Genomic DNA, 72,089 nt, shown 5'->3' with positions numbered 1-72,089 from the left:
TTTTTAATTTGTTACTTCTTCCTTATCTTATCAGCTTATTCAGAACATCCTGATAATTATTTGGAAAAACAAATCAATAATCCACTTACTCCACTTTAATTATGACCCCCAGTTGTTCAGCGGTTTCGATACCCGTGGTGTACAGAGCACAGATAGCCCATTGTGTAACTTTGTGCTTAATTCAAAACAAACAAACAAACCACTTTAATTAAAAAAAAGAAAATAAATTTCTTCTTCAGACGAAAGAATTGCGCGCCATCTAATGACAGATAAAGAAAGTCCTAAAATACTAAATTTTAACCACAGGTATGTTTTCGTATTTGAAACAAATATTTATGACAGTGGAATTACGATAGATGCAAAATACTAAATCAAGCTTATCTCGGTTAAAAGTGATAAAATGGATGACAAACTGGAGTACGTCTTTATTTCTTAGATAGTTAGATATATTATTCAGCTAAATAATACACAAGAATTAATTACTATCAGTGTTGACGAGTAAAACCACTTGTAGAGAAAAATATATATGTAAAAATATGTGTTATATATTTATAATAAAAAATTTTCTCAACCCAAACCAGCCGTTTTTATATATATAATTAATTACTATGTTTATTGACGACCATCCTACGTATTTTTCGTATATATATTGGATAGTAAAAAATGTAAAATACCTTTCATCAAACCAGACATATAATATACACTCGAACAGTATATGAGATCTTCTCTTACATTTCTAAACACATTTATCCTCTTGTGTTTTTTTTGTAGAGTCAATATTTAACCTCCCTCACACCACCATCGGACCTTTGCCACCAGATTGCATTACAAATTCGTTAACTTTAAATCTTGTCGGGTTAGCTATTAATAATTAATCACTAGCCCAGTTAAATTTTACTTCACGAGTAGGGCGAAGAGAAGGCCTCTTCTGAGCGCCCTCGATTGCTTTGCATCTCTTCTTGAAATACCTGCCACGAATTTTATTTATCTATTATAAACACGTTATAAAACTTCACTCATTACAGGTGTAATTACCTGTAAGGTCTATATTGTTGGATGAAAAGTCAAGAATCAAAAGGCATAACACCTTACGTAATTATTACGGTTGTTTATAACATACTCTTCATTTCGACAATGAAGAGGAGGTAATGTTAACTTACTATTCCTTAGTATAAATGTAGTATGAAATGTAGCGATCGTTTAATGGCCAGGTACTGACAAGAGTTTTCCCCTTCTACTTGTTGTTTGGCAATACCTTATTTTATTTTTCTTATTTTTATTTCATTTATTTTTTCTTTTACTTGGGAGAGCAGTCACCTTCTCACAGCTGTCTGGGCTTGAGCACCCACATATCGCTCTCCTAATTTCTGTATCTATTGCTACTCTTATTTCTCATGTGAGACTGGCGAAAGGAGGTTAAGACTGATATACGGTGTATCCCCACCGCAATACGGGCTCTAATTCCGCAGTCACCTCCAAAACCTAGACTACATTTCATAATCCCACATTATAACTTGTACCCTGGGATCTTTTCAATTGGAGCAGTTTTTGTTTCGGCTTGTTTTTTTTAGTTATAACAAACTAATACAATTAGTCAGAGGTTTGGATTTGCTGTTCGTAATGCAGACCTTCCTTGTGATTTTGCTTATTTAACTTCATTAACATTTATTCATTTTCACTAAAATATAACGTATACACACATGTATATAACGCCTTTTATTCCTACATCAAGGTCCGGCATGGCCAAATGGTTAAGGCATTTGACTCGTAATACGAGGGTCGCAGGTTTGAATCCCTGTCACACCAAACATACTCGCCCTTTTAGCCGTGGAGGCATTATAAAGTTACAATAAATCCCACTGTTCGTTAATAAAAGAGTAGCCCAATAGTTGGCGGTGGGTAGTGATGACTAGTTGTCTTTCCTTTAGTCTTACACTGTTAAATGAGGAACTGCTAGCGCAGATAGCCTTCGTGTAGCTTTGCACGAAATACAAAAACAAACATAAAATAAACACTACAACACTATATGACGTCTTCTCTTGACGATTTAAAGTTATATCAAAATTTAGTGATTACAGTTGGAATTACGAGAAAAAGAGAGAGTTCCATAATATGTAATAAATCAAAAGATTTATTGGGCGTAACACCTTGTACAATTGTCATGTTTACTTATATCACGTTGTCCTTTTCGACAGTGTAGAGTATGTATTGTTGTTAATCAGCACTATTCATTAGTAAAAACGGATTACCGTTGGATTTCTCTCCTTGCCAGATTATTGCCTTCATCGACCAGTTCAAACCCAACATTTCAGTTGATCCTAGAAAAACAAGAATCCTTCGCCGAGGAGGTATATTACTACAGCCTTCAACACTCTAGGACCACGCATATCTATGTAATCCGTGGAATGCAAATATCAACGTCCGGTGCTCTCCTCCAAAGGTTCCAGTAGCTTATACTCGGTATTTATTAAGAACGTCTATAACTTCAGTCGAAATTCAACATTCTTTGGAAACAACAACTTCCACGAAACTCCATGCAGATCACAGGATTATCAACTCACTTTGTTAAAGTCGTGACCGTGAATAAACAGGTGTAGCTGATTACATAATCAACCATGGATGCACCCTACAGTATTTTCATTTTTAGTGCCGAACGGGTCCGGCGTCGACCAACTACACTTCAACATTTCAAGTCTGTCACTCAGAGTACCCCTCGTCCGGTAAACTTTTCATCTCCCTGTGTGCCCACTATCTCTGCTGCAAGCAGCATATCTACACTTAATGCTAAGAAGAAAGACAAGGATATTCTGACCAACGTTGATTACTCTTCAACAGCAACCCAAACCAAAGAAGACAGCTTCATGCCAGACTCAACCTACACATGTAATATTACGCACATCAACATCATGTTCAGCAAGAAGACACAAACCAGATTCGTAAGAAGACACCAATCGTCTCGGATAGAAATTAAACGACTCATCGATACAGATAGAATTGATTACTCCGTTTTATATCTACGAACGGCCTATTTTTATCTTCTTTGTGCCTTACATCGGTCTTTTGATCCATCGTTGACTTAACTCATGTGTTTTACTGTTGTGTATGTTTTTGTGTTTTTTTAAAGCTTTACTAACCATGATTTTGTTTTCAGCAACTTACGGGCATGGTCAGGGTAGATTATTCGGCGCCCTGATCGTGAAAGTGGGTTTTCTCGGGGTACTCCCGCTTTCCCCCACAGCAAATTCTGAGCTGTTTGGATCTACAGATCCCTATTCTCTTCTGTTTTGTTTTGTTTTTATTTTAAGGGTCAATATTTAACCTCTCGCGGACCACCAACAGATCTTTGCTACCAGATTGCAGCATAATCTCGTTAACTTTAAATCTTGTCGGTTTAACCATTAATCACTAGCCTAGTTAAATTTAACTTCGCGAATAGAGCGAAGAGAAAGTCTCTTCTGAACGCCCTCGATTGCTTTGCATCTATTCTTGAGATGCTAAGTGTCAAATTGGAATTCCTGCCACGATTTTTATTTATTTATTTTATACTTTTGTCAAAGTTTGCTGATTGTAAATAAAGTTCCTTAAGAGATATAGTTGATTAATAAATAGTGAATGAAAAATGTATACGTATAACGCCTTTCATTATTGTCATGGTTGCTTATAACATTCTATTATTTTCAAGAATGGGGATCATGTAACGTTAATTCTACTATTCTTTAGTAGAATGCTAGTCTGAGACTTAGCGATGGTTTAGTGTCGAAGTACTCACACGAGTTTTTCACTTTGACTTGTCGTTTCTGTGAACGATAAAAATTATATTTTTATATCAAACTATTCTCAACAATAAGTGTGACTGTCTATATACTTTCAAACACTTTTACCTATAAATATGTGACTCTCGTTACAGATTAAATTTTCACGATTGTTTTTTCTCCAATATTGAAAACTCTTCAATAAACTGCTGCTCTTTTTCTAGCGTCAAATCATCTTTTAGATTCAGCTTTTCTTTAAATATCTGTAACTCTTTTAAACTGTCTTATCAGTACCATTTAAAGAAAAAGTAATTCTAAAAGAACCTATGAAGAAAAAAGATATGACACTATTGTATATTTTAATATATGTATAAATCTTACGTATTCTTTGAGATTAATAACGATGGCCTCAAACTACTGAAACAAGCAAAAACTCTGTGAAAGAATAGTAAATTGGATAGCAGGCTGAGCTACATGTTTTTTCTTAGAAAGTTGGACAGCTTATCTCTCTAAATAATACACAAGAATAAACTTCAACAGTTTATGAAACCTTCTCTTTGTGTTTTTAAACTTTTGTCAACATTAACTGATTGTACGTGGAGTTCTTCGAGTGATATAATTCGACAGTAAATAGTGAATTAGAAGACATACTGGGTGTAACACCTTATGTGACTATAATGGTGTTTTTGTCAAAGATGGGGATCATGTAAGGTTAATCGCACTATTCCTTGAAGAAAACTAGTCTGAGATTTAACGATGATTTAAAATCGAAGTAATGACATGACTTTTTCACTTAGACCTTTCGTTTGTTCAAAGGATAGAAATTATATTTTTGATATCAAAACTATTCTTAACAATAAGTGTGATCGTTAATACAATTTCAAAATATATTTATTTATGAACATTTCACTGCCGTTTCAAAATAAATGTTCACGATTCTTTATCTCCCTATTCCCGGCTTAGCCAGGTGGATAAAGGCGTGCGACTTGTAATCTGAGGGTCGCGGGTTCGCATCCCCGTCGCACCAAACATGCTCGCCTTTTCAGCTGTGGGAGGCGTTATAATGTGACAGTCAATCGCACTATTCGTTAGTAAACGAGTAGCACAAGAGTTTGGCGGTGGGTGGTGATGACTAGTTGCTTTCCCTCTAGTGTTACCCTGCTAACTTAGAGACGGCTAGCGCAGACAGCCCTCGAGTAGCTTTGCGCGTCCTAGAGGAACCATTCTCAATTAATTCAAAGTTTGATTATGTGTAATTACAAGAACCTATTTCAAATGTGGTAGCCTTGGTTTCACCTAAGAAACAAATGCTTAGAAATTCAGATATATCTTAATAGAGGGAGATGATACTGAATGATTATAAAACTTTTATTTTTATAATCATAAATAAATAGATTAATAAATAAAAAAAAATAAATAAATCATAAATTTATGCTTTTTATAAAGCATAAATACCAGTATTAATTGTCACTACCTAAACTCATATGACTATGAGGCATCAACCCATCAACAAAGTGAAATTTCAAAATGGATAAAAGAATACTTCTTGCCTCACAACATCTAAATTAAAAAGTGTCTGTTCAAGACAAAAGGAATTTAAAACTTTTCTACAGATGTATCACTGGTAAGTTAATCCAAACAAATGTAATGTAAAGAGGTTTAGATTTGTAATAAAAAGCTGCAGAGGTTGAGGTAGAAATAAAGGAATAAATGTCTGAAGTATCGGATTTGTGGTTAATCCATCAGCTTTGCATCTGGTGTGCTTTCCAGATTGTCTTTTGTATGAAATGGGCTCCAAATATCAAAAAAATGGAGCTTCTTTACATCGATCTAATGATTTCTATAAAGTATATTCTTGTCTGAAAATGTGTAATTCAGTCTCAAGAGAATAAATGGTTGATATAATTGAACAATTGGGATTAACAGTCTTCAAGTGGTGTGACTCAATGATTCTTTGAAACAATAATTTCGTAACAGTGGATAACATTTTATCAGTTGTTATCTGCAGATGTGAAGGACAAGTTTTATACTGAACAAGTAAAAATAACAATAATGAATATTATTTTAAACTGTATGTTTGCACTGTTAAAAGAGGAAATTTTGTGGTTGTGATAGCCACTAAATTAATGCAATTTAATATGCATATTAGAACTTTTCCAATATTGTTATTTACATATTAAATTTTGCAAAAAGAGAAAAAGATCCAAATCAGCAAAATAAAATAAACATTCAAGTTTATTGTACTACAATAAAATCACAGATGGTCTCTCATGAAATGTAAGTTAACACGTACGAGGTCTGTTCAAAAAATACCCGGACTGTTTGAATTGCGCGGCTCCAGTTGGTTCCAGGGGAATCCGCTTGGTGTCGCTAGGTTCGCACAGATCAGCTGATTACGACGCCATTTCCCGATTGCAGATATCTTCATTTGTGTATTAGCTACGCGGTTTTAAGTGAAGTGCAATTTTTTCGTTTGGCGGATTTCAGAATGAATGACCTGAAGGAGCAACGACTTGCTGTGAAATTTTGTGTTAAACTTGGAAAATCTGCGACTGAAACTTTTACTATGCTTAACACGGCTTACGGTGATGTTGCTATGAAGCGTACGACATGTTTCAAGTGGCATGAACGTTTTAAGGATGGTCGGCAGTCCATTGAAGATGATGAGCGTCCTGGACGTCCTTCCTTGTCAACTGACGACCCACACGTCGACAAAATCAACACCCTGGTGCGGGCAAATCGACGTCTGACTGTCAGGAAGCTTGCTGAAGAGTGTGGGATATCAGTTGGATCTTGTTACGATATTTTGACCGAAAAATTGAAAATGCACCGCGTTGCTGCGAAATTTGTGCCTCAGAACTCGTGAGTTTTTGGCCAAACACTCGATCACTGTTCTTCCCCACCCCCCTACTCACCTGACCTTGCTCCTTGCGATGTTTTCTTGTTCCCCAAACTCAAAAGACCCTTGAAAGGAAGAAGATTTGAGACGATTCCCGAGATTAAGGCAAATGCGACGAAGGAGCTGGAGGACATTACAAAAGAAGCGTACCAGGACTGTTTCAACAAGTGGAAACACCGTTGGGATAAGTGTGTGCGTTGGGGAGGAGAGTACTTTGAAGGGGTCCCAGACCTGTAACTTCTAAATAAAGTACATATTTAGTCCGCGTATTTTTTGAACAGCCCTCGTAGGGTATAAGAAATGTGATTCAGAATTGTGGTTTAAGCACAGGTCGAAATATTATTATAAAGGTAATAAAATACGGGGTTTTTACTGTATTTTCTTTTTCAATAAAAACGTAGGGAAAATGAGTAAGTTTAATAATTTTCTTTATTTCCTTGAATATTTTCAAAATTTATTGGTATAGGATTGTAAATTCAAAACAAAATGTGTCGTATTTGTAATATTTGTTATGATGTGAAATAAATCAAAATTACATATTTTAATAAAGGCATACTTTTACTGGGTTTCCAATACTAAAATTTCCTGATATATTTGATGTAGTCTTCTAGCTTTATACAATTTAGCATATTTCAAACGTTTCATTAAATGTGTTGTCAATTGATTTCTTCACCAATTGGCCAAGGAACCTACTATAAACAATGCTATTTCAAATATATTGTTAACTTGAAATATAGAAATAATTGAAAGGGTGAAAACTGGGAAACATCTGAGTGAAAGTGTTCGTTGCTGTATTAAGTTCAATGTTTTGCTACGTATAGAGGTAAGGAATAATGATATTTTGGTTACAAATTTTAAAAAAACAAATCTTGAAGGAGTGCAACAAAATTTAACTGTTTTGAATTGGATACATGAGTTACTTGGAGACACTGACCAAATGTAGAAAGGTTTTAAGTATTCAAGGTAAACGTATTCATTACAGAAATTAAAGGATGGCTGCAAGTAAAAAACATATTGTCTCACAAAAAGTATAAGAGATGAAATTAAACTAAAACGTAATTCAAGACATTTTAATTTACTGGTATGAAGGAGAATTAGAAAATTACAAATGATCAAGAACGTTGGTCAAACAGGAAATTACAATACTCAAAAGGCTGTATGATAAAAAGTTGGCTTCTGAGGACAAATGGTGTCACCGTGGTTACCACTACAAATAGCATAAATGGCAGTACAGTCACTAGAATCATGACTAAAGATTAATCATTTTGAGCATTTGGGTCTATTACAGTCCTTAGACAAACATCCTTCAAAGCTACATTTTCTACACAAGCACACCATTTCAGAACAACTGAGTACGAGAGTACAGTGATCAACACGAACGAAATTCAGAAACAGTGAAAACATGTCTATATTGTCAGATATAAAATAATGTTTAGTGTAGGCAGTATTATTTATTTATTTTGTGTTTACAGTCCGTTGATGTAGAGACTATGGAGATTTGTAGAAGGCCTATGTGATAGACGTATAAATAACTGCAACCAGACGATCAGAAACAGAATAAAAGCAAAGTCACATAAATGAGAACTTCGATCAGAGAAAAGTTTTAAAAGATGCAAATAACTGTCATAGCAGTGAAGGGTTTAACATGTGATATATTATAGTGAGATTAACAATTTCAAAAAGACAAGGAGAATAGTTTGTGTTGTCAAAGGGCAATCTAAATCATTTAAACCTACCTGTGTGAACTTTGACTTAAACGCAGATAAGTATTGAAAATACTGAGAGCAGACGATTATTGGAAGTTTAGGATACATCTATGGGTAGCTCACAGGACTGTTAGTTTGGCTTGTTAATAGAATTCGAAAGCAAATGAATTAGCCTAAGTGGAATTTTGATTTGTTTGAAGTTAAGCACAAAGCTGCACAATTAGCTGTCTGTGCTCTGCCCACCACTGGTATCGAATCACGGTTTGTAGCTTTGTAAGTCCGCAGACATACCGCCGTGCAACAGGAGGGCATGGATTTTTGACAAGAGGAAGAGAACTGTATGGTGTTTAAGATACAGTTATGATCTTCATAAAGTAAAGAACTTTTCTATGTACGTTTAATTTGTTTCGAATATAAATATAAATTGTTTAAAAAACAGATGGACTGCGTGCTGTTCATTTATTGTCGAGATTATTGCCAACAATCCAAAGGTACCTACTGTATAACAATCTTTAATCTAACACACCTATATATTTACTTATTACGCACTCAAGGCCCGGCACGGCCAGGTGGTTAAGGCACTCGACTCGTAATCTGAGGGTCGCGGATTTCAGCCACACTCATTGCTAACAGGTGCATAAAATCAAGCATACAGCCATGCAATCTCCATAGACAAACATTGGCAGTAGAATTGGTCGTTCTGAAGAGCTCAATGACTTTCAACGTGGCACTGTCATAGGATGCCACCTTTCAGACAAGCCAGTTTGTCAAATTTCTGCACTTCTAGAGCTGGCCCAGTCAACTGTAAGTGCTGTTATTGTGAAGTGTAAACGTCTAGGGGTAACAACAGTTCAGCCACGAAGCGATAAGCCACACAAGCTCACAGAACGGGACTGCCTAGTGCTGAAGCACGTAGCACGTAAAAATCTTCTGCCTGCAGTTGCAACACTCACTATCGAATTCCAAACTGCCCCCGGTAGCAACGTTAGTACAAGAATTGTTCGTCAGGAGTTTCGTGAAATTGGTTTCTATGGTCGAGCAGCCGCACACAAGCCTAAGATCACCATACGCAATAACAAGCGTCGGCTGTAGTGATGTAAAGCACACCACCATTGGACTCTGGAACAGTCGAAGTACGTTCCCTGGAGTGATGAATCACGCTTCACTATCTGGAAGTCTGACGGACGAATCTTGGTTTGGTGGATGCCAGGAGAACACTACCTGTCTTAATGCATAGTGCCAACTGTAAAGTTTTGTGGAGGAGGGATAATGGTCCGGGGCTGTTTTTCATTGTTTGGGCTAAGCTCTACAGTTCCAGTGAAGGGAAATCTTAACGCTACAGCATACAATGACATTCTAGAGAATTGTGTGCTTCCAACTTTGTGGCAAGAATTTTGGGAAGGCCCTTTTTTATTTCAGCATGGCAATGCTCCGTGTACAAAGCGAGGTCCATAAAGATATGGTTTGTCGAAGTTGGTGTGGAAGAACTTGACTGGCCTGCACAGAGCTCTGACCTCAACCCCATCGAACGCCTTAGGGATGAATTAGAACGCCGACTACGAGCCAGGCCTTCTCGCCCGACATCAGTGCCCAACATCATTAATGCTCTTGAGGTTGAATGGGATCGAATCCCTGCATCCATGTTCCAAAATCTAGTGAAAAGCCTTCCCAAAAGAGTGTAGGCTGTTATAGCAGCAAAAGGGGACCAACTCCATATTAATGTCAATGGTTTTGAAATGAGATGTTCAACAAGCATATATTGGTGTGATGGTCGGGTGTTCACATACTTTTGGCCATGTAGTGTATGTTCGCAACGATTGCCCATAAGAATGTTGAAATGGTCAAAATAATGTTCGTGTTCATAATGAAGAATACACCATAAGACACAAAATGGTCATCAATGGTATCATTAGGAAGTTAACATGGAGGAAAATGGATAATCATCCACTTCAAATTAGAACCAACTGAGCAAACAATTTTACTTTGAATTTTTATCCAGTTATAGACTTGAATTGAGTTTCATGAGCATTTAATCCCTTCTAAACACTCAACGAATTTAAAATTTTCAAAACTTAGTGGTTTTAATAATATTATTTTGGCTCATCCTTTAATAGTATGAGTACCATAATGTCTTTCATAATCAAAGTATATCTGTATCTGTCTCACTTCTGACATCAGTCTCTCTTATGATCTCTTGCATTTCGTTAAGGTTACGTAATATAATTATATAGCTGTATCTGTACTGGTATTCTTAAGACGGTTGGTATAGGTTTTAAAACTTTGATTAAAATAAAGTACAGAACAACGTTTTGACAGCTAACTCTTTGTTAACCTAAAAATTACCTAAAAAGTTCGAAACATTGTTCTATACTTTATTTTAATCAAAGTTTTAATACCCATACCAACCGTCTTAAGAATACATTTTTACTACAAGTGGATTTATCGTCATTACGAATGTATCTGTACTTGGTTGTTGAAACAAAGTTTACATAGAGAAATTTAGCTGTGAACACCTTTCATTTGGTTCGAACAATTACAAAAATTACACAAATTAAGGATAAGTATAAAATAAAAACATATTATCATGCTACTGTTGGATTTTTTTATATTCCATAATTTTTGATATAATTGAAAATTGAAATATTTGATTAGAATATTATTTCAATTATTGTAGATGTGCTGTCACATGTATCGTAAAATATTTATTCTTCACTTTATAGGTAAACCTATAAATTAGACTTAACAGTGAGATGGACAATAATCTATTTTGAATGGACTTAGGTGAAGTGAGTAATTGTTTTGTTTTTATTTGTTTTTAGATATTGCTATTAAAAGTTATTTTACTAATTTTGCTCGTGATGAAAGGTTACATCTAACTTAAAATATTATATACACTGCTGGCCAAAATCTAAAGGCCAATGAGCATAAAGAAAAAATATGCATTTTGCGTTGTTAGACTCAATTACTTATTTGAGTAGAGCTTCGAAAGATTAAAATAATAAAAAGGAAAATAAAAGTAAAAAACATTTTTAGCATTAATAGGGAAAATGTGAACTCTATGAAATTAGCCTAACTACGAGCTGGTCAAAAGTTTAAGACCATACTGAAACAAAGCGTTAATCGGTAAACACGTGACGAGATTTAGTCATTTGTGTTCAAGCATTAGCGTTGTCAACATCTCCCACTGACATCTCCTGTGTTACATTGGGTAAAAACATAGCAAAGGCTAAAAAGTTGACAGGGTTTGAACGTGTCAAAATTGTCGAGCTGCAAAAGCAAGGTCTCTCTCAACGTGCCATCGCTGGTGAGATTAGGTGCAGTAAAACTGCTGTTGCAAATTTCTTAAAAGACCCTGAGGAAAGAGAATTTCATGTGGTCGGGCCAAGAAAATTTCGCCGGCGTTGAGCAGGAAGATTCGACGAGTTGTCCAGCAAGACACCAGCCAGTCGTCGAAGCAGATTAAGGCCCTTACAGACACAGAATGCAGCTCAAGAACAATAAGACGACATCTACGAGAGAAAGGCTTTAAAAACCGCAAATTCGAAGGCCACGCCACCTTCCACACCACGAAACAGCTCAATTAAACTTTGCTGAGAAGCACCAAACATGGGACGTAGAAAAATAGAGGAAGGTTTTGTTCTCTGATGAGAAACAATTTAACCTGGATGGTCCACATGGCTTTCAACGTTACTGGCACGATAAGGGTATCCCACCAAAGACATTTTCTACACAACACAGTGGAGGAGGTTCCATCATGATCTGGGGTGCTTTCTCCTTCCATGAAACAATGGAGCTTTTGGTTATACAGGGCCGTCAAACAGCAGCTGGCTACATTGACATGTTGGAGGGAGCATTCTTATTAACTGAAGACCCTCGCTTGTGTGGAAATGACTAGATATTTCAGCAGAACAACGCTGCAATCCACAATGCCCGCAGGACAAAGGACATTTTCATGGATAACGTGATTATTTTGGACCATCCAGCATGTTCGCCCGAACTGAACCCCATTGAAAATGTTGGGGGGTAGATGACAAGGGAAGTCTATAGAAATGTACGTCAATTCAAAACAGTACATGATCTTCGTGAAGCCATCTTTACCACTTGGAATAACATTCCAGCCAGCCTTCTGCAAATGCTTATATCAACCATGCCAAAGCGAATGTTTGAAGTTATTCGCAATGACGGTCGTGCAACTTACTACTGAGATCTCTTGTTGTGCATTTCCTACCCTGTTTAGGACTTATTTTTGGTATGGTTTTAAACTTTTGACCAACTAGTATTTAGGCTAATTTCATAGTGTTTACATTTTCTCTATTAAATGCTAAAATAATTTTTAATTTTATTTTCCCTTTTTTTTATTTTCATATTTATGAGCTCTAATCAAATAAGTGGTTGTGTCTAAGAACGCAGAATTTATATTTTTTCTTCACGTTCATTGATTGGTCTTAAGATTTTGGCCAGCAGTGTATATAAATTAATTTCAGTTTTCTGTATTTCTATCATTCTTCGGTTATCTACTGTAAATTAATGGGAGTTTTCAGTTATTTGTAACGCTTTATAACAACGTGTATTAGAAGTGTTACTTAGTGCGAGATTTTGGGATTGTAACGTTGTTTGGGTAGCAGTAGACCTCGGGTTGCTATTACAATTGTGTGATTGATATACTTGTTTTGATTTTTGAAGATGTCTGGAAGAGATGGTAAATTTGAGTATTAATTTAACCGTTAGGAACAAAAAAAGACAGTAAAAATATAATATTTCTTTGTTCAGTTATACGCTACTTATGAACTTGCACAACAACGTTTTTGGAGTGCAAAACTATAGCCTGTACTGTAGTATAAGCCATCACAAGTCCCATATTTTAGTGTAGGCCGCCTACTTGGCCTAGCTTTACTTGCAGGATTTGTACCACGTTGTCTGCTGTATAATATTAATTGTTGGTTTGTTTAGTTATTACAACTCATATGTGATGTAGTTTATTACGTAATTTGATTAAAGTATAATTTATTAGAGGAAATAATATTATAGATAATCACTTATTTACGTTATTGGATTAATCATAAGATTGCAATTAACTCTAGAAAATTGAAGTTTTGTATTCACTGTTGTGAAGCTTTGTAATTTTATTCAGTAATGAAATAAATACTAAAAGGCAAAATATTTAATGAGGTATGTGAAATTTGTATATAATTGAAAACTAGAACGTGGCTCAAAGGTATGCCAACATATTTGTATGAAGGCAACATGAAATAATTAAAATTAATAACAGTATGATGTATACTATCCAGAATAGGGCTGCTAAACTATTCTAGATTTAATACTTGTTGTTTTGATGTCTAAAATGCAGTTTTGTTAACTTTAAAACCTGTTTCCAAGTTGTTACATTCAGACTTTTCTACAAGCAATTATGTGAAAGCAGTACTTTGTACATTTTCATAATATGCAAAAGCAGAAATTAACATCTGCATATTAAGCTATTTTTATGAATGAGGAAGCTCATTGCTTAGCAGTGGCATTGAGTGAAAATTACCTTGCCTAACATAATAAGTTACATGATAGTTGATAGTAGCATGCACGTTGTGTTTCAGATTCTTGGCAAAACAAAACTGTGAGATATATAGAAAAAATATTGCAGAGCAATATAAAGTAAATTATCCACTAAGACAAAATTAGCATAGTAATAATAGAATGAAAACATTTAATATTATGTGAACTTTTTGCCTCATATAATTTCTAGTTTTTCCCATTTAAAGTTGTGCTTTGTGGACAGGATCACCATAAAACTTGCTAAAAGTTGGGTTTGAATATCTGTAGTGATCAGAATACAACTCATTGTGTAGCTTTGTGCTTGTCAACACATACACATTATGACAGTACTTTGGTAGTTGGAATAATCAAAAGTCCTAAATTTGATTAAGTAATTATTATCTTGCATTGTAACACTAAACAGTTAAGCTGAACAAACCTGAATTATTTCATAAATCATGGTGGCAGTGTCTTGATCACTGAAAAGTTGGATTAATAACAGTTGGAAAGACTGATTTTGTTATTTATTTATTTGTTTAGTGTTAATAGCTTTAATCATAATTTAGATGGTTTATTTTGTTTGAAACTAATCAATGTAATTAATGATTGTAGGTAACCATCCAGTTTTGAGTGTTGTTGCTTCTACTGATATTTAATATTCTGCTTTACAATGAGTTTCACTTTTTGTAACATTGTGTACTTTTGTTCTTTTTGTTTTTCTCTTGTGTTTAGACCTTCAAAAATTCTGAATTATACCTTATGGAATTTATTACTATTTACATTTCACATAATTGTTTTATTCCTTTGAATTTTCCTAAATTATTGCTACAGCTGTAAGAAGGTGCTTGTCATGATGTTTTTTAAGTTACATTCAATATTTAATTAAACAACTTTACTATCAGTGTATTTCATTATACTTGGCCTGGAAGTATGTTTTATAATTCAGTACTTAATTTCATCTAAGTTTTAATTTCAAAAAGAAAAATTTACAAAATTATCATTCTTTATTTTCTGTCACAATATATCAAACTATGAATTCTTTTTTCAAACTTTTTTGTCTCCCAAAAAGAGACAGCTGCAGTTTCCAACCAGTTAGAAATGGAAACTACATGTAGTCACTAGCAATATTATAAATAAATTAAACTTCTGTTAGGAAACAACTGGTCATAGCCAAGTTATTAGTTGATATCAGTTGGTAACTTGGATTGCAGCATTTCCTCACCATCTTGATGTTTATTTCTGCAATTAGTGTTTGGAAAAACTACTGTTTTCTTACCTATTATCTTGTGAAACATACAACAAATTAAATTCTTAGATTGTGGACATTCAGATAAGTTTATAATTTAGATTACAAGAGCATCTCTTTAAACATTATTAGGACTGATTTAAAGATGCACTTTTCAAAATTGCTCCAACTTTAGGGTTGTCTTGGTGAGTTGATTGTATTCTTAGGTTCATAATAATTCTTTTTAAGGCACGTTGAGCTTGTATATTAATAGTAACAATTACAAATAACTTGTGATTTTTTTTTGCTCAATAATAAGTAAAATTGTTAAATTAACTTGCAGCCAACTATTTTGATACATGATAGTAACATGTTTACCGAAACTAGTTGGCTGTAAGTTATATTAAATAATTTTAATTATTATTGTTCTAAAAATGTCCTTTTTTTGTAATTGTTACTAGATCCCATGGTGTTACAACTTTAATACACTGTGATTGAATTATAAAACTTAATAAATATTGTTTTAACAGAAAGGTATGTTGGTTGGAAGTGAATTCTTTAATTTAATATTATATTAATGTGTTGTAAAGATTTTTTCCTTTTATAGGTGGAAAGAAAAAACCTGTAAAACAACCCAAGAAGGAGCAAAAAGAATTGGATGAGGTAACAGAGGGACTTGGATAAAAGAAAGATCAAGTGGAAAACCTTTATCTATTTTTGTTGTTAAATAAAATATACTAAATAGCATCGAAAATTTAAAAAAACCTTGTATTAAACTAAACTACATTTGTTTCTTCTCTGCAACATATCTACAATTTATTCATGAGTTTTCCATAGATCTTTCTACTTGTTTTTAATGTGTCTCAATTGTGTAAAGTGTGGTCAGATTCCTTTAAGTAAATCAAGCTGTAAATAGCTGTCTTGATAAACAGTCGTAACCACTGTCCATAAGCACATGACTGTTAGGGTTTTTTTTTTAACTATGTGTGTATGGGTGTGGATCAAAATATATATGTTGTGTTCCATTACAGAGCATCTTTTCAGCATGGTATGTGGTTGAGTCTGTGTCATCAATCATTCATTGTAACCTATGTTGATCATTTGGAGATAACTTGTGATTGAGGAAAGTAGCATAAGAGAATAGTAAAAAACACTGAAGAACATTTAATAGTTATGAAAATGCAACATGCAAACTGTACAATGCTCAAAATATTTTTAAAATTCAAACAACATTTTAGTGCTTTTATCATGGCATCAGGTATGTTCTGTGTAACTTATTAACTACATGTACCTTATATCTCATTAACATGCCCTACTCTAACTTTTACTTACTTACATGAGAGGACTGTTCTACATGTAGTTGTTAACTACATGTTTTTTTATATTTTATACACATGACCTACTTTAACTCTCTTTTAATATTGTTCTATATGTAATGGTGCATAGCTGCAGTTATATACCAGTTTAGTATAATTATTTATAACTGAAATTATATTTAAATCTCTTTAAACCTATAGAAAACAGTAAGAAATTGGGAGGGTATATCATTGTTTTAGCTGTGTAATTCCCCCCCCCTCTTCAAATTGACCAAATATTTGTTCAGTGTATACTAGTTAATGAAATGAAGTTCCATTTGTAAATTTTTTTCAGGAAGATAAGTAATATTCTCTCATTTTGACGTTTTCAGCTAGTTATTAAAACAATGAGCTTCTGAAATGCCCTATGTAATTGATTTTTGACTTTCTAAGAGATGTCTTTTTCTTCATTTTAGGCTGATGTTGAATTTAAAAATAAACAGAAAGAACAAGAAAAGGCAATGAAAGAAGCTACATCTTCACTGAAGGGAAAGAAAGGGCCATTAGGTAATAATGTTTTATATATAACTGACTCTTTTTAAATTACCTTCAGCTTAATTCTTTTCAGATGGTGAACATAGATCACATGTATGATTATTAAAGAATTGGTTAATTTTAAATGAGCAAAGAAACCTTATAATAATGGTAAAATGTATGTAAAAATAAAGAAACTAATATTTATAGTATAGCTTGAGTTTTTTATATACATATAGACATACATGCAATTCTGTATTTGACTTTTTCTTTGCAAAGTGTTTTTTAAATTCTTAAAAATAGTTCTGTTGAAGACATGTTTATTTTGTTTTGTTTTAAATTTATAGATTATAGCTTTATTGTTGTTATATAAGTTGACCACTGAAATAAACATGTATAGAGGTTGAGTACTTTGAGTCTCTACAAGTTATTACAATCCATGTCACCATGTCCAATCGTGCTTTATCTGATTACTCTAAATCTTAAGTTTTGCATGTAGTATTCATTACAAAAGACTGTGTCCTAGAATGTCATGTCCAAATCATTTCACTTCTCCTTCTTGCTATTCATAATACATCTAGTGTACGAGGGTGGCTGTTTCCCAGCAACCATTTCAAACATCTGCTCATATAAAACTATAGGTGTTGTATTTGATGACTTTGCTGGTGTATCTGAGTGGAGTAGCATGAATGTCTATTTCATTTTTCAGTTGCTTGAGGTTTTTAATAGTCAAACATGTATGTTATGGAAGCAAATTGTGTATGTTTGACCTTGTTGTTTCTCCAGATTTTTCTTAATTGTTTTTTCTGGGACATAGAGATGGTTTTTATCACTGATCCAATACTATTAAGTACAAGGGTTATACCAGTCTTAATTCTAAATCCTCGTTCAAGATCTGAGTGTATGGATATTTTGTGTTGGAAAAGTCTGTGACCTGCACAATAATGTTTTTAATGACATCACAATGGGTACAAAATGGAAAGCAACATCAAATTGTAATTCTGATACGTACCTTTCCACCATGACTTTTTATCAGCTGTGGTTATTACACTGCTTGACAATTTGTATATTCAAAATTGTTTTGATATAATCTACTTGACTCACTTTTTGCATCATTAGAATGAGGTACGTTTAGCTTCTGTTTGCTTTGTTATTCTAATAGTGATAGGTGCATAGAAAGTTTGCTGGTACCATTTCTTGCTTTCTGTTCACTGAATAAGATCTCTTTTATTGTTGCAAATAATCTGTTTATTGTTTAAGGGCTATTTTAATATAATTCATGTTTTACTTACTTGAATTGTACTTTTCGAACATTAATATATTTTCTCCCACACACCTAGTGAAATAATGTATTTGATTTATTATTTTTATGACAACTTTACACCTGAAGGTTACAAACATTTTTCAAGTATAATTCTGTTACAAGCTAAAACAAAATTGCACATTTGTGATTTTATTGTAACCTAAAATTTTGTTTCATAATTGTGTGACCTAATTTTGTCTTTTTGTGACAGACAAGGCAAAACATTGCCAGAGAATTTCACCTACTTTACAAAAGAAATATTAACATTCTCAAACAGTTCCCTTACTTATGCATCAAAATATTTTTCTGATTTGTTGTATATGAAAAATACCTCTTTGCTCTAATCTTTTTAAGCAGATGGGGGATATTCAGAGAAAATAACCAAAATATATGTGTACCATTGACAAATAATGAATAATATTTATTAGTGTTTGTTATTTGAATGTTAAATATAACATTTTTTAAAAGTGCTGTATACATTAGGATTTAATTAGTATTCATGAATCATATTAATTAAAATAGCTTTTTATATTTTATGGAAATCTAAACTGTTGGTATGTAATAAATGAAAAATACATTAAAAGTTTAAAGTTTGGTAGCACTAGCAGATGCCTTTTACATCTCAGATATGGTAATATGAATAAAAAATAATACTGTTGGATTTTTGGTTATTTGAAAACATTATGAAGGAAACATGCAATTTCTGTAGGACCTGGAGGTATTAAGAAATCTGGAAAGAAATGAAAGGGGAGTGCTGGTAAGTTAGTGAAATAATGTTTTATGAGATGTTTCTGAAGTTATTGTGACATTGATATTAAAATATGTGTTTTTTTCTAAACTCCAAAGTAGTCCAACTGGATATTTGTTGTTTATTGAAACTGCCATATAAGTGACATTTAAAATATTTTTGTAAATTAATTTTCTACATGTACAGTTTTCAAGCTCTTTAGTATTAAGTCAAAAATATTAAGTTGTGTAATGTTATCCCAAAATTTTTCATAGAATCAGTATACCCTTGATGTAGGGAAGGCCAAGGGCTGCAAGCATACTGTAAATATTCACAGTAAAAAAAGATAATTTTACTTTAAAAGGTGATTGCCAGAAAGGTGATATGAAACCAGAAAGTGTCCAACCCAACAAATTGTTCTTGTTACAGTCAAAATAACTCTAAAACTTCTGTATCACTAATGTCCATTTAAACCTAATTCCACTCTATGTATGTTTCTGGGCTCTGCACAATATCGTTGCTTAGTTATAACAACTAGTGATAATCAAAAAACAGAATATTACCCCTTGAAGTTGACTTTCAGAAATCTGGGGCTCCTTTAAAAAGCTTGTAGATAGTGACACAGGAATTTACCAGCCAATAATGTATGAACATTAGATGACTGTAATGTATAGAATACTCAGTGCTTTGTACACTATACGGTCAGTGTCTTTATGAAGTCAATCCATATGTTATATATGAAGTGAAGGGTAAATAAACAGTACATGTATTAATTGTTATTATCCACATTCATAGAATACACTAACTTTCAGTCCAAGGGAAAAAATGTCAACACAAGTAATAAAAACAATGCTTTGTAAATATAAAAAATGTAGAGCTGGCAGTGCCAAAAAAGAATACAAACTAGAATATATGAATGATATAACTATACATAGGTCATTCCTACATGACTTTCAATATTAATTTTAATGTTACACTGTAAAATGCATACTTGATTTTAGTGTTACAGTAGTTATATTCCTGACTGTTGTTACGCAGTTTGTTTATCATAAATATAATGGCCATGTCAGGGTAGACATCAGCAGAGATGCCAACCATTACGATTTGAGCATAATCATTACAATTTTGATGTATACATTATGACTATATGCTCATACAGACAAATATTACGACTTGTTGCAACTCCCAAATTATTATATATTATATAGGCCTAGCAATAAAGAGATAAATTGTTCCCCCAGGTCTTGAAATGGGTGAAAAGAAAATTTCTAGTGAGATACAAATAAATTTTGATAATAAATAAAAGATATAGTCCAATGGCTACTTGCGATAATCATGTTTGTGCTTGAAATAACAAAAAATATTTCTATCTCCAACGTCTACCAATAGTTTGCGTGCGGTGCTTCTCCATACTGGGAATGTGGGGGAATCCAATAGTTAAGTCATCAGTGCTTGTCAGCCAATCAGCGCTCGCGTAGATGAGTATTTCTCATTTTCTAAACAATTTGCATAGAAACACCAATGTGATCATTTACAAGATGGGGAAAAAAAGAGGCCTTGTTCACCAGATTGTTTTTTGTTTTGTTTTTTTCTGGCAAACCTAAAAGGACTAAAGCTGTGAAAGGGCTATGTCTACAATCATTATGCTCAGTCATTTGAAATAGTTGGCATCTCTTCATCAGTGTAGTGTAACTATGATCCTGGAACTTGTGTGCAAGAGAAACCAGGTTAAGTCAAAACATGATTATTACAGATTAGTAGTGTATTAAATACAAAAAAGCTGATTTGTGAAATTTTGTGGTCTTGCAAATACAGATTTTAACCTTAGTACATGGAACACCTATTCAGAGTTTTATTAATTTTCTATATGTTTATCCTAAAATTAGAATGTTTTATTCTATTTCTACAGTGACTTCAGAGTGGAATAATTGAAGCACACTTGGGTTGACAGTCTTGCATCATATGTTCATGTTTGGTCATTGTTAGCTTGTATTTTTTTTTTAATAAACTTACAGCATTTACTTGTACGCATCTGTTCTGTGAGTATGACTCAAGACCACTTTATAAATATTGTATATTTCCTTCTCTGTTTGAAGGATGGGCTTGGTGTTTCAGGAAACAAACTTATAATCAAATGAAATGTGATTGATATAAAACTATTCAATACATCAGAGACAGGTATGAAATTATTAGAATGTTATCCTCAATAGTAAGTTTCTGGACTTCAAATTCTAAAATCTAGGATATTTAAATCTAGGTATTTAAAATTACAATGTAGTAATAGTTTTTGAATATTTTAAAGAAGCTTATTGTTTTAAATAGCTAAAAATATTTTTTTAAAGATTAACAAATGTCAAATTGGTTAAACTGTTTCTTGATCTTTGCTTTTCTGCCTCTTGTTTTGAAATCAAGTCTCGTAAAGAATTACTTTACGTGGAGTAAACTGAATTTGTTTGATTTGTAAGAAATGATATCATAAGATATGTTTTAAACAAAAGCTGTGGTATTGGTCTGATTTTCCGTGTTCCATGAAGAATTGCGACTAATTTTGATTGTGTAAGAACAGTTTCATTTGGTAATATCTAGTCATAAGCTGTTTTATCATAGCATAAGAAACCTTTCGTAAGCTATTAAAGATTGCAAGTGTGTACGTTTATATAGTTAATAGTTATTGCAAATTTTGATCAGACTAACTTTCTGTTCAAAAGAAAGTGTTAGAAAATTACTTACACATGTATCTGAATATGACCAAATAATATGAATTGGTAATGTAGCAGTTTTATTGATTGTAAATATGAAAATGAGTACAATCAAGTGAAGTATAAGTCTTTATATTTAAAAAAAACAAAACTGTTTAGACTTAAGATATTGTAAGTCAGTTTGTCTATATTTAGAAAGTTTGTCAACAAGTTGTAAAATTAAAATGCATCTTGCATGTAATATTTGCATTTTAACAAGTTGATAATTTACACTTCTAGCTCTTCACAAGTGATGACTATTATTTAAAGATATAGCTCTGAAAATTTATATCCTTTCAGGTGTTAAGAGTTTATAGTTGATAGGAAAAAAGGACAGCGACTCTTATTTCATGTCTGGGATCATGCAACACTCTGAAACATTTTGACTTTACAGCAAACTTTCCATGTATCCTGTAACAGAATATTAAGTCTGACTTTTTGGTTAAAAGGTGGTGAATGAATCTTGAAAGATGATTTGAGAATCTCCTCCTATACCAAGCAAAGTGAAGTAAAACACAAAAAACACCAATTATTTATTATTTTTATTTCAAAAGTAATATAAAAGTAAAAAGATGAAGTAAAATTTGCATTCCAAACACTGATCTTTTGTATCAAGGTTTTTAGTCATTTTTCTTTGACTTTAACATGCAGACTCATTAATAATGATCAGGGTTGCCCTTCTCAACTTAAAGGGAAAATAGTGCTTTAAACTCCTATTTTATTATATGAATGGAATAACAGCATAATGAATGTTAGTTTATTACTGCATTTATCTTGTTTTGATCTCAATAAATACAATGTACAATTACATTAGATGAACATCACTAAACTTTATAATATGAGATATTTTATAAGTGTAGCATGCAGTACAGAAAATTTTAATTTAGTGTAAAGCTGTGTTTGGATTACTTAACATAAACTGCAGTACAGGAGGTTTAACGTTATGTTGAACTGTTTTATCAATACATAGTAAAGCTACATTCTTAAATATGCAGAACACAATTAAGTTAATAATTTTACAGATATTTAAATTACAATAATGACTACACATGAAGGTGATACTTGTACAGAGTAAATCCTTTGTTACAAGTTTATTTTTATTTTATAATAGTCCAAGTACAAAATGTTGCATTTAGTTGTGATGTCATTGAGTAACACCTTAATCTAAACATGTACCAATATGCATTTAAAAGACATACAGTGCTATTCTGTTATTCTATCTATCTTCAGTCAAATGACTTAGAGCACAATTCTCTATTTATTATATTCATTAAAACATAGTGAACTACAAAAATGGAGAACAATGTTGCAGTGTTTTATGTGTTATTTTAAGAATTAATTATTTATGGTCCTAGTAAAAATATCCAAAAACCTTCAACATTATTTCCAAGGATGTAACATATCGTAAGTACTACACTTTGAAATTTATTACCTATGTTTCTGCTTTAAACCTTTATTAAAGTAAGGTTATGTTTTGTTGAATTTCATGGTACACGCTTGATCCCTTTAGAAGATGGAATGAATTCACAACTTACCTCAATGTGATTTTAGATTAAGCTTGTACAGCAGTGATTCATAATGAGGGCATGTTCTTTTAAGACAACATTGCTGCTATCATCTGTCCCTAAATCTTATGTGCTTGATTTGAAAGACAAGACAGAGACTAGGTCTCTACCTTGGACACCCTAATTTGGATCTTAATTCATTTGAACATACTTGGAGTGAATCTGGAAAACGAATTCACCATCACAATCTTCTGCCTACCTTTGTTTATGAATTACGTATAATATTAATAACTGAATGAGGAACAATACCTTAATGCGAGTGCCAGCATCTTGGGTATTCTGTACCATATCATGGCTTATTTAAGAAAGCTGGTGGTCTGACCCGTTAGTAAATACAGGTTTTAATAAGCTGGCTTGTCAGTGCACATTACAAAACATAAAACACCTAGGCATATCTCTAAGATAATATCAAGAAAGTAAATTTACATAAACCTTAATGTCAGTCAAAAAACTAACAGAAGAAAGTGATATAGAACTTTCCTTTCCACCAAATCATTGGAAAGAAGAAAAGAAACTAAAAAACAGATTATCCAATAGTAAATCAGCAGGAATCTTGAAATTAATTATCAATGAAAAAGTCTAACATCTGCAGACTATTTGAACTTTAACAATCACAATATAAAGATACAAGTTTCTTTAGAGTGCCTTAGATTTTTTGAAGGATATGAAAAGAAAAAATATCTGTTTAAATATTGTCAATGATTTCAATTTTAAGAAAGTACACTGTAATCCAAGTATTATGGAAGTGCGTACGAAACGTTACGCATAAATTAGTATGTAACCTAAGTGATGCAGTTGTGAATGCTGGTACTTCCAGAATGGATAAGTGCTTTAACATTGACAGGCCATTAGTCACTAACTTCTAATCTTGATAAAAATTGTAACATCAGGCTCTTGGGCTAATTATATCGCCTTCAGTACCAAACACGATAGAACTTGTAAAAAAAAGAAAAAGAAAAAATGCAAAATTCACTAAATAGTCCAAAATTGGCAAGTTCAGGCACTGAATGACATTATGAATGATTTTAATGATAGTTTGATTTCTTGATGACGAAAAACTGACTTGAATTAAAAATGTATTTCAAGAGGGTTGGTATGGGTATTAACAGTTTTACTAATAAAGTAGAGAACGTTTCTACCTGAAGATGGCCTAAGAAGGTCGAACCTTTGTTCTCTGCTTTATTAGTAAAAATGTTAATAGTTGAGATAGTTTGATTTGTTTTGGGTAAGCTGCTTGTACGTGGAATCACAAATGAAACTTGTTTCTTCTTTTTTTATGTATAAACTTTCTTAGAAAAATTGCAAGTAGACTCTCTGTGGATGTTGTGCTCTCTGTGGTATATTTGAGTGTTGTTTCGGTATGTTATTCTTTCATGTAATTACATTTCACTAGTTCGCATCTCTTCACACTTATCACTTTCAATTTAGTTGAGTGAATTACATTGAAAATAACAGGCCCATTTATACTTATACTAAAAAGACGTTTAGATTTGCAGCATAACTGTTCAAAAATGTCTAAAGTAGTAACTTCTTTGTCTACCACCTACCTACATGACAGTTAGAACTTTTACAAGAATTAAAACCACAAACTTTGGCCTACAGATAAGTGTAGAAAGCTTCCAAAGTGGTGATTAAATTTTAGATTGAATACGTTTGTGGTTTTAATTCTTGTTTCATTATTTTTGTAGCATGATCCCTACTTAATTTTAAAATTAATAATTTTTAATATTATTGTTTGTTTACATTTCATGTTGCATTTATATAAATATAGAGAAACTGTTGTGTATCTAGCCATCTGTTGGATTAAATTTAATTTAAAATATATTTAAGTACGTACAGAATATATTTCCCTTGGTTGTTTTTAAGCACAAAGCGACAAAAAGGGCTACTTGTGCTATGCCCATCAATGATATCGAAACCCGGGTTTTCGTGACACCGCTTTTATAGGCGTCCTTGTGAGTAGTAGGCTGTAACTATATATTCTTGGTTTATTTGTCTTCTCTCTTGGTGGGTCTAACGTAATCGGTCCGGCATGGCCAAGCGTGTTAAGGCGTGCGACTCGTAATCTGAGGGTCGCGGGTTCGCATCCCCGTCGCGCCAAACATGATCGCCTTCCCAGCCGTGGCGGCGTTATAATGTGACGGTCAATCCCACTATTCGTTGGTAAAAGAGTAGTCCAAGAGTTGGCGGTGGGTGGTGATGACTAGCTACCTTCCCTCTATTCTTACACTGTTAAATTAGGGACGGCTAGCACAGATAGCTTTGTGCGAAATTCAAAACAAACAAACAAACTAACTAACTAACGTAATCTTGTATATATTGTGGTGTCTGTTCATGCACTCGTCTGTCTCCAGTTTACAACAGTTGTTTCCTTTGCAATGTTTGAAAACCTGCACATTCAAAGCTCAACATTCATTTTTGGCAATGAATGTTGGCAATGAGAACAATGAGAATTTTGGCAATGAGAGAACAGGTATGAGTAATATATTCATAAGAAGCTAATGTCATGGGTATTAAAACTTTAAATAAAGTACAGAACAGCGACCTTTTTAAAACATCTTCAGGTTAACCTAAGAAGGTCGAAACGTTGTTGTTCTGTCCTTTATTTTAATTAAAGTTTTAATACTCATGCTAGCCATCTTATGAGTACATTTTTACCTCCAGTGGGTTTTTCATCATCATGAATATGAATAATGTTGATGTCAAATGTTATTATTCCAAAAAGCAGGATATTCTACATTAAAATAAATTGTCAAGAATTAAAAGATCATCTTTCACATTTAGAAATGTGATGTAACTTAAAAAATAAAACTTTAGGTTCACTGTATGTTACCTTATGCGGCTCTTAGCATAACTGAAATGCTCAACGATATCTTTCGCGGTGGACGACATATTAAGCTCACAACTTTGGCTTTGAATGAAAACAAGAGTGCAACAGAATAAATCTATTTAAATTCATGAATGAATTTAAATTTTTCGTATCTCTGGGGACAGGTATTTTTGCTTGTAACATGTAATACTCAACAGCTAAACTAAGCTATATTTCTTCACTCAGACACTGTCCTCCGTTCAGTGTGCTTGTAACTTTGATTGTATATCAAGAAGTAAAGGCGGATTTTTAGTTGATTATTTTGTGTTTAGTCTCTTTGTTCTTTAAGATAGCCGATATAGGAATTTATATTTATTTTGTAGTACACTTTCTGGGTGAACGTCTCGTTTTCCACAGAATCATTAGAAGTGTGAGTACAGCAGATTAGACAAACAATTTGAGTTGTGAAAGAAAGAACAAAAATTAGGTTCTATAGTTGATTAAAGACATCTAGTCAGAAAATAAAGGAATGATATCTTTCTAGCTTTGACTAAAGAAAAATAACACTGTATAATGATCATTCTATATACTCAGGGCAATGTCCATGCACAATCTACACCTACACTTGATACAAATAAAACATTTCTCTTATAGTTCCATAGATTATTTGCACTTTCCTCAGTTAGATATTAACTATAAAACGTTTACATAAAAAACAAACAAACCTCTCAATGTTCATAATTAATCCCTAATATAATGTGGAGTCTAGTTAATAGGTGGCCTTTTATTTATTTTATTTAGAAAATATATATTTACTGGGAAGAGGTACTTAGGTCTATCATCATCATGTAAACAATACCTGTCAATTTCTCTTACTAGTTAATTTTTTCTCCAATATCTGTCAAAACAGTTTATTGTACTATGTGAGAGTCTATCTGCTGTTATTACCATGTGTGCATATTTATACATAAATTCAGATGATGATGTTCTGGGTAGTTTATAAGCTGTTGTGAGTAGTGTATTTTGTATTGTTTGTAGTTTTGTTTGAAGTAGTTTTTTGCTTACATTTATCCATGCAGGGGCTGCATAGTCAATTTCGGGTCTAATGTATGTTATATATATTTTTATGATGTTGTCTACCGTAGCTCCACTGTTTTTGCCAGTTAGACTCCTGGCATAGTTTGTTCTTCGTCAGATTTTTGTTCTAATATTATTTATGTGGTTTACCCGCGAAAGTTTTGAGTCAAACGTAAGTCCTAAAAATTTTGCTGTAGCAGTCTGGAAATAGTTCTCCATTCATATATATCTGTGGTTGTGGTTTTTTATGTTTAGTTAACTTAGTGAATCCTACTAGTTGTGTTTTAGTTGTGTTTATTTTTATTCTATATTTTTGGCATATTCACTTACTCTATTTAGTTGTGGTTGTATGTTTGTGGCTGCTATTGCTGGTGTTGGTGCACTTTTCCAGATTGTTACATCGTCTGCGAACTGTGATGAGTATCAATTATTTGGATCTTTCAGAGGCATATTATTCAAATACATGATGAATAAGATAGAATTAACTACTCCTCCTTAAGGGACTCCAGCTTCTGGAGTGAAACTCTTTGAGAATTGTTTGTTTGTTTTTGAATTTCGCGCAAAGCTACTCGAGGGCTATCTGCGCTAGCTGTCCCTAATTTATCAGTGAAAGACTAGAGGGAAGGCAGCTAGTCATTACCATCCACCGCCAACTCTTGGACTACTCTTTTACCAACGAATAGTGGGATTGACCCTCACATTAAAACGCCCAACGGCTGGGAGGGCTAGCATGTTTGGTGCGACCGGGATTCGAACCCGTGACCCTATTTGAGAAGGTCCCTTCAACATTTATTCTACATGATGTTTTCCAGAAAGTTTGATAATCAGCGAATAGTTCCCGCGGTAGTCCCATTTCTTGCATTCGGAACCGGAGACCGTTATGCCATGGTGTTGAATGCCATCTCAATATCGAGAAAACAAGCGATAGTGCATTCTCATTTATTAAAACTATCTACAATTGCTTTGGTTAATTTGACTAAGTGGTATGTTTGTCTGAATTTTCTGAAACCATTTTGTTCTTCTGGCAATTTTGATATTTTCTCCAGGAATGTGGAGAGTCTGTTAATGATTATTCTCTCTAGAATTTTGCCTACACAGCTAGTCAGGCTGATTGGTCGGTATTTATTTGGGTTATTGGCTGGCTTTCCTTCTTTATGGAACATTAATACATTTGCATGCTTCCAAGAAACCGGGATATAACCAGAATATAATGATAGATTAAAAATTGCTGTGAGATGTTCAAATAATTTTGGAGTGCCTTTCTAAAGAAGATTGGCTTGTATACCATCTTCTCCTGGTGATTTTTCTTTGATGTTTGTTGTTGCTTCTATGAGTTCTTGTGCTGAAATTGTGTTTGTAAGTATTGTTTTTATGTTGGCGTTTGTGTTGTTGATTTGATAATTATTTAAGTCTACTGGGAAGAGTGGTTTGAATAGTTCACTGTTATTCATAATAAAGTTATTTGCTTTATAGAAGTATGTGTTCATGTCTGGGTCGTTGTGTATTTTAAACGTGTTTTCAAGTTGTAGTTTGAATATTTTGGCTTTTTCTTTATTTGTATATACTGTGGTATTATTGTGTTCTAGTGGCGGGTATTTTCTTGTTGTTGTATCACCATTTGTTAGTCTTTTTTAGGTGTGTCCAAAATTGTTTTGGATCTGTTTTTTTCATTAAGTTTAGTGCAGAAATCGTCCCATTTTTCTTGTTTAAATCATTTAACTTCTGCTCTGATTTGGTTCCTTAATCTGTTTATTTGTGTTTTTAATTCGCTATCTCTTGTCTACATGTATTGTCTTCTTAATTGTCGTCTGTGCTTGATTAGTGCTAACAGTTGTTTATGTGGTTTCCATGTATTATTTATAGTTTTATGTTGTTGTTTTGGTATTGTCTGATTTGTTGCGGTTTGTAAACACTCTGTAATTATTTGACAGTAGTTGTCAATATCTGTTTTATTTTTAGCTGTTGTTATAATTTTGTTTGGCAGTTGATGGCCTAATTGTTTTCCGTATTCTTTCCAATTTGTTTTTTTGTAATCAAAATTCTTTTTTCTATGTATAATTATTTTTAAGGGGTGATCGAAGACACACCATATAGGTAAATGGTCGCTGTCTACATCTTTTCCACACTTGAAATTTTATTAGCTTTTGGCTCATATTGTAAGAGCTTAGGCATACGTCTAGTATGTCACTAGTATTAGTGGCATGCGTAGTATGCGTCGGCGTATCGTCTTTATAGTGCCTTAGATTTTTTGAAGGATATGAGAAGAAAAAAATCTGTTTAAATATTGTCAATGTATTCAATTTTAAGAAAGTACACTGTCATCCAAGTATTATGGAAGTGCGTACGAAAGGTTACGCATAGATTAGTATGTAACCTAAGTGATGCAGTTGTGAATGCTGGTACTTCCAGGATGGATAAGTGCTTTAACATTGACAGGCCATTAGTCACTAACTTCTAATCTTGATAAAAATTGTAACATCAGGCTCTTGGGCTAATTATATCGCCTTCAGTACCAAACACGATAGAACTTGTAAAAAAAAGAAAAAGAAAAAATGCAAAATTCACTAAATAGTCCAAAATTGGCAAGTTCAGGCACTGGATGACATTATGAATGATTTTAATGATACTTTGATTTCGTGATGACGAAAAACTGACTTGAATTAAAAATGTATTTCAAGAGGGTTGGTATGGGTATTAACAGTTTTACTAATAAAGTAGAGAACGTTTCTACCTGAAGATGGCCTAAGAAGGTCAAACCTTTGTTCTCTGCTTTATTAGTAAAAATGTTAATAGTTGAGATAGTTTGATTTGTTTTGGGTAAGCTGCTTGTACGTGGAATCACAAATGAAACTTGTTTCTTCTTTTTTTATGTATAAACTTTCTCAGAAAAATTGCAAGTAGACTCTCTGTGGTATATTTGAGTGTTGTTTCGGTATGTTATTCTTTCATGTAATAACATTTCACTAGTTCGCATCTCTTCACACTTATCACTTTCAATTTAGTTGAGTGAATTACATTGAAAACAACAGAACCTTGAATAATAATAATTTGAATTTCGCAAGAAGCTACACGAGGACTAACTGCGTTAGCCGTCCGCAATTTAACAGTGTAAGACTAGAGGGAAGATCAGCTAGTTATCACCACCTACCGCCAACTCTTGGGCTACTCTTTTACCAACGAATAATGGGATAGACCGTCACATTATAATGTCCCCACGGCTGAAATGGCGAGCATGTTTCGTGCGATGGGGATTTCTGGTTAATATCATTAAATCGATGTTTCGTTACTAACGCTTTTGCTGTTTAATAGCAGTAAATTCCAATTTTAAAATAAGTTACTAAATAATGATTAAATCTAAAACTTTAATATAAACAAACAAGACCATTGAAGATCCGATAAGTTATATATACTGCGGAACAGGTGGGCATTTTCCCTTCTGGCCAATCAATAATCAAGCAGAAATAACATTACAAATTATTAATACTGTTATTATTAGGTTCACCAGAATAGGTTTGATTTTTAAACTTTCCTTTGATTCATTGACTGGGTGTTTATACTTCAATTACTATAACGAATTATTTAAATTAGTATTATTTTGTAATATCTTTTCAATTTATAGTAAATAAATGTATTACCAGAATCATTTATATATAATTTAAGAAATTGTTGTTGTTTTTTATTTCGCGCAAAGCTACTAGAGAGCTATCTGCGCTAGCCGTCCCTAATTTAGCAGTGTAAGACTAGAGGGAAGGCAGCTAGTCATCACCAATCACCGTCAACTCTTGGACTACTCTTTTACCAACGAATAGTGGGATTGATCGAACATTATAACGCCCTCACGGCTGGGAGGGCGAGCATGTTTGGCGCGATCGGAATTCGAACTTGCGACCCTCGGATTACGAGTCGGACGCCTTAACACGCTTGACCATGCCGAGCTAAGTTAAGAAATAGTCAAAGAATTATTTTTTATTCGTGATTTTCAATATAATCGGAAAATGGAGATAATGAGTTATATTTTCAAAATGAGGCCATAATTAATTTTGTTTACATAGAACTGAAGAAGAGTTTCATCTGCTTAAATGTTTTTGCTTTAAAACATAATTCTTATATAGCTTCGATGAGCCACTGTGTTATTATTGATTACCGAAATTAACTATAGGATTTTACATTTTTTTAATTACTTGTAATATTTTTCATCAAATAATTATAGAGGTCCCTCTCTAAACATCGAGTTTTACCGCCGTATGCTGCTGTGAGGTGAATATCAGCTTGTGTTAAAACAGAGAAAATTAGGTTTATTCGCAGTTAGATATTTTTAAAAAGTTTGATGATGTGATTTAGTAATTATGGTGATTGATTATGTAGTTTGATTATAACTTTTAATGTTGTGAATCTTATGCCTGTAAGGTTTCACCATCGGCGTATAACTGTTACCGTTATTAAGCGTTAGGCCACGTCAAAAATAGTAAACTTTAATTTAAAGTAACTTTGAAAAGTCAAAGGCTTATTTGCGAATAGGTGATTATTAAATTTTGTTTGATGAAATAAGCCTGAAGTCAGATGTAGGTGTAACTTAGTCTAACGTTTATTCTATGACTCATATGAGAATAACAATAAAGATTTGTAACGCATGATGATTATGCTGTGCGTTCTTAGTTTTGCGTTCTTCAGATCCAGTTTCGGTTAAGGCAGTTGCTGAAGATATGGGCTGGAGTGCCATGCTCTCTCTGACAATTGATTACAGTTCCAATCAAATACAACGACAAACAGTAATGTAATTTTGTAAAATATAAGTGGAAATAATATCAATAGATATCGATTTTGTAATAATAATGACATTAATAGCAATAACAGTTTGGTAATGGTCTGTGCAGAAATTAATTTGTGATTATTTAGAAACGAAAGAGAAAAAAATCAATACAAGTTTGAAACTTAAAAATTGTCTAACTACTATACCTACCAGTATTAAGTTGATTTATATGAAGATATGCAGTAAATAAATTTAAATAATATATTTCAACTATCTTGTGCTTTTTCCACCATCATAATATAAAATACTGTTTTTGTATCAGGGTCCAATGCCACCCCCCCTCATGATTCTCAAAGAGGCTCCAATGTACCATTCAAGCTCTTCTAATTTTCCCAAGTTACTTTTGCATGGTAAGAATTCATACCTAAAAACAAACCCTATTAAAGACATCTACCTGTTGTACCTGTTTCAAATGTGATACCCACAGAATTTTGAAGTACCTAGGAACTCGGCGTCTAAAGTCAAATTCAGGTCTAATAACCATGAAAACTCATTACGAGATCCCAAACTATAACATGCCTAGATGACTCTAGCCCCTTCACTTTCTTAATGTGGAATTCTAGCTATAAGTGTGACTAAGTGGTAAATTTCTTTTGGAAGCTAACATTTTTCTAAATTGAAAATGTATTTTCAATAATAAATTTCAGTGACATTTTCCCACCCTTCCTTCACACTAAGAAATGGTATTAGACAATGAGAGAGTGTCAGTCTTAAAAGAGTGATAAAATTATCTGAATGAGGTGCTTGTATACAGAACCAGGATAAAAGATGTGTTGATATAGATGGAGAGTATATTACCGAGAGCAGTTGAATGGGGTATAAAAGACTGGAGAAAATGAGAAAAATTCAGATTAATACTACTTAGATGAGCAATGAAGTAGAAACCCTGAAGGTTGAATAACAGTTGTAAGTGTTATTGGAAATACATTTTCAATTTAGGAAAATGTTAACTTCGTAAGCATAAGGAGAGCTTTATTTTGTATTGATACTATTCAAACTAATTCACGTATTTCTAAAAGAGTATCTTACCTCCTCTCACACATATAGCTATTCTCATACAGCATTGCCCTCTAAATGCAAACAATTTTTGTGTGCCACAAACCTTGAATCTCCCCTCTACCCCACAATCAATGTGGTTCACTGTGTCTTTACATGTAAATCATCATGCAACAACCCTCCACCAATAAGAGTGCAACACAACCTTCTGATGCATATGGCTCTCTCTAATTTATTCAATCTATCGCTTCTCATTGGACAGTTATGAAGTGCAGACATTTTTAACATTGTGTTGTTTTTCATGCAATATCTTCCTTAACTTTCTGAAGTAGTACTTTAACATTTTTGCTCAGTTTATACAGTTTGTTTTTTTACCAAGTCTATTTAATGTCATTTTGGATTTCCAAACTTTGTGTGATGACTTCCAAAATCCTATTTTTTCTGCTTTATGTGTCAATTTTTTTCTTTTCTCTTTATGTTTATTTTATTGATTTTATTTGTGCTGTAAGTTTTTTTTGTCTATTTATTAGTTTCTTTCTAGGGGATTGTCCATTTTAAGTATAGGATTTCATTCAGTGGCAAATATTGCCTGCCAATGTATGCTATATATATAATATATATATTTATTTGATAAATATACCTGTTCCAGACTCTCTTAACCCATGGACTTACATGGGTATAGCAGAAGGGCATAGCTACCTATTCCTTTAAGTGAATAAATCAGAAGTGATCTGTTTTATAAAATATGTTTTTTGTGGTTATCGATTGTATTATCTCCGGTGTTGACATTATTCTGGACTTTCCACCTCTTTCTTTCCCTTTTTTATGATGATGAGAAACCCACTTGAAGTAAAAATGTATTCTCAGGATCACTGGTACAGGTATTAAAACTTTAATTAAAATAAAGTGGAGTATATTAGAGTCCTTCCCATTTTGTAGTTCTGAGCTGGTGGACCTTGGAGGACTCCTCATGAATACAATCACTTTCACTTAATAAGCTGTGGAGCAGTGGTGTTTTGCTTGCGTATACAAGCATTCAGTATTCCATTCTTGCACTTCACCTTTGTGCAATGGGTTACAGAGGTTGATGTTGCACCCAACTTCTGTTCTGTCCTATGTTGAGGGTGGGGTTGCATATCCTTTACAGAACCAATTCACTTCTATGAACTGGAATCTGGAGGTTGTTTTTGCACTCCAGCTTTTGTGTTATCCTATCCAGAGAATGATATTGCTTTGAAGTAGATCATTCATGTTGTAATTCACCCCTCCAATTCGGATCCTTCGTCCTACCATCATCCAGATTAGAGCTTGACAAATCAGTATAGATCTTCACAAATATGTTAGTTGTGATTCTTCATCCTAACTCAATTTTTGTTTTGCCTTATGATCTCTGCCTCTGTATAGTGGATTTCAGAGGTTGATGTTGTGAGCACATGCACTCTAGTGTCTGTGTGGTCCTATCTAGAAGGTGATGTTGAATGGTGCAAAGATTCTCCCTTAGTCCTCTATCTCCTAAAGATGCTGTTGCACAGTGGGGTACCAGTTGGATTGGGTTTGGTTTGATGTGAACTGTCACATTGGCATATTTGGATATTGGGTTCCCCTTTCTATGGTTGTGGATTTGTGCATGTGTCCAGTTTAGTAGTTTGGTTTGAAAATTATTTGCACCCATTATATTCAACTTGAGGTGAATATGGTGTTGAACCTTCTCCTAATGTGTTAGAAATTGTGTTCCCAATGTCTCTTGATTTTGAACTAGCTGTGTATGGTTCAGCATGCTGTAACTACTTTGGGTACATAAAGTTTAGATTTTCTCACAAACATTTCAGTAGATGAATCTCCTACAGTCATCCTTTTCCAGGATTGAGTTTCAGGTTTATTGAAAGTCAACTTCAAACACGTCTGGTTTCTCTCCATTTTCTCACCCATGTATGTGACACATATTTTTACACTGGGTGCAAAATATACTTGGTACAGAAATGATGTAGTCTCTCACGTGTGTTCCTTTCCCAATAGAGATCACAGTTCATTGGTGTTCTTTGGACACTTTTAATGAATACTTATCTATATCTCTCATAACAGTCCCTCAACCTGATTAATGTAGGGTTCTATCTATATGTGTGAGAAGAGTTAAGATACTGTGTCAGAAGTTATAATTTGCCTACACTGAAAATTTATATATTATTCCAGTAGGTACTTGACACCACTCACACTTCCACCTTTCCTCCTCACTTAAAACTAGTACTTGTGTTCTGCATAATCGTGAAGTAATAGATGAGTTACATAAAATTATACAGTGAACCATGTTGACTTAAAGGTGGGTGGGAGGAGTTTCAAGACTTGTGGCATGTGAAAAACCTTTTGCATATGGAGACCAGCAATGAACAAGAATAGCTATGTGTATGAAAGGAGGTAAATACCTATTGTAAATACATTTTCTTTTGTAGTTAAAGTTATAAATTTCCCTGTCTTCATATGTAGAAGCAAAACTAAGAGCCCCCCCCTTCATTCCACAGTGGTACATCTGCAGAGCCACAACACTAAAAACTGTTTTTAGATGCCTGTGGTGGACAAAGCACAGATAGCCCAGTGTGTAAGTTTATGCTTAACTTTAAATAAACAGACAAAAGTAATATTTAGCAATACAATAAAAAAGTAGTCACTGTTAGGCTTAGAAAGAATTGTATACAGGAGTTTGTCTTTTTACTTTGATATACATATAACTGTCTCCCCATAAACATGTGTGTGTGTGTGTGTATATATATATATATATTTAAAACGTGTATGGTTTATGTTGAGAGTAAAAACAATTAGGATAAAACTTCATACAGAGCTCATAAACATATTTGTAGTTTGTACATAGTCGTGTATCAGGTGAATTAGATTTGGTACAGAAAATTATTTTACTGGATTTGAGTGAAAAGATTAAATGATCATTTGTGTTCATGCATTTGATATTTTAATAAATTGAATTTAACTTGTTGTTTCACAATCAGATTTATTTTTGTTTTAATTCAAAGCTTCACCATGGACTATCTGAACCATGTGTACTGAAGGAATTGAACCCCAAATACTAGTGTTATAAACCTAGGAGTTAATTGCTGAGCTATCAGCATGAATAGGCTCATTTAATACCAAAACAGTGTCTGTTAGAGTTATGTTTATGAATAGAAGAATATAACGTTAAGTTCTCTTATCAAGAAAAAAATTCTAAAAGTTTTGGTAAAATGTGGTGCCTAAGTGATATAATGATAAATTTTCTTATAAACTCTAACTATACCTCATAGCTGTAAATTAGGTATTGGATATTCTGAAAACATTAAGTGTAATTAATCCAAGCAACAAAGAAAAGCCAACAGATATTTTGGGTATTTTCTATTTTATCTTTACCCAACAAATTAATATGCTGTATCATATGCTGATATTCCAGATACCCTATTTAATTCAGGTTTTTATGTACATAAAAATACCACCAATATGGCAGTTAATATTAGTAATTACTGCTATATATATTTTTCTTGGAAAATTAACTGTCACCCAGTGTTTTTCATTTTTTTCTCTTTAATGTTGTTGGTTAAGATAGCATTTCAAGCTTTTGAAGTGTTTGAGTATGTTTAACCTTTGTGTATATTGGCTGTGATGTAATAAATGGACTCTAAGAAGTAGTGAATGGTATAAAAACAAATAACTTGGGGATTTAGTTGATTTTTTCACCCTTAAAAATCCATTAAAAATGATATATTGACAAGTGTATCTGTCTTCTTAAGCAAAAGCCGAAATACGGGACAGTTAATTGAGTATTGATTCCCAAATATTTTCATTTGTTACAGTCTACTGTATTCTAACTACATTGTGTGTTTATCATTATATTGTTTTTTCTTCCTGTAATGTGTTTCTTTTATCAGATCTTGTACTGATACAAATATTACTGAATTTTGTATTTAGATAATTAGAATAAAAAAAATGTGATGCATTGAACTGGAATGCTATCACAAATGTAGTACATGTTTATATTTTGTTTGTTTATATAGAGAGCTCATCCTATTATATACTTTGGTTTTAGATGCAGGAATATGGTCACTTGAGTGAAACTTATGCACTACATCTAAAAAAAGAATGTTCACAATATATACGAAGCTTGTTATCAGAGTAAGAAAATTTATGATTCAATTATTATTTTCTGTATATATACATTTTCTATACATGAGTAGTATTTTTGTGTAATACTGAGCTGATAATATGCAAAATTTTAAATTACCAGTGGTAGTAATTAAAATTAATTTACAGCCGAATTTGCCTTTTCTGTTGAATTTGTTTGTTTTAATTTAACAATGAGAGGTTTTTTAATAGCTCTAATAACTTCATGAGTAATTTTGAATTGAGAATGGGAAGTTACCCATTTAATTTTCAGCCCAATAGATTTTTATTGTTTTCAAACTCATTTTATTCTTTTAGCAGGGAGGATTAATAATAATTTATGAGAACAATGCTCAATCTGGCAGCCAAGATTATGCACTGTTGCCCAATGCTGCAGTTTTCATTGGGACAATGTTTTACAAAGGAAGTCAGCTTTCAAGACTAATGTGCAAGTAAAATAATTGCACAGAAGTCTGTGAGTGTATCAGGTAGCTTAATTTTAACATTTGTATATATTGGAAATGGTTATAGCATAAACAGACACCAAGTATATGTTGGCTTTGTCTGATGTAACAAACTTCCATCTTTCCTGTGAAAGGAAGTTTTTGCACAATTTTCTGTAGTTTGTCTTTCATTAATAGATCTGTGAAGCAGCTTTTCTACTAAAGGACAAGATCTCTGTGAATTTAATAGCACACAGTTTTGAGGATATTTGTAACTTTTCAACATTCATTTTGTGGTATAACATAGTAGTTACTAGATGACCAGCCTGTGATCTTATGGCAGTCCTGCACATGGTAAAATACCATTTAATTGTTATTTTAATTCTCATATGGTTGTAATAAACACCCTTATTGATGTTAATCATTATATTATAGATACTCATCTTTGAAATATAAGTACTCTGGGCTTTGTTTCTCTTTAGTATTTTGTGATGTGAATTTCCTTTTTTGAAAATTGATGAGACATGTATTCATGGCAGCATTGCATTATGAACTAAGTATGTTAGTGATAAACATGTTGACATAAGTAATTTGTAGAGACATGCCATGCTCTACCAATAAAGTGATTAGTTCTTTCTTTTTTTCAGTAGTTACATACAAAAACTGCAGAAGCTTTGAAATGCTAAGAACAGAGATAATGTTATTTAAATGAAACTCAAATGATGCTTTAATCTCTCCTGTCTTTTCTAAAGTAGATACATCATTTATTTTTTTACATTTATTTTACTGTGTCATTAGTTATTGTAAAGAATATTTTATTAGTAATAGTATATACTGAGTTTCTTGTAATGTTGTTGGTTAAGATAGTATTTCAAGCTTTATATTATGCATATACAGTTTTTATCAGTAGTGCTTAATATATAGGAATGGACTGAGAAAAGAAATGGCTATTGTTTTTATGTTCTTCATTATGCTTACAAATAAGTGATAAAGTTAAGTTATAGCATTATGTGAGCACCTAATTAGCACTGATGAGTATTTCATACCTTGTGTAACAGTGATATTATTCTGTTCTTCTACCACATTTATTTTTATGGGGAAATAATAAAAAATAAAGCTACTACTTAGCAGGAAGCTCAGTTTACAAGCATATATTATTCCCATATTTCATAAATAGCAGCTGTATTTGTGGTTCCTAGATGACAGCACAGATTATTATTATTATATAATGGCTGTTTGTGATATTTCATCCACAAACGTACCTGTTAAAATAATTTCAGTATAAATAAATAACAATGTAACTTAATATTCAAGGTATCAAGGAGATCAGGTATTATGCAACTGACAAATCTGTGTACATGTTATTGATGCCTGACTTTTAAAACACCAGTTTCTTAATTATGAAAACAATACATTATATAGAGGCCTATTTTTCTCCCCTTGAACTGGAATGAAATGAAATTATCAAAACAATATGTTATATAATAATCTACTTTTCTTGAAACTTTCAGTGGGGTCGAGCCTTACAGCTGTGTTTCTGTATGTGTGGTATCATACATTGTGGCCTGTGATGTGTATAATGTCCTCCTTATTAACAGACATATAGAATATGTGATAGAATCAATTCTATGCACATGCAGTAAGATGGGTGAAGTTGGAAGGCATGGATTCTATAAATTTACCCTTAATAAATGTCAGTCTATCACTTTAGCAGTTTTACCATCCTGAGAAATGATTCCACCTTCGGTGCCTCTCAGTGTAATCCAAAATTAGAGAAACTGACTAAATTGATATGATATGATATCAGTATATATTACCATTTAATTATAATGATAAAACAGATGTTCACTTATCAATGCAATTTCAAAAGAATGAGGGAAACAAGTAAGTAATAAAAAACTTGCAAAAATTAAATATGATGTAGGGATGGCTACACTAAACAGTGTAGAAACAAGGTACAAATAAATGCACAAAACTCATTACAGATGTCATCAAATCTTTCCAAGAGTAACTTATCTACAACGAAGCATGGGATTCTTGTCAGTTGGGTGAATTCAGGTTTGAATAAAAGCATTTAAACTGAATAATGCTATACACTCATATGTTGACTAATACAACATCTTACAAGGTTGACTCAGTACTTGATGACTTCTTATGTAGATGTTTTTGTTGTGGTTTTATATATTCATTCTTTCCATATTTCCATACTTTTTAGTACAGTCATCCCTACATCTTACTTAATCTTTGCACATTTCTTTTTCAGTACTTGTATTATACTGGACTTTACATTGTTGCTGTATGATGGTACACATATCAGATGAAACACAGAAAATTCTGCTATGAGATATTCTCTGATCACAATATATTCTCATTCATATGAGAATGAAAAGATAGGTTCACAAACTAATGGGAGAAATGTTAAGATATTTCTGTTCTAACAAAAACCCACAAACTATTTACAGTATTAGTATCTTTATTGCAGTAGTACTTCTTTACATGGAGCATTCTAATTACATATACCAAAATCTAAGAATCGATAGAAGTGGGTCGTTTCAGCAGCAGAGTGCAGCCGTAGTGGAAGCTTCATATGAGATTGCATTCGAAATTGCTAAACAAAAAAAGCCTCACACGATTGGAGAAACACTTAAACCCTGCATGATGAAAGCAGTAAATCTTATTCTTGGAGAAGCCAGTGCAAAGACGATGCAGCAAGTATCCCTGTCAAATAATACTATACAGAGGCTCATTTCTAAAATGTCTATGGATGTGAAGGAACAGGTTTTGACTGAAATCAAGGGTTCCCCTTTGTTCTCCTTTCAGCTCGACGAGTCAACAGATGTAAGTTCATGTTCTCAGTTGCTTGTCTTCGTGAGATACATTAATTCAGGTGACATCAAAGACGAATTCTTATTCTGCAGTGCACATGAAACCACAACAAAAGCTGATGATGTCATGGAAAAAGTTTCAACTTTTTTTCAAGACAAAGATCTTCAATGGGAAAACATGTGTGGGGTTTGTACGGATGGGGCACCGGCTATGCTGGGATCGAAATCAGGATTCCAGTTGAGAGTGAAGAAGCTAGCACCTCAAGCAAAGAGCATCCACTGCATGATTCACCGATAAGCTCTCGCCAGTAAGACTCTCCTTGCCTCTCTGCAGGAAGTGCTTGAATCTGTAATCAAAATTGTGAATTATGTAAAAACTCAAGCACTCAACACTTGCCTATTCAAAGAACTATGCAAAGACATGAATGTTGACCAGGAAGTCCTTCCCTTTTACACAGCAGTACGTTGGTTGTCGAAAGGAAACGTTATTAATCGTGTCTTTGAAATGAAAGATGAAATAAAGCTATTCCTGGAGACTCAAGAAAGGAAAGATCTTGTAGCTCACTTCGAAGATGAAGCATGAAATAAAAGGGTTGCGTACCGAGCTGACATTTTTGACCAGCCAAACAAGCTCAATTTGAAGCTTCAAAGAAGGGAAACACATGTTCTCCTTTTTCAAGATAGTCTTCGGGCCTTTGTTTCCAAACTGCAGAAATGGCGTCGGAAAACCAATCTTGGAAACATCGCTATGCTTGAAAAACTTTATGGAGTGACGGATGAGTCTCAGATCCAACTGGATCAGTTCCTCAAGGATGAGATTACTGAACATCTTCAGTCTCCAGAAAAGGAAGTCGAGTGTTACTTCCTTGAGCTGTCACAGGAACAGGAGGCCCTGGTAAGGAATCCATTTTGTACTGAACTTGATGTATCCAGCATCCCAGATGATATCCAAGATGAATTTCTGGATCTAAAGAACGACTCTTCAGCTCATGATTTCTTCAAGGTGAAATCCGTGACTCAGTTCTGGTGCACTATGTATCAGTCATACTCCAAAATCAGCATGATAGCTTTACGTGTCCTTGTTCCATTTGCTTCCACCTACTTGTGTGAGGTAGGATTTTCCACTCTTGTGGAAACAAAGAATAGGAACAGATTGGATGTTGGAGATGACGTGAGACTGGTTCTAACAAACGCCCGGCCACGAATTTCAAAGCTTGCTGCTGAAATGCAACATCAGGCATCTCACTAGCTGGGTTGGATAGCTGTTCAAACCTATGCTAATATTATTTTAAGAAATATATGTTCTTTTTGTGAATTCAGGTTGGACCAATGTGATTTAATTTGCTAATAAATAATTACAAAATTTTTAAATATTTTTTTAGATGTTTTTTTCCCTCTCCTTCACAGAAAATAAAAGAAAAATTAAGCTGCTGATAGTAAGCCCTAAGTAGGGGGTCACATGGGTTTCAAACTTTTAGGTAAGGGGTCACAAGTGCCAAAAGGTTGGGAACCCCTGTTCTAAAGGCATGTTTGTGTGGGTGTGTATATATATATGTATGCATGTATGTATATTTATGGTTGTATTTGTTTAAGTTATATATGTTTTCTTCCTCATTTACTTCTAAAATAAGATTAGAAATCAGATCAGTGTTTCAAATTTTAGCAAGATTGTATGATATATATTTCTTACCCCAAACAAAAGACAGCATTTGTCAGCTAATCAACCAAGTGAAATGAAAATTTAAGTGTATGTATGTGTACAATCTTGATGCTGGTTCCAAAACTTTCTGTACTTACATTTGTCTCTTGAAGATCCTTGAGATTTTCTTAGATGAAAAACTAACTAGTAACATTTAAGGTTTTTGTGTGTTTAAATAATGCAGAAATCTAATACATATGAAAGACAGTTGTATTTTGGTAATTCCCTGTTTCTACATGTTACTTAACAGGAAAACTATATATACACTCAATGGCCACTTTATTAGGTACACCTGTTCTTTAATGCAAATAGCCAAACAACAAATCATGTGGCTGAAACTCGGTATATAAAACATGCAAACATGACCAAGAGGTTCAGTTCTTATTTAACCAAACATTAGAATGGGGAAGTTGCATGATATAAGCAACTTTGTCTGTGCAATGATTGCTGGTGCCAGACATGGTGGTTCCAGCATCTCAGTAACTCCTGACCTCTTGGGATTTTCACACTCTACAGTATCTAGAGTTTATAGAGAATGGTGAAAAAAACAATAAACATCCATTGAGTAGCAATTCTGTGGGTGTAAACACCTTGGTAGTGAGAAAAGTCAGAGGAGAATGACCAGACTCATTAAAGCTGACAGGAAGGCCACAAATACTCAAATAACCACTCTTTACAACAGTGGTGTGCAGAAGAATATCTCTGAATGCACAATGCATTGAGCCTTGAAGCTGATGGGTTACAGCAGTAGAATTGGTGTGTTTGGTTTTGTTTTGAACCTGTCAAAATTTGAAATCTTCATATGTGTGAAGATAATTATAAAAATAATACCTTAAAAATTTAAAAAAGTAAAGATATTTTGTTTTAGAAGTAGGCAAGTAAGATGCATAATTTAGTGATACATATGTAACATTTGGTTATAATAACCAAGTGAATAGTTCACTTCTAGATTTTTTCTGTAACTGAAAATGATATATTGTTGTAACTGTAAAAGTTTTCACTTTTAGGGATGTTATGAAACTTCTTGAAGTTGCACAACATGGATATGATAATGTTGTGAAAGATATTGAGGTGATTGTATCAGAAAGCTACACTCAAAATAATATGATAGTTGAAAGTGAAACAGATTTGCAAGAGATAAAAGAAACAATTGAAGATAGAAAAGCAATATTAATTTATGTCAATGAGTTGAACCATTTCAGTTTATGTTATCACTCAATAGGTTAAATGAAAATTCTAGGCTATTTGAAAGGCAGTTTTAAATTATAGAAATATTCAAAATGTAAAGTTTGAAGAAAATGTGGTTATTATATATGAATGTTGAATTTTTTTAGACACCTGTGTAGAGCTATAATGTATTGTTCATGATATCCTTAAGTGTACTTTTAAGAAGCTCACTAAATTTACCACACATATAAATCGTTATATTGTATAGCTGTTAAAATATTTCAGCAGAAGAATAGAGTAACATTGGACTCATGGATTCTTTAAAAAGAAATACTTGGAAGGTTCCCTAACTTATTTTATTGCCAAAAAATATAAAACATGATGCAGTTCATGAATTATTCAAATTGTACATATCTAACGATACATTTACAGCAAGGAGTTGTTACTATTTTTATTGTGCCCAAATATTTTTATATATATGTAATCTGAGTTTCAAGACTGTTTCTTAATTCACTCTATAATTATTGATACAAAATTATATATAGCACCAATTATGGGTGTCTGCAGAATTTCTTCCATTGGGGTGATACATTAATATGAAATGAAGAATGAATAAAAAAATTCATTTGCATATGCTGAATGAATAAAGAAAGAATTATGTTTCTAATCTTCCATGGGGGAAGGAATCCCCATGGCACTAATATGTTTTATTAGAGTTCTATACCAGTACTTAAACTTGGGTACATAGTTTGTTTTTTTTTTAACCAAACTCACGTCTTTTTTTTTTTTTTTCACTTCCCAGGTATAAATTATTAACTTGAGAGGTTAATGAAAATTTAGAAAATTGTATGCTATTCATTGTTAAGAGGAAGTCTTAAGCCAACACAATAAAGATGAGGATGAAATTTCTTTTGCATTAACACTAGACATTTTTGACTGACAGTATATCAAAGTTTTACATTATTCAAAAATAAATTCTATTACCCAACCCTGACCAGAATTTCAGGATATTTTTCACAGTCTTGATTAGGTCTGGCATGGCCAGGTGGTTCAAGCACTCAACTTGTAATATGAGGGTTGCGAGTTCGAATTCCTGTCCCACCAAACATGTTCACCCTTTCAGCCATTGGGCCATTATAATGTGATGGTGAATCCCACTATTCATTGGTAAAAGAGTAGCCCAAGAGTTGGTGGTAGGTGAGGATGACTAGCTGTCTTACACTGCTAAGTTAGGGATGGCTGGTGCAGATAGTCCTTTTGTAGCTTTGCACAAAATTAAAAACAAATGAAACCAGTCTTAGATTTTTTTGTCTATGCTAATATCTACCTAATAAATATTATCTTGAAATTTTTACTATCTTTTCCTTTTGTTTCAAACATCTCTGATAAAATTTCATGTTTACTTATTCTTACACTCATCACATAGTTTTTACTCAACTATTTATCACGTAAATCTTTTGGTTTCTTAATGAAAACAAAAAAGTGTTTTACTTTAGAAACTCTCTGTATTTCTTTAGTAACTTTGTTTTTCATTTGTTACATTCTGTGATAAATTTATTATACAAAGCTTTTTTTTTTCTGTTTTTACACCTTTCAGTTAGTGTATACTTAGGTGACTTTAAATGTGTTGTTTTAGTTCTTCTATAGAAGAAATTATCAGATACCTTTCAGTGGAATATAAGAGTTGGCTTGAAGCTGTCAACTCTATCAAATCCACTATAGATAGGTTTGTTCAACAAGTTAGAAAAGAAGAATCAAAAATTGAAACTAAGAAAACTTCATTAGATGTGTATAAAACTATCAAAGAAAAATTACACTGTGCAACAAATTTCAGGTTCAAAAAAAGTACAAGCTAAGTAAGACTTGTTTCTGGGTCAAAAAATTGTCTTGATTCTGAATCTGACCTTTATTCCTCCAGATTAGGCACCATTTTCCTGTACCATGAACCATATGTTTTATAATATACTGCAAAATATTGCGTATTGAACACAACATTGCAAATACTGAAAGTTACAAAAAACAAAACAAAAATTTAGTTGGTATAACAAAACATTTATTGGTTATGAATTAAAAACACACACCTGTCAGTTTAAACAACTTTTGTTCTTCTAAGCCTCTTGTGTGGAGTGTGATCTTCTTTTTTTATACCCCAGCAGTAGTCTGCCATCATGCCAGGGTTCCATTTTCCTTTAAATCGTTGCTCCATCACTGAAATATCTTGATGGAATCTCTTGCCATGTTCATCACTCGCATCACCAAGATTTTCCGCAAAAAAATCCAAATGAGAGTGGAGCACATGAACTTTTAGAGACATGTTACATCCAATATCATGATAATGACTCAGCAGATCATTCACAACTTGCACATAGTCTTCTGAACGATGGTTCCCCAGGAAGTTATCACAAACTTTCATGAATGACTCAAAGGCAAACTTCTCTTTTCTCTTGAGATGTGTGATGAAGGTTTCATCAAGTACAATTTTTCAAATTTGGGGACCTATGAAGATACCTTCTTTAATTTTAGCTTGACTCAGGGAAGGGAACTTATCTGCAAGATATGCAAATGTGGAGGATTCCTTGTCCAAGGCTTTCACAAATTGCTTGAACAAACCAAGTTTAAAATGCAAAGGTGGTAAAAGAATTCTATCACTTTTAACAATTGGTTTGTGCATGATGTTGTGTTTTCCTTGTTCAATTTCATCTCGGATCGGCCAATCCTTGCGTACATAATGTTCAGTTCTTGCTCTGGAGTTCCATAAGCACAGGAAGCAGCAAAATTTAGTATAGCCAAACTGAAGGCCAGTAAGCATGGCCATAACCTTGAAATCTGCACAAATATGCCAGTTATGGTCATCGTACTGTATGCTTGTTAGAATTGCTTTCAGATTTTCATATGATTCTTTCATGGTTGTGCTATGGGAACAGAAGGCAGAGTGTTACCATTGTGTAGCAGAACAGCTTTGATGCTGTCCTTGGATGCATCTATGCAAAGTCGCCAGTTGGTGTTATCATATGGTATTTCCAGTTGCTCAAAAAGTTTAGTGATGTCATTACAAAAGCATAAGTCATCCTTCATGGTGAATAATGCAAGCAGATCCTCTGTACGTTTCCTGTACGGTGTTATCTTCACTCCTTTCTCAAGAAGATTACGTTCTTGAAGCCTTGATGCCAGAAACTCACTTTTGTCTTTGGTTAAATAGAGATCCCTGCACAAGTCATTTAGAGCCTCTTGAGAAATTGGTATTGGTTTATTCTCGCTTTCTGGATGATTGGGCTCCACATATTCACCACTGGAATGTTCATCTGCACTGCTGGAACTCTGCATTTCTTGATCTGGAGGTTTGGGCACAGGTAAATTTCTGAGTGCTCTACTGGGTGCATTGCTGATTGGAAATTTGGGTAAACAATGTGTTTCCTTTTCTTTGCTGTAGTACAGCCTGTAAAGTCTTGCTGACAGAAATAGCAATCATGAGAGTGATCTTTCTGCTCATGCCAAATCATTGGTACACCAAACTTCATGTGAACATTTTTTTCCTGCATACCAGGCACTCAATGTCTTCACACATGTAAGGCAACACACATGAGGAGCCCATGACTTGTCCTGGTCTCCTAAGTCGCAAACGGAGTACGCCTTGTATATTTTCTTGATATGGCGTGTAATACTGCGCTTTTCTTTAGCAAAAGTTAATTCCCCACATATGTAACAGAATCTGTTTGTATCATTTTTGCACTGTCTTGTACTCATTGTTGAAAACAAATAAGATCTGAAAGAAAAAAAATAAATAACATTAAACACAAGCTTTGACGTATAAAGTATTAAGTGATAAACTCAATTAAATATAAGCACACAATAATAAACCAGAAAATATGATTTTAAACTGTACTGTGCTATTTATCATATCACATTGTAGGTGTTACTAAGATTGGTCTCTAGCCCTGGGTTGAAAACCATTTTACAATGCAGTAGAGAATTTTATTTAATAATAATGACAAAAAGGGTATACAGTGACAATTCTGCAAAAACCATGCCTAATTCAACAAAAAGAAGGCCAGAAATGGATTTCCCATGTCATTTTGCATATAAAAATGGCCACATCTCTTGTACTTTTTTGAGTGTTGCACAATGTTATCACAGCAGGTAGGTACTGCTAAAAAAAACAGTGAGTATTATTCAGTTATTAACTAAAAATCTACATAAACTGTATATGAATAACTACTAATTGATTTAAAAAGTGATGGTGTCAGAGGTCAAGAATGTCAAATTATTGCCTGGACTCTATTTTTCATTGCATACAACGACTCAGGTTTCAAGTTCAGCACCTAAGTGGCATCTCATTTGACACCTTTCTTATACATGTGAGACTTGTCAAAATTCCTGAAGCATAAATCATATTATTCTGACAACTGTGGAAAACTTGCTTGCATTAGTTAACTATCAAAGTTTCCTTTCCTAGCATTATGCAGCTTAATTAGTTTATTAGAATGAAACAATCCCATGAAAGAATTCTAAATCTCCAGAAAAAGTATACCTCATGTTCTAATTAATAGCTAATACTGAGTATGTAGAAGGCAATATGTTGACAAACTGCTCTAAATCAGTATTTATTGTAATAAATACTTTCTGATTTTTTTAAACAAAATCAACTCAAAGAAAGTCAAAAAGACTTCTTAAAATGTTTGTATATATATATATATATATATTTATAGAAGTCAAGAAGTTATGCAACTAAAGCCATCCAATTTAAGTTCAAAATATATCCATGATCAGAGAGCATGTATTTTTAGGCAAGGCCAGTATAAAAAAAAAGATGTCAGTGCTGATAGATTTATCTGGAAAATTGATATTTTTTTTTGCTTTTTCATCTCCTTATTATAATCAGATTTATTTTTAGTTTCACTCTAAGAAGGTAGATTTTTTTAGAAGCTAATATATTTTGTATAATATTTTGTAGTTATTTGCTCATATTTAGCTGATGAAGGCTTAATGTTTTGCAGATGTAAATTCCTTTTAGTAAATGTTTATGTACTGTGGCACCTTAAAACTTGTATATATTTTGAGCTCTTAAATGAATTATGGGTATTCTGTAATTTTAGTTACAAGTTACAACAGATAATCACAATATTTTATCCAAAATATGAAATAACTTCTAAAGTGAAATAATTGACCTGAAAACAGTTTTATCCCAGCAGGTAAGGAAGTTTCCTATTTATTAACAAGTATACTATCTTAATTATCAGCACATTCATCTTGTTTAAAACATTTCTTCTATCCTTAACAATAACAATAAAGAGAATTAGGAACATTAATCTGAGGCCTAGTTTTTGAATGAACAAGCTCTCATTTATTCAGAGGCCCTGTTCATCATTGGCACTTTCTTATATCTTAAAACCAATTAGAATGGACTGCAACATTACATTTTCTTTGGGCACGTTTAAGTTCATTTGACTTAATACAAGATTTAGGTAAGCATGTTCTTTTACTTTGTGTTAACAATTTTCTTTTAGTAGAACTGATAAAGCTTTGCAGACAACAAGGGCAGGTAAATTTATAAATTATAAATGATGACTATAAAGCAGGAGTCAGCTCCTTAAATCTAAAAAAAAAAATCAATGTATATGATAGTTAGGTTTAAACACATTTCAAGTGCTTGTGCAGATATTTTTATAATAACATTTTTCAACTGAATTTTAACAATTAAAAAACATTTACCCATGTATGGTAGACTGACAATACAGGATATTTAGATACTACAATCCTAAGCCATATTTGCAACTATTACTCAACTTCAGTAGTTTATTCCTTTGCTCATCTAAGCATTGTTTTGATTTTTTGTGTTTGCTCCAGTTTTTATACCTCACTTAATTTCCCTTGGTGATATTTGTCTTGTGACACTCTTCACCTACATTAATGTGCTCTCTATCCTGGTACTGTATATAAGCACCTCATTTATATAACATTATCATTTTTTCTCAAAAGAGAATTGTTAACAGAATTCTCAGTGCTATGATCATTTGGAAATACATTGGGCATTCTCTATGTTACCTTTTTTTCTAAAGGAAAAAAGTTATTTCAATTGGCAAGATGGTATACAATATGAATTTCTTGATTATTATTTCTGATACAGTAGTAAATAAGGTCTTACCTATTACACCTTTGATGTCTAGTATCTCACAATATTTGCAAAATCAAAGAATCAATATCAGTTGAGATTGGCAGTGACTGTATTTGTAATGAGATGGAGATGTATATTTATTTTGTTGGCATTCCTCTGCTAAGCTCTGAGGTTGCCAGTGAGAGCAGTCCTGGGCATTCTGGAGAGAATCAATTCATTTTTGCCTATGCCATCTTTTAATTTATTAGCTTCTCAGTCTCTGTGTGGGACAGAGATAAGCTGATGGACTTACAATACTAAAGTCCATGCTTTTATTCTCTATAGTGGACATAGCGGATAGCCCAATGCTGCTTTGCACTAACAAAACAAACCTGCCTGACAAAATGTTTTAAACAACAGTAATCAGAACAGTCTTTTGGAGAAATAATAAAAAAAAAAGAAACCATTTAGGGATAAGCTGCCTCTTATTTATTTTTTTCAGTTATTCCATTATGAAATAAGCTCTGGAACTTGCAGTGAATGTTTTTCAGGAACTACATGCAAGAAAGTTGTACATATTAAGGAACATATTTAGTCCTAATTACAGTAAAACTTGTCTAAGCCGGAAACTGCATAAGGCAGAAACCTGTACAAGTTGGAAATATCAAAATTTTGCAACATTATCTTAAGATTTATCTTATAAAAGGCCCTCTATACGGAAAACTATCTTTCACCTAACTAATCTATTAACAATTAGGATTAGAACCTGAGTAAGGCAGAAAAAATGTTTGATTAAATATTAATTTCATATTTAATTAATAATTTCTTTAAATATTAATAAATTCTTGTTTAATTAATAATTTCTTTAAACATTAATAAATTCTTGTTTAATTAATAATTTCTTTAAATATTAATAAATTTTTGGACATTTTGTTGCAGTAAGTATTGGATAAATATATTCTGTTCTTTTTTCTGCTGTCATTATTCCAGAGGTTGCTATTCAAAAGAACAACTGACTGTACTTTTGGTCACATTTGCTGGAGGAAAACTAGAGAAACCATGGGTAATAGGTAAAAGTGAAAATCCACGCTGTTTCAAAAATTTAAGGAAGAATCAACTTCCTGTGGAATGGAAAATGAATAATAAAGCATGGATGACAAGTGCTATATTCGAGGAATTTTTTTTGAACATATTAAACAAAAGAATGGAATGAGAAAATAGGAATATTCTACTTTTCCTAGATAATGCAACTTGTCATCCAAAAGTTCAACTTTCAAATGTTCATTTAGTCTTTTTACCTCCCAGTACATCATCAGTTCTTTAGCCACTAGATTATGGAATTATACAGTGTATAAAATTTAAATATGGAAAATTGATGTTTCAGCATATTAGTGCAAACATGGTCGACTGTAAGAGAGCACCTGAAATGACCATGAAAATTGATGTGTTAGATGCAATTGCATTTTTAAGTCATTCAATCAAATAGGTAATAAAGTGCTTTCGAAACTGTGAATTTATTCTTGATAATGGCAGAGGTTGTGGAGAAGTTGTTTTTTTATGACGATTCTAGTGAAATCCAAACTTTGATTGAGAAAATTGATGCAGATGATTCTGTGAATGCAGAAAGTTTTGTGAACATTGGCAAGATTATTTTAACAGCAACTGATGAAATTGATTTAAAATCTGTAATAGAATCGCAAGATGGTAACAGTGTGAGAGATTATAATCCATTATGACAAGAAAACCCGCTTGTAGAGAAAAGTACACATGTAGAAACAGCTGGTATGGGTAGAGAAAACATTGTATAGAGGAGCGAACAATGTTTTGACCTTCTTCAGTCATCGTGAGGTTCACAAAGAAAGAAAGAGGTAACAGTTACAAGGCTGTAGAATTGGTGTTCTCTTTTAACTGCATGAGAAAGCCCTTTAAAAAAAAAGAAACAGTTGAAATTAGACACTTTCTTCAAATAAATTTGATTAAGATTTTGTGTCTTTATGTATATTTTGAATATCTGTTTTTGTTCATATTATAATAAACGTAGCATAAACAGTATAATAAGTTTATTCACAAACATCTTACTTCCCTTGAGTCAAGCAAGTGTAACATACCACCCAAAAATTATATATAATTAAGGAAATGCATGTTCACAGTCTGAGTTGGAAAACCTGCTTAAGCCACAAATTTTACTCGGGCCTGTGCAATTCTGCCTTAGACAGGTTTAACTGTATGTTGGGATGGATCCTTGATTGATTATTAAAGTACTTTAGAACATTACTCGATGCTATTTCTTTTTTACATATAATGTTTTGTTGGAGTTTGTATAATTATAATTAATGCTTTCAAGTAAAAATTAGTTGTATATATTAAGATTATGAAAGCAATTTTTAAACCTTTCAACTTCAATTAAATAATCATCTTACCCCTTAGACCAGTGGTTCTTAACCCAGTGGTTCAGTGAGTCAGTCTCAGGGGTTCGGCAGAGGTCAAGACACACACACACTGTGTGTGTGTCTCTTCCGTTCACCACACTCATATGATTCGTGATGCCATGCTCCACTTGGCCATCATTGGCTGTGGCTGATCGCTGTCACACCACTTGGCCTTAATATCTGTGCTGTAGGGAACTTTGTGCTCTTAGCAGTCGACTTGTGACTGTAGTAATCATGCGTCATTTGTGATTTTTTTCCTAATCTTTCAATCCCTTCATACTAACTATGTCGAGCAAAAACAGAAAGTGGTCGGACAAATACATACAATATGGATTCACGAGTATAATGGAACATGATGGGAGTCAGCATTCTCAATGCATGATTTGCAATACCGAGTTGAGCAATTCTAGTCTAGCACCAGTAAAACTAAGAGAACACTCCCTAAAGCTGCATGGAGATGGGAAATACAAGAACACAACGCTTGCTGAATTCAAGGTAAAGAGAGCCAGATTCAATGAAAAGGCTACTTTGCCTGTTCTCGTCTTTATACCCATCGACAAACTGATCCTCACAGCATTGTAGGAAGTTGTGTACTTGATCGCAAAGCAGGGCAAACCACACACCATTGGTGAAGCACTCGTAAAACCAACTGCGTTGAAGATGGCGAATATCATGCTGGGGAAAGCTGCTGAACGTATCCCAAATTTCTCTTTCAAATGACACCATCAGCAGCAGAATAGATGACATGAGCAATGACATCTTGGCGTAAGTAGTTGCAGGTCTGATTTTAAGCCCAGCAAAATTCAGCCTTCAACTCGACAAGACTACTGACATTTCCAATCTAAGAGAGCTTGTTGTATTCATGCGCTATGTGAAGAATGATGAGATAAAAAAGATTTTTTATCTTGTAAGCCTCTTGCAACAACAACTGAGGCAGCCAATGTGAAGAAACTTGTGGATGACTTCTTCAGAGACGATCTTTCGTGGGATATGGTTTCAGCAGTTTGTTCAGACGGAGCTCCAGTGATGCTGGGACGAAACTCTGGTTTTGGTGTGCTGGTGAAAGCCGATGCACTACACATCATTGTAATGCACTGTGTTCTGCACAAGCATGTGTTGACAACAAAAACCTTGCCTTAAAAACTGGCAGACCTATTAAAAATTGTAGTAGAATATGTGAACTTTGTAAGAAATAGTGCCCTGAAGCACTGCATCTTCAAAGAGCTGTTTAATGAAATGATCTCTGAATTCGAGATACTTCTGTACCATTCTAACGTTCGGTGGTTATCCCAGGGAAAGGTGCTGAATTGTGTTTTTGCCATGCTTGTGGAATTAACCCTGTTTTTGCGAGAGCACCAACACTGTCATGCAGATTGCTTTGAAAAATCTGAGTTCATTCTCATTTTGGCGTACATGGCCGATATCTTCAATGCTCTCAATCAACAGATGCAGAGCAGTGAAGTCAACATCATCAAAGCGGAAGAAAACCTGAAGGCTTTTCAAAAAAAGCTACCATTACAGAAACTACAAACAGAGAATGATAACTTCTCAAACTTTCCCCTGCTGGACGACTGTGTAAGTAAGATCGAAGATGTGTCTGAAATCTGAGACATTTTTGTACCCGGGGAACTGAAGCAAGCAATTGCCATGCACTTAGATGAGCTCGCAAAGTCTCTTGATGGATACTTCCCCACCAGAGTCATATCCAGTATGGGTGAGACAGCCATTCACGTTTAGTGTTGCAACAGCAGATGTCAATGATGAATACCTCGACAAAATCATTGAACTTCAGCAGAGCCAGGTTCAACAGCAACTTTACCCTTGACCACTCTGTGTAGCGTTCTGTTGATGGCTACATATTGGCTGGCACAGATCCAGTTTCCACTGCTGTGCCATATCTTGATGTGGTTCCTCTACTTTTTCCTTTATCTCCAACTCTCATACATCAACTACAATCAGACATGCATCATCCATCCATTCTCACACTCTGTCTTCATGTATGGCATTTGTCCAGTTCCTCACCAGGTTAAGTGGACTTACTCTACATAAGGCTTCTTTGATATTCCATCTTGTTCCTCATTTTATTGGTAAACTGCTGCTATTGATCTGTCTGATATGGTTATTATCCTTCCCATCCTACATCCTCACTTTTTTGACCAGAACCCTTTGGTTTTTCTCTGTTGATTAGTTGTTGGGCAGTTTGTCAGCCATGTTTTAGTTTATCAGTTATGCTTGTGTCTTTCACTTGCCAGTCTTTTCCATATCGTTTTTTTCCTTCCACAGTTTCTGTCATCTTTGCCTAGATTCACCCTCCTTAGATTCCCTAGATTGGAATTTCAATTTTTGTCCTGCATGCTCTTACCAATGCTCCATTTGAACCTTTATGTTCATGTTTATTATATCACCTTTCCTGCTCATGTTAATAAACAGACATTCTCATTCACATGTGTTCCCAACTAATGTCTGTTGCATTTTGTTTCATAATTCCTGTGTTCTCATTTTCTAGATTGTTTGTTTCTACCCAAAATATCTGCTGCCTCTGTGAGTAATTCTGCATTCACACCCATCTACTTTTTCTATCCTATATTTCTGATTCTTCTGACCTGTACTGCCTCCTATCTCAATCATGCTTTTCCACTGATAAATGACATGGACTCAGTGACAGGTTTAGGGGAGGTTAACTAACACCACCACCTCTTTTTAAGTTTGGAAAAGATTGTCACATTTTTCAAAATTTGCTATTTAATATTTAATCTGTTTATGAATTCTTCCCTTCAGAGCTGGGATGCATGAGTAAATTGCCAAGACATTTTGGGTCATTGGTATGTGAAGAATATTTATCTTGATGTCAATGTTCTCAAACCCGTGGCTGTTCATTTGGCTTTGGATTATTTGTTTTTTCTTGCTAGTTTCCAGCAGGTTATGATCCATTCTAACATATCTACCAGGTGGCTTCTATCAATCACCCAGGGGGACAAGGTTTCATTCCCTGTGTTTTTCACTATGGATCTTCTTTCTTGGGCACAAACACATCAAATTCTTTTGATGGTATGTTATGTCACAAATGCTTTCCCTCTCTTGGTCGATCATCTTTTCCATCTAGATTTCATTTTCCCCTGGTGTAGTTTCTCCATAGTGACATTTTTTGTATGACTCTGTCTGCATCTATATATGCCTCTTATTGATCCCTTTGCCACCTCCCTCAATCCTAGTTACCTTGGTTTTGATCCATGGTTCCCTGTCCTCCAGCCTTGGCTGTCAATTTCTTCAGACAAGATTGGTGTCATCTGTTCCTTTATGTTTACCCTCCCATTGATTTACTTCTTCGGGTGGTTTCCATCATCCATGCTACTCCTTGGTTACCTCAGTTCATCTGACTTCACATGGTTCCTCCACTTCCTCTTTCCTTCTGTCCCAACCAGCTTCATCTTACACTGTCCGTCCTTCATCTTCCCAGATAGAATGCAGTATAAAAAAAACAACTAATCTTGATACAGAAAAGAAGTACTTATCAGAAATACATTTTCATTTATGAAGATCATAACTCTTTTAGCATATGATTGAGTTTTGTTATCAAATTTACTTTTGGGCCTAAAATAATTATTCTAATATAATTATCAGTCCATACAGCATGTACATAACTATCCATACATTATTGTTAAATATGACTAACTGATGTCATAAATATAAATTTCATTATGTAATTTTCATTGCATTGTTTCATATTTATATACTTTTTTTGTCACATCCATGTGATATTTGTAAATAAGACTTCTTTCATTTCAGAGTTATATATTTAAAAATGGTATATTTTTACTTTCCAACCATATATACATTTGAATATAAATTTGTGAATTTTCTTAAAGCCATGCTAGATGTTAATATTAGAGACCTATTTTTCAATACAGCTAATTAATTGTGCACATGGTATCTTTTCACATTGAGCTAGGAAATATTATTTTTTAATTCAACATCATAATAGTTACTAATTATAGAAATCTAGTAGTTGGTAGTGAGGCGTTATATACAGTTTTTGTGTATGCACGGACTATAATACTATATATTTAGTGGTGATTTTTAAGACAAAGTAACACTTTACTATCAAAATATGTGGAATTGGTTCATATTATATATACTCAAGAAGCACTTTTTACCAATTAATATGCTGGTGAAATATATGTGTAAGCTTCAAAACTAGTATCAGACTAACATTTTAAGATATATATATATATTGTATTTGTACATATTGTGTACATATGTTGTATTGTGTGATGTACACATTTTTATACTAAACTATAATTTTGATTGATTTTATTCATCTGATTCAGGTGGTTGAAAAAGATCAAAAACATATTGATTTTAATCAAGCAGAAATGTGATTGCAGCAAGTTAAGGATGATTTAAAGTCTAAGCAACTGGACCAAGAAAAAGTAGAAAACTGATTGATAATAAAGAAAAGTAAATAAATACGTTTAATTCTGATCAACGTGTAATCACAACTTAAAATGTGCTCAGGGTTATTCAAGTTATGTTCTGTTTCATTTATATTGCTCAATAGCCACCCTTACCCTGTGTTGCCCAGGTCCAATGTTTACTAATTTTTAAGCAGAAAGGATCAAAATGTAATTTTTTTTGCAGGAATACAGTTTTATAACAACAGGTCTTTTAAAAAATATTGTATAAAAAAAGCCTGAACTCTTTTTCAACCATTTAGTTAGTATAATCAATCATTCTCTCAGCTAGCCAAACAATTCAACTTATTTTGTTGCAAAGACAGTATTTAGAAACTCGCACAAATATATATGGTTTCAGCATAAAATTAAACCCTTAATTTTAAAATGTATTATTTGAATTGTGAACATTTTTTTGTTTTTACTCTGCATAATATCAATGATTGTACTTTCCTCATTTTTATTATATTGAAGCAATTGATTTATATTGTATATTTATTATAATTTTAATAATTTTATTAATAAATTTATTATAAATTTAATAACGTTAATACCAGATGTTGGTTATTGATGCTTAGATACCTATTTTAAATAGTTAACAAACCTTTTTATGTTCAGTACATTATTGCAAAAAACAGTAATATTGCCAGTAATATAGAAGAGGTGATGTTATTTTTGGGGAAAAATTAGATAATATGTAATAAATATGCTTTATTTTTAACAAGTTATAAGTTATTTAAGTTGTGTGCATTGTTCAAGTACAAGTAACTTATAAAATATGGTTAGTAATTAAAGATTTGTTCTGTCATTGAAATGAAAACCTAAGTCGGTTTAACTGATGTCTCGTTATAGAAGGAATTTTATGTAGCTTTCAAAAAAAATGCTACTTTACTATAATTTTCAGGAACAATAACATAATTGGTAAAGAGAATATGGAAATTTTCTAAATCTTTGGTGTGTTCCTGTATCTTTTAAACTTCCCTGTAAATACTGTTGTCCTTCTCAACAAGAGCTAAGTCTTATCACTTTCCTATAAAACTCTAAATTACTTCTCACACCAATTTTTTTTCACTCTCTGTTGATGTAAATAACATATAATTTGCTCCAGTAATTTTTTTGTACTTGAGCTTTATTAGTTGTTCATATCACATTCTGGAGATTATAAATGCTTAAGAAGGAGCAATACAATCTGAGTAGCCCTCATGTGGCACAGTGGTGTGTCTGTGGACTAACATACCTAGAAACTGAATTTTGATACCCACGATGGAGAGAATAGATAGCCCATTGTGTTAATTTGTTTTAAATTAAAAAACAAACAAAAAAATACAATCAGAGGAAGAGAAAGATTATCATTTGAGAAATAGAACATTGTGAATTATCATTCTAACATGTTAAAGTTTCTGTGGTAAACATGAACCAATGCTTTAAGGTAAGCAGAAAATTTCTAAAAAATGTTTGTTATTTACAGGCAAGACTTCTTCAAGCAGTACAAAAATATAGGTTGAAGTGATTTTTGTTGCAATTTACTCTAATTAAATGTTATAAAATAATAAGATAGAAATTAAAAAAATTAGTAAAACAGCATTGATATAATTTTTAAATTATTTCTTACTTAAATGTGTAAATTTGATATATGAGTGTTCATTTTAATAGATGTGACATCAAATATGTGTTACATTATATTGACCAATTTAAATATGCTGTCATCATTTATTGTGAAATATATATAGTTTTATACAGGCTTTAAAGCTACAATCAGTCTAATTTATATTTGCATAAAATAAGGAAAACATGATTCAGTTAAATGATAAATATGCTTGATCTGTAAACCTCAGACCAGTTCTCACCTGAACATATTATTTCATGAAAATATTACTACTTATCCTAATAGTTAAATTCTAAACAAAAATGTAAATCATTTTATGCCTTGAAACTTACATAAAATACCACACATTCACAAACACAGCAAAACAAGCCAACATCAAATTAACATTAATGGCTTTAAAATTAGAGTAACATTAGTAGGAGAAGAGTAAAAGAAATGTTAAATATTTGTGAACAAAAACCAAATTAAAAAAATAACACAGTTCTCACCATGCATGTCTTATAAACTGGAACAAAGTGCTCATGGCATATTTCTTTATTAATTCACACAATGTACAACAGTTACCTGATGATGACCACATGAGTGGTCCAAATGTTTTAATTAAGTTAAACAAGAAATTAAATAAACAGTTCTCTCAGAAGCTGTATCTTTGAATGTTTATCTAAAGGTCATATACTTGTTTTATTTTTCCAATACAGTACCTGGACCCCTCGGTGTGGATTCCTTTACGTGGTGAGGGGACCTCCCAGGGAAGGTTCTGTTCTTTCAGTTTACCTCCTCTGGGATCTAAACATCCACCCACGTGTTTGCCGTGCATGGCGACCCGTGAAGGGGAGGAGAGGATCCTGGTGGTTGAGGGGTCTAACCCTAACACACCAGTTTGACCTTGAATATTTGTAGACAGGCAGCCTTTGAGTGGCCCCCCTTGGGTCAATTGGCTGGTCCACTTGGGCTAGAGTCAACCAAGTACCAGTGTTGTAAGTTCTCAACAGGTGTTGTGGAAATTGTGTCTGATGCTGGTGTTTGGGTATAGTGCTCACAAAACCCTGGCGTTGCTGCAATGTCCTTGCATGACTTTGTAGTGCGTCCCCTCGTAGGGCTCCATGGTGGGTGGGGTCAGTGGGTACCAAAATTTTCCTTTTTCCCTATGGATCCTCCTTCAAAAAATTTAAATAAAATAGTGAAAAAACAGTCAATAGGTAAACAACCATGTCTTGAAGACTCTGAGCAGCAATCTTCAACATCTGTAACACACTTACCTCATTTTCTTATATTATATTTTCTTTCAGAAAAACCTTTAGGGCAAATGTTCCCCTTTTTTATTTAGAAGGGACTAGATGGTCTTGCTGGCTCTCCAAGGTCAGTAAAGAAGCTTTGATCTGGAGACATGTTGGTTGAAACATCCACAACCCAACACAGTGAACTCCTCTTGAATTCAAAGGCAATTGGGGATATACCTGTTGAGGTTACCCCTCATGCTACCTTGAATTCATCATGAGGAGTTATTGTTGAGAGGGATTTGAAGAACGTCCCCGAGTCAGAGATTCGTGCTGATCTCTCCACAAAAGGAGTTTCTGCAGTGAGGCACATCTCCACTTGCAAAGATGGAGTTACACTGCCAACAGATAACCTCGTTTTGACATTTACATCACAATGTGCACCTACCACCATCAAGGCAGGTTATCTAATTTGGAGGGTACGGCTGTACATTCCAAACCCTCTCCAATGTTTCCAGTGTCAGAGGTTCATCCACTGAAAGATGTCTTGTCGTGGTTCCCTGACATGTGCTCATTGTGGTGGCAAGGACCATGATGCCTACGAGTGTGACACGGACCCACATTGTGTCAACTGCAATGGTTCTCACCCTTCCTACTTTCCTTCTTGCCCAAAATGGTTGGAGGAAAAAGAGGTGCAGCGTTTGAAAACGACTCATAACATTAGTTATCCTGAGACTCGGAAATTGTTGTCTGCTACTTCATCTTGGACATATGCTGCTGCACTTCATTCCACAACTACAGTGGGAGTGCAGACAGATCTCTGTGCTTCCAAGAGAATTGTTTTCAAAACAAATGAAAAGCCTTTTGACCTCCATGGTTAAAAAGTTTGATGAATCGACTTCCACACCCATTTCTGTTCCTCCCATACATTTCAACAAACCTCAAGATCCACATCCTTCAGTTTCAAATACAGCCATTTCTTCTGATACATCTTTTTCTCCCACCCCAAGATGCAAAACAATCATTTGTTCGCATCCTCAGTCACTGGAATCCCCTTCCAATAACAAAGACCTGCCCAATCGACCCAGGGCAGGATCCATGGAGGCCGATAGACCTCCTCCGACTAAGGATAGTAAAGAAAAAAGAAGTGGTCCTAAACAGAAGAGTTCTCCAGCCACTTTGCCTACCCATCATTAAAAATGGCCACCTTGATACAATGGAACTTTCGAGGTTTACGTTCTAATCTGGATGATATCAAAACACTGATTGCTTCCTACCATCCTGCATGTCTTTCCTTACAAGAAACATTTCTAAAACCAGCTGATACAGTCACCATTCGGCAGTTTTCTCTGTACAGAAAAGACAGGCTGTGTGATGGACGAGTACATGGATGGGTGGCACTATTGGTTGATCAGCACATGCCCACCTTGTCTTTGTCATTCAACACACCCTTGGAGGCCGCAGCCATCCGTGTTTCCTTGGGTCATACCATCACTGTTTGTTCTCTCTACGTGTCCCCTGGAGACACATATGATCAATCAGACCTTGATGCTCTCGTTGAACAGTTGCCGTCTCCCTCTAATCCTGAGGTCTTAAATGGATATCATCTCCTCTGGGGAAGTGCTGTTATTGATAGGAGGGATCGCTCTGTAGAGCGTACGCTCTCTGATCACAATCTTTTTCTTTTCAACACTGGTTCTTCCACTTATTTTCATGCACCTAGTCAGTCCTTTACTGCTATTGATCTCTCGGTTTGTTCCCCTTCAACATTCTCCCATTTTGCATAGAGGGTCGACACTAATCCGCTAGGAAGTGATCATTTTCATATACTTTTGAGAGAAACTGGCCGTGGTCGATGCCACCCTACCCACATGCCCCAGTGGAAGCTGAGCAGACTGGTCCACTTTCACTGCTCTTGCAGAACTTCATCCTGCCATCATGAATCAGCCATCAATAGGTGACTGTGTGGCAGCAGTAACTGACTGTATTATACAAACAGCTGCTCAATGTATTCCTAAAACCTCGACACGTTTTCCATGATATTCTCGTCCGTGGTGGAATCCTGCTTGGCACTGAAGGCTCAAAAAATGGACCTGGAATACTTTCCGTAGATATCCCACACTTTCGAACTGCATCGCTTTCCAGCAGGCCCGTGCATGTGCTAGGTGGGTAAGACGTCAAAGCCAGAAGGAATCTTAGATTAAGTTCACAACTAGCATATCTTCTATCACTAGTTCCAAGGTCATATGGGACAGGATTCGAAAGGTCAGTGTGCACTACAATTCTGTCCCCCCTCTCGATCTTACTATCTGATGGCCAAAAGGTAGCTGATGTCCGGAGCATTTCCGATACTCTAGGTGAAAGCTTTTGCCGGGTATCTAGCATTTCTGCTTGTTCCTCCACCTTCTTAGCCATCAAGACTCGGGCAGAGCGTTCACCTCTTTCCTTTCAAATTGACTGTCTCTTTGACTATAATTGTCCCTTTACACTGGTGGAACTGAAAATGGCCCTTCATTGGTCTGGCAGTACATCTGTTGGACCTGATGATGTACACTATGACATGCTGCACCATCTATCTCCTGCTTCTCTTGATGTCCTTCTAATTGTCTTTAACCAGATCTGGCAGGAGAATGATTTTCATGATGCCTGGCTCCAGGCTATTATTTTACCTTTCTCTAAGCCTGGGTAAGATCCCAAGATTCCTTCAAACTACCATCCAATTGCTTTCACGAGCTGTCTCTGTAAGACCTGAGAGAGGATGGTTAATGCTCGTCTTGTTTGGTTCCTTGAATCAAACAACCTCCTCTCGTCTACCCAGTGTGGGTTCTGACGACAGCACTCCACCACGGACCACCTAATTCGACTTGAAACATCAATCAGAGAAGCCTTACTCAAATGCCAACATCTTGTTTCAATATTCTTTGACATTGAGAAGGCTTATGACACAACATGGAGGTATGGCATTTTGTGGGACCTCCATGTATATGGGTTACATGGCTATTTACCCATGTTTCTTAAAAATTTGTTAATGGACAGGAGATTCCAAGTTCATGTAGGTTCAACACTTTCCTCTTCTTTTTTACAGGAACTTGGGGTCCCTCAGGGCTGTGTTTTGAGTGTCACACTTTTCAATATAAAGATAGATGCCATCACTGAACAACTCCCTCTCACTGTTGCGAATGAGCTCTATGTCAACGACTTTCACATCTCGTGTCAGTTGTCGAACATGAGATATATTGAGCAGCAACTACAAACTGTCCTCAATTATGTACTGAAGTGGACTACGGCAAATGGCTTTAATTTTTCTCTCTCTAAAACATTTGCATGCACTTTTGCCACCAACTGGGTATCCATCTTGATCCTGAACTCCGTATTGGTGAAGTTTCACTGCCAGTGGTCCCTGAGACCAAGTTCTTGGGGCTTATCTTTGACCGTAAGTTGATCTTTATACCACACTTAAAGCAGCTATGGGTCAAATGCACAAGAGCACTGAACATCCTCCGTGTCCTCTCTACCGACTGTTGGGGAGTGGATCGATGTTCTATGTTAAAGGTATATCGTGCTCGTATTCAATCAAAACTCGACTATGGATCAATGGTCTATGGCTCTTCCAGACCCTCGGCCTTAAAGATGCTGGACCCCATTCATTATCAAGGACTTTGACTCTGCACTGGGGTTTTCTGCACCTCTCCAGTTTAAAGCTTGTACGTAGAATCACATGAATCACTTTTCTTCTCTGCACCTTCGCCGTTTGCAACTGTGTTTACTATATTCTTTGAAACTTCATTCCTTACCAAAGCATCCATGGGGATGTGTTTTCCTTCCTCAATGGGCCATACCTTTTCAGAACAAACGATTTGCCATTGCTCCTTTTGGCTTTCGCATCAAGGCACAATTGGATGAATTGGGTTTGTCCTTGGATAACTTTGCAGAATCCACTGTTCAGCCCATCCAACCATGGCTTATTACAGCCATCAAATGTAACCTGTCTTTCAGTCATCTGAAAAAGGCTGATACTCCCGATTGGAAGTACCGTCTATTATTTACTGAACATCTTTCAAACAATCATTCCGTTCCAATTTATACGGATGGTTCCAAATCAGGTAATTCTGTGGGCTCTGCCATGGTTTGTTGCGGTTCGGTGGTTGCGTGCAGAAGCCCCTCTCCAGCTTCTGTGTTCACTGCTGAACTGTATGCCATATTTCTTGCCCTGGATCACATTGAAGCTGAGCAGTACTCCAACTGCACTATTTATACTGACTTGCTTAGTTCTCTACTGGCCCTGGAATTGCTTCACGTTGGCTCACACCCTGTTAAAAAACCGACTGGCTCATTTCTCATTAACATCTACTTTTATCCAGTTTTTCTGGATACCAGGCCACGTTGGTATTTGTGGGAAAGAGCTTGCAGACACAGCAGCTAAATCTATCTGCTCTGGCACTCTTACTACTGTACCTGTTCCATACATGGACTATGGTCCTGTATTCAAGGCTCGGCTCCATGCCAGCTGGCAGTCCACTTGGAGTGAGCAATGCGACAACAAGCTTTTTCAAATAAAACCCTATATTGGGCTTTGGGCATCTAGCTTCCAAAAGGTTCGGAAGGAGGAAATTGTTCTAACTAGACTACGCATTTGTCACAGTTTTTTAACTGATCATTTTCTTTTATCTGCAACTGTTGCACCAGTGTGTAGTTTGTGTAACACTCAAATCACTGTAAGCCACATTTTACTTTCTTGTCATCGTTACGACTCTCAACGATGGCACTATTTTGAACATCTTTTGTCTCTGGGTTTGTCTGTAACATTGGACAGTGTTATTGGTGACGGTGACACTGTCAACCTTGATAAAGTTTTTAGTTTTTTAATGGCCATTAATTTTTTTAATATCATTTAAGTGTTGGATATTTATTCATTACACCTTTTTAATTGTGGCTCCCTTTTAAGAGTCTCAATCTCTCTAGTTCAGTTTGAAATTGGAAAATGGCGAGAACATTAAATAACTCGACATCAGGACTGGAAAGGTGACTGACGGTGGTTCTTGTACTTACCTGTTAGTCTTCCTGGCAGGTTATGATTGTTATGAACTTATGATCATTACCATTTTGCCAGGGAAAGTCCTTTACAACTTCTCTTACTCTGCTTTCTCTCTTAACATTGTAGACTAGGTGTCAATATTGGTTTTCTGCTTTTTTCTGTTTTTCAATGGTGTTTTGTTTTATCTTCATTTCTTTTTCTGTATTTTACTACATTTAATTTATTTTTACCTTTTAACCGGACGTTTGGCACAGATGCCTAGCTGCTTTGTGCCATAAAACACTAAATCAATCAATCAATCAGTATCTGGAGCTGTAATGACCAATGTTCTATTCAAGCAGAACATACGTGAAGCCATAGCAGTTATTGGAATCACTCAAATTCACAACTTGTAGAGGGTTTTCTTCATATCTTAATAGTATAAATATTTAGATTAATCTATTTTTTGTAGGCAGAATAATGCAATGAAATTGAAGTTAGTCAGTACTCTAGTTTTTTGCAACAACCTGAAGCACAAAGTTTTTAAACAGCAAGTGAACTTAGAGGAAATACAAGAGCGATGCAGTTTACAAGACCAACACTTGGAGCATTTGGAATCCATACTTGCTGATAAAGAAAAATATTAAAAACAGTTACAAGAACGATACGAAAAAGTTATACAAGAAAGAAATAGAAGGTTGTAAAATGTATTTTCTGAATGTTTAACTGATTGAAAAGGTTGACAAGCAGATGGTTAGATTGTGTAATATAAAAATATAATGATAGTGGACAAAGTTAGCTGTACTTGTACTAGAAATATAAATAAATAAATCAGGGATTGAAAATTAATGACAAAACTAAATAACCACATTAAATTGATATGTTAACTTCAGTTAATGTAACTAATGTAATATCTAATTGTCAGGTCTTAGAGAAAGAATCACATATAAATCAGTCACTAAAATTAGTTTTGTGGTCTAGGATAACATTGATAACTGAAAGTGAGAAAAATGTAGGCTTTTGAAATTAACCTCTCCCATCTCCCAGTTAAGAAACAGTAACATTTATTTAATTATATTATCATTAATAACTTCATGTGATTATAAAATACTAAAGTAACAAGTTAATTAATAGCTTCTCCTTATAATGGGTTAACGTTAGCTCAGGAATAAGTTAATAATATCATTTGTAATGGATAGTTTAATATTGGATCTTTAAGGCAACTGAACTGATTGTGTATATTTAGGTAGCAAAGTATAAATCACATCAGATTCAGAAATGTATATTTTTATATTTTAAATATAGAGATTGTAGCTGTTACTAGTTAAACACTGACACCAGTCTGTCCACTTCTGATGATGATGATGATGTAATCAAACCATATCTAGAGTTAGAAATTTATATCTTTAGTTATTATTCTTTTCTCTCTTTTGACTCATTTTCTCTGCAACTGGCAGAACTTTGACCACTTGATACTTTGCATTTAAAAGCAAGCTTTGAACCTGATGTTTCTGACATCTAGCCTTTAAGATATGTTCAGTCTCAACAGAAATTCTGCTGGATGTTCTTATAGTTGCTGGTGATAACTAGCTTTGTAACAATCTCTATAGCAGTGCTTCTCAGCTAGATTTGTCAGATGACTCGCATGCCCATGCTTTGATTGTTGTGAACCTGACCCCCCCCTCCCCATTATGTCTACAAGAATAAAAAATATAGTTAATTATAATTCATAATAAAGGTAGTATGTGCACTTTCAGGCACTTCAGGGATTAAATATATGTATGTGTGTATATATATATATGCATTCAGCACAAACAGCTTAATTTTGACTGCTGTGTAAGGAGGTCATGACCCACTCTTAGAGAAACACTTCTATTTTGATACTGAATTGCTATAAATAATATCATGATCTCAGGCATAGTTTAGTAAAAATAGTATACTTCTATAAAAGAAGAAAGTCATTGGATCTCTTTCAGTTTTTAGGTTGATGAATGCCTTTGGATTCTTCATGCAACATTATGTGTTCCAAAACTTGAAAGAAGTATAAGGAAATACCTGGTGTGTGCCTACCAGATATGGAATACTGTACATGGTTTAGTTGTCTCATACATTTAGTATTGATTATATATAATTTTAGGCACAAGCCCATAGCACTGGCTGAGTGACATTAAAAAAGTATACTGTTTTTATAAATTTAAGAAATAAATATTGGTGGGGCAGTTTTAAATTTTGTGGTATTTTATTTCATAAGTGAAGTGTTGTATTTAAAGAAAACTGATTGATGAAAGGAATCCCAATTGTAATTCTTAGAATTTATGAGTGAAGTTAAGAAAAATATGTTATAATTGGTTAACCACACTGCCTCTGCAGGATTCAGTGCTGACTAGTATCCAGCTCTGTCCAGCAAGATGGAATATAACAAACATAATGGTGACCATATTTATTAGCTTTCACGAACAATTACAATTACGGTTAGATAAGTGAACTACAATGATGTATGAGGCTGAGATCTAGTATTATCTCATGAATGAGCATATTTAATGTTGTAGTATAAATGTTTTGAAATATTTTTATTACAAAATATAAAATTCTGTAAAAAAACAGTTAAAAATTGCTCTCAATTTAAATCAGGTGAGACATTTTTAATATTTTGCACAATTGATAATTTTGGCAAGGTGTGTACTTTCCATTATTTTTACTTATGTAAGTGACAAAGGTTTAGGTGTAAATAAGTATAGCTTATAATTTAATTATAAATAATGTTTAAGTGTGTAAATAAGTATAGCTTATAACTTAATTATAAGTAATGTTAAAGTGTGTAAATAAGTATAGCTTATAACTTAATTATAAGTAATATTAAAGTGTGTAAATAAGTATAGCTTATAACTTAATTATAAGTAATGTTTAAGTGTGTAAATAAGTATAGCTTATAACTTAATTATAAGTAATGTTTAAGTGTGTAAATAAGTATAGCTTATAACTTAATTATAAGTAATGTTTAAGTGTGTAAATAAGTATAGCTTATAACTTAATTATAAGTAATGTTTAAGTGTGTAAATAAGTGTAGCTTATAACTTAATTATAAGTAATGTTTAAGTGTGTAAATAAGTGTAGCTTATAACTTAATTATAAGTAATGTTAAAGTGTGTAAAGAAGTGTAGCTTATAATTTAATTATAAATAATGTTAAAGTGTTTCCAATATGTCATTACTGAGCACAGAATGAACTATACATTTTATTTTTCTGAAAACAGAAGTTGAGATATTACAGTTTATAGATTCATATATATACTGTAAAGATACATGTTATAACATTTTAGTTCATGTGTGAAAACTTATACATCAAAAATCTGTTTCAAACTATATTTTCCAACTGCTTTTAGACCTTATTGAGAGAGAGAAAGAAGTCTGTATTTCACAGCATAAATCACAGACGTTGTGTGGGTTTATTCTTTCAGGTCAGCTCTTTCTAGTTTGGAAGGATCTCACTGACAATACTCTAATAATTCATCAGTAATACTTTTATTGTAATTTGTGTGTCATAACAAAAAAGTTCATTTATATAACTTCAAATCCATGGTTATTAGACAAGCACTACACCATTGAACCAGTTAAGCGTGCTTACAATGGCCTAAGACAAACAAAAGCTTCAGTGAACAATAAGTCAATTAGATTTTGACAAATAACAATAAATTTAATTTTTATTAATATACAAGGTTTACAGTGTCATTTCTATTTATTTTCTAAAGATGATTATAATTTTAAAATGTAAGATGTGATTTCTTTGTTTTTTAGATAACCTTCTTACTAAAGCACAGTCTGAATTACATGTACCGGATGAAGTGAAAAAAATAATAAACATCAGGTTGAAAGAAGAATTTCAAAATTTGAAAAAAATGAGAATTGTGTCCAAATCAGAAATAGAGTTAAAAGTTAAATTAGCTGAAGTTTAAAAAGAGGTAAGTTTGTGTTGTATTTTCTCATTAGTAGTTAAGTTTTAGTAAATATGAATCTATAAACCTGCTCAGAGACATGGCTTTAATATTAATTTCTCTGTTTGTTTTAGGTCAAGTTTCACTATGGTAGATAATCAAGTATTATATAGAGAACTTGTTCTTTAGGTCATATTTTACTATGGTGGATAATCAAGTAATGCCAGTGTATTTAGAATTTGTTTTTTAGGTTATGTCTTACTATGGTAGATAACCATTAAATTCTTCTTTAGGTCATATTTTACTATGGTGGATAATCAAGTAATGCCAGTGTATATAGAATTTGTTTTTTAGATCATGTCTTACTATGGTAGATAACCATTAAATACCAATATGTATCATTTGTTCTTTAGGTCATGTCTTACCATTGTAGATGACCAAGTAATACCAATACATAATTTGTTTTTTAGGTCATGTCTTACTATGGTAGATGACCGTTAAATACCAATATGTATCATTTGTTCTTTAGGTCATGTCTTACAATGGTAGATGACCAAGTAATACCAATACATAATTTGTTCTTTAGGTCAAGTTTCTGAAATTTATTACTTCTTTGTACCTACTATGACTTTCTTCCAAATCAAATCTAAGTTATTTCAAAAGCCTCTTAACCTGGTAAAGCAGACTATAGAAATTTAAGATTAAATTGAATTCTTAAACTGTTACTGTTCTAATATACAAGCATGTTTTACTGTCAGTGGATGTTAACATGATTACATCTGTTTTTGAAATATTTTGTCTAATTGAAGTATGATTTTTACACATAAACAGTCTGGTTTATATTAACAAGCCACATACTGAGGAAGTCATGAGGACTTTTTGTTTAAGGGAAGAAAAATGTTTCTTTTTTATTGTTGGTTACTAGTTGAATATGAACTTCTTAAGACAAACATTAGGATGTTTAATTGTTTTAACTATTGTTTCATGATCAAATTGTACTAAATGTTTTCTATGTATGTATTATCTATTGAATAATTTCATTAAAACAACTACTTTGAGTATGGTCTTGCCATAAGCTTGTATGTATTTTGTTTTTAATTGTAATTATTTTGATATAGCTATTAAATACAAAGAGAAATAGGAGAAGCTGGAAGAGAAACTCGAGAGGAAAATATGTTTTGAACTATAGTCAGTGTGATTCCACAGATGAGCAACTGAGAAAAAAAAATTGAAAGAGGTCATTGGTATTTCAGTTGTGATTATTTAGTGTGGGGAAATTATGAGTTATAGTTATTTGATTTTAATGTATTGTTTGAGTAATATATTTTAATTCATTTCTTTTTGCACTGAAAAACCTCAATTTGTGTATTTTGTTATTGTAGAAATTCTACAGAGATTTGATTGTGTTTGGTACAATGTCAATCAAGCTGATAAGATTGTTTTCATAATATGATTTAAATAGGTATTAACTGTTTTTTTCAAAATGTACATATCTCCACTCACACTACAGCTTTATTTGACTGCCTGGATTCCTTCCACTGGCCTTCCAAGCTTTACTGTGATTTTTCTCACTTTCTCCAGTCTTTTATACCTTTTTATTTCCAGCACACAGGTAAATTATGTCTCTCTTATCCTGCCTTTGATATTTAGAGGTGTACAACTATTGGTTGGAGGGGATCACAATTCACTTTTGCCTGTACATTTTTTATTCCATTAGCTTCTCAGTCCCTCTGATGGATGGTGGTAAGTTGAAGGAATTACAACACTGAAGGCTGGGTTTTGATTCCCTGTAGTGGACATAGCACATAGCCTAATATTGCTTTGCTTTCAAATAATCAACCAACCATCAAGAACTGGTTTTCATACAATATAATTTTAAAATGTATAAGTTGCCTCTTTTTTATTTTCTTTAGTTGTTTCATCAAAAGTGTAATGGTTTGGGTCCTTCCCTAGTTCATTTTGAGCCTACATATTACTTGATGGCTGAAAGTCTGGGATTGAATATCTATTTTTATCTCCATCCATGAACATTGTGGTTCATTTAGTGCAGTTTCCTGTTTAATTATATGAAGGGAAAGCTATGTTTTTGTCTGCAATGGTTGTAGAAACTACATAGTTTTGGCTTCCACTGCCATGTCGAAGCATATTCCAACTCTCAAATAATGCAGCTGGTCCTCAAAATTAGAAGTTCTAAGGCAGAGTTTGTAGTTACCCTAAATAGATTAGTTTTCCCTGGTGAGATTGGTAAGTCTATGGACTTACAACTCTAAAGTCCAATGGGTTTCTTTTCCACACCCAACTTTGTTGAAAGACTCTTTGGATCAACAGCTTCATTAATGACAAACTGCACCACTGTTAGTATTGGTTGGTTCAATTGTCACCTCCTTTTCAAGAATCCTGACCACTGACATCAGCCCCTTCACAGATCGTGATTACAGTGTTCTGACTGAGCAACAGAGCTTTTGGATATGTATGAAATATATTCTTGGTACCAATGACTTGAAGTGCAGTTTAGTCATTCTATTTCAGGGTTTTATGGACATGTGTGAATGGGATTCTTCTGCAGTAAATATCTGTGATTTGTTAATGGTAAATTTGAACAGTATATTGATAGCACACAGTTCACTTCTTTGGAATATATTACTTTAATACAAATGGTTTGTGTACTGTTGATTTATTATTCAGATTTATTCCTAGGAATTCACAGACACCTACTGTAGAAGAATCCCACCCAAACATATCCATAAAACTCTGACATTTGATGAGCCAACTAATAGTATACAGTGGGAAATGGTAGTAGAATAAGACATGAATGACAGAAGAAGTAGGCCTACATACACAGAAATGTAGTAGTAACAAAAACAGTGTAGAGGCTACAATCATGCTATGTAACCATAACAACATATTTTGATAAATGGGATGAAAGAGGTGAGTGTCTTGGTCTAAAAGGTAGTGATCTACAAGAGTTTGTTAGACAACAATAAGAACCAGAGAGAGGGAAGAGTGTAGGTAGGTAAGAGAAGAAGAAAGACTAAAAGAAGAAAATGAGAAAAAAGACTGAAAATATAGCAAATGAGAAAAAAGAAACAGAGAGAGAGGTAAGACTGGAAATAGAGAGAATAAGAGCACAAATTGAGATCATTAACCTCACCCAAGAAGGACCCAAGGATAACAATGTTGACAGGGCCAGCTGACCCAGCTCTCAAAATTTGCTGAACGAAAAGATGGCATGGATACTTTCCTGGAAAAATATGAAAGATTTGCCTAAAGTCAGAACTGGGAGAAAGTCAACTGGGCAGTCTGTTTCAGCCCACAGAAAAGAGCCTACAAGTATATGCAGGCATGACATCAGAAGATGCCATGGACTATGACAGATTAAAAGTGCTGAAATGATGTGAACTTACTGAAGAAGGTTTTCATCAGAAGTTTAGAGAAGTCAAACTTGATGCTGGAGAAACTATATTTAAGTTTGTGGCATGTCTACAGTGATGCTTCACAAGATGGACTGACATGATGAAATGTGACAATAGTTTTAAAGAACTGGTACATCTATTAGTATGTGAACAGTTCATGATCTCATTTTCAATTGAAATGTCACTGCTCCTAAAATAAAGAGCACCAAAAGATGTGGAGGAGTGATCAAGATGGCAGAACAGTATATGGAAATCAGTGGAGGGAATATAACTAGCAAATTAAAAAATATTAAGTGATGGCTTACCAGAAGCAATCGTCTACCAAAGAAGACAGAAGGTTAATAGACTGAAGAGAGAATTAATCCTATCTTTGTTTTAAAATAAGACACATTGTCAAAGAGTTCGAGTCCATTACCATCAGGTAACAGTGGAAATCTTAACATAAAGCAGGTGGGGCTATTTACAGGGATAGTGCTGGTAAGAAACAAGAAAATAGTAACTGGCACCATGGAGCAACTGTCAGAAGAAACAGAATCAAGAAAATGCAGAATTACCACAAGAGGGAAATACCAATTCCTTGATTGATCATTGTATGACAAATAGAAGACTCAAGTTATCAAATAGACCACCAGTACTAGTGACATCTGAAGCATGTGACAAACATTGAGAGGTGACACCAGATCAGAACTTGCTAGTAAGGGAAG

General features: G+C 33.7%; 4 protein-coding genes across 6 annotated transcripts in view; all 4 read left to right on the top strand.

The window, feature by feature from the left end:
• The window catches only part of LOC143235846 (uncharacterized), a 7,354-nt gene extending 3,745 nt beyond the window's left edge, over positions 1-3,609 (top strand). Inside the window, exon 2 of the mRNA XM_076474089.1 lies at positions 2,273-3,609. Coding sequence (XP_076330204.1) covers positions 2,616-3,080 — 465 coding nt within the window. The 5' untranslated portion in view covers positions 2,273-2,615 and the 3' untranslated portion in view covers positions 3,081-3,609. The remainder of the gene's footprint in view (positions 1-2,272) is intronic.
• A 3,448-nt stretch (positions 3,610-7,057) lies between these two features.
• LOC143245519 (uncharacterized) lies at positions 7,058-9,449 on the top strand. The gene is made up of 3 exons (XM_076491882.1): positions 7,058-7,061; positions 7,389-7,474; positions 9,030-9,449. Exons 1-3 carry the CDS (start codon positions 7,058-7,060, stop codon positions 9,447-9,449), a joined length of 510 nt encoding a protein of 169 aa, XP_076347997.1.
• A 3,295-nt stretch (positions 9,450-12,744) lies between these two features.
• Positions 12,745-20,994, top strand: LOC143244062 (translation machinery-associated protein 7 homolog). Its single transcript, XM_076488086.1, has 5 exons — positions 12,745-13,056; positions 15,716-15,771; positions 16,880-16,970; positions 18,950-18,997; positions 20,877-20,994. The coding sequence occupies exons 1-4, from the start codon at positions 13,041-13,043 to the stop codon at positions 18,982-18,984; spliced, it is 198 nt and encodes a 65-aa protein (XP_076344201.1). The 5' UTR covers positions 12,745-13,040; the 3' UTR covers positions 18,985-18,997; positions 20,877-20,994.
• Positions 20,995-30,728: 9,734 nt separating this feature from the next.
• On the top strand, positions 30,729-71,059 carry LOC143244061 (protein FAM200C-like). Of its 3 annotated transcripts, none has more exons than XM_076488085.1 (6): positions 30,729-31,925; positions 37,026-37,111; positions 37,741-51,192; positions 56,082-56,211; positions 67,836-67,999; positions 69,091-71,059. In XM_076488085.1, exons 1-3 carry the CDS (start codon positions 31,860-31,862, stop codon positions 37,763-37,765), a joined length of 177 nt encoding a protein of 58 aa, XP_076344200.1. In that variant the 5' UTR covers positions 30,729-31,859; the 3' UTR covers positions 37,766-51,192; positions 56,082-56,211; positions 67,836-67,999; positions 69,091-71,059. The 3 variants fall into 3 exon arrangements, with proteins under 3 accessions (XP_076344200.1, XP_076344199.1, XP_076344197.1); XM_076488082.1 differs by lacking the exon at positions 30,729-31,925 and adding an exon at positions 31,952-32,316; XM_076488084.1 differs by lacking the exon at positions 37,741-51,192 and having other exon boundaries at positions 30,830-31,925.
• The last annotated feature ends 1,030 nt before the right edge of the window (positions 71,060-72,089 follow it).

The sequence above is a fragment of the Tachypleus tridentatus genome, chromosome 2 (assembly GCF_004210375.1).
Source record: "Tachypleus tridentatus isolate NWPU-2018 chromosome 2, ASM421037v1, whole genome shotgun sequence".
Taxonomy (NCBI): Eukaryota; Metazoa; Arthropoda; class Merostomata; order Xiphosura; family Limulidae; genus Tachypleus; species Tachypleus tridentatus.
This window is presented reverse-complemented; position numbering and strand designations above follow the sequence as displayed.

Excerpts from the sequence above, each read along its gene's own strand:
- LOC143245519 (XM_076491882.1), top strand. Across the intron at positions 7,475-9,029 it reads ATGTTTTGCTACGTATAGAG|ACAAACATTGGCAGTAGAAT; the intron begins GTAAGGAATAAT and ends CAATCTCCATAG.
- LOC143244062 (XM_076488086.1), top strand. Across the intron at positions 15,772-16,879 it reads AGCAAAAAGAATTGGATGAG|GCTGATGTTGAATTTAAAAA; the intron begins GTAACAGAGGGA and ends TCTTCATTTTAG. Across the intron at positions 16,971-18,949 it reads GGGAAAGAAAGGGCCATTAG|GACCTGGAGGTATTAAGAAA; the intron begins GTAATAATGTTT and ends CAATTTCTGTAG.
- LOC143244061 (XM_076488082.1), top strand. The coding sequence starts at position 39,949 with ATGGGAGAAATGTTAAGATATTTCTGTTCTAACAAAAACCCACAAACT.